The sequence below is a fragment of the Salvia hispanica genome, chromosome 1 (genome assembly GCF_029641045.1).
Source record: "Salvia hispanica isolate PSC_SH4W2 chromosome 1, Shi_PSC_v1, whole genome shotgun sequence".
NCBI classification, from domain to species: domain Eukaryota; kingdom Viridiplantae; phylum Streptophyta; class Magnoliopsida; order Lamiales; family Lamiaceae; genus Salvia; species Salvia hispanica.
Window position 1 is genome coordinate 3,230,113 of NC_142692.1, and position 68,274 is coordinate 3,298,386.

Here is a 68,274-nt window from a genome sequence, read left to right on the forward strand (position 1 = left end):
TTTTTTTTTGTTAGGGATCAACGATGCAACAAGCCGAAAAGTTAGGGCCCTTTTATGCAGTTCACTCTTTTTATAAATACAAGAATATTGGTATATCATGATCGAGAGCATTAGTTGGTATATAACGTATTATTATGTATATATCGACATATACTGTAATAAAATAAATTTTACCATATAATGGTCTATGAAAGTATATACCGTTACTATATCAAAAATTTATAATAAGGTATAGTACCGTAGCAAAAGTTATGTGTATATCGAAGATTCGAAACTTTGTATCGTAGATACTTTTATTTTTTGGACAAGTAGTACTCCCTCCGACCCACAAAGATTGTCCCATTTTTCCATTTCCGTCCGTCCCATAAAGTTTGTCCCATTTCACTTTTATCATTTTTGGTAGTGGACCTCATATTCCACTAATTCATTCCTACTCACATTTTATTACTCCATCCGTCCCGCTTAAAATGACACGTTTTCCTTTTTAGTTTGTCCCAATTAAGATGACACATTTCCTTTTTTGGTAACTTTCTCTCTCCAATTAATACACTCAACCACTTTTTCTCATTCCTATTAAAATATTCATCTTTCTTTATCTCTCTACTTTAATAATTACACTCACCTTCTATCTCTCAAATTAAATATTTTAACCAATAACTCCTAAAACCCCGTGCCGGCTAAGCAATGTGTCATCTTAGCCGGGACGAAGGGAGTAAAACTAATACTTTAAAAATAAGACTCACATCCCACCAACTTTTTCAACTCACTTTTCATTATATTTCTTAAAACCCGTGTTGGGTCAAAGTGGGACTATCTTTGTGGGACGGAGGGAGTACTTCATGCAATATACCAAACGGGTCCTACAAATTCATTTATTTACAAAGAAGTCATCTTCAACTAATCGTTCAATTCGAAAGCGGGAATGCAAAAATTCAAAGGCACCTGTATTTACGCCCCACGGCGCTGAAGATCCGTTCAACAATTAGCCATGGATGAAGCGATAGCTCGAATCGTTGCAGATCTCGAAGCCCATTCACCAATTTCACAGTCCTTCCTCAGAGATTTAGACACCCTATTGGATTTCACTCTCAACACCAACGACACAATCGACCTCGACAATTTCTACAATGAACTTTCTTCAAGAAACCTCTCCCTCACTTCACTCACAAATGCCATTTCCACAGCCATGGATTCCGGAATTACCTCCTGCACTTCAGTCTTGGCATCAAAGGTGTATCTCTCGCTGCTGTTATCCCCAAATTCCCCGGTTTTCACTCTGTTTACTCCCGTGGCTTTTCTCTCTCTTCTCCGCGTTGTACGATTGGCCGTCAAGAAACCATCTTCCGCCCGGGGGGAAGGCTCTGCGTCTCGAAGCACGGGTGCGAAGAAAAGGGGGAAGAGGAAAATGGGGGGGAATCAGGCTAGGGTTGAAATTAGGGATTTTGAGGAGAATGAAGGGGAAGAGAGGGGTTTCGATGTGAAAGACTTGTTTTTGCTGATGGAGAAGCTGGAAATGGTGATGGGGTTGGTTCATTTAGACCGATTTCCTGATTGTTTGAAGGCTTTGGTTCAGACAATGTGTGAAATTCCGACGACGGCTGTTGATTCGTGGGACTCCGGGAGTTTTAGGAGGCTCTGTGAGCAGTGTTCGAGGATTTTGAGTGAAGCACTGAAGGGGGAGCATGGGGATTTGGGGGACACTGCGGCTGAGGTGTTGAAGGCGCTGAGGCCGTTGATTTTGCTGTCTAAATCGCAGGCGAGGAGCTTTGGCTTGGGGTTTGTGGTTAATAGGATGGTGGAGATGGGTGAGCATTCTGATGAGATCAAGAAGGCGGTTGCGAACATGCCTAAGTTTTTGCTGCAGAGGGCACCGGAGAAGGCTGAGCCGAGGGCGTCAGCAGTTGAGTCCATAATGGAGATTGTGAAGGCTTTGGATTGTGGTCATCAAGTTGAGTTTGCGGATTATGTGGTGAAGATGAGCCGAGGGAAGACGCAGTTTCGTGTTTTGGCAGTGGATATCATACCTGTTTTGTTGGTGTCTTTGAAGGGTGCTTCAGAATTTGATGTGGTTGAGGATTCTTGGGGTTTGAAGCTGTTGGAAGCGTTGATTCAGCGCTGTTCTGATTCTACAGCTGTGGTTAGAGCTAGAGCTTTGACAAATCTGGCTCAGGTTGTTGTGTCCTTGTCTGGAAATGATGAAAGTAGGGCAATGCTGAAGGAGGTTATACGACACGGGGGTGAGGGGATGAGCAAGATTCTGAAACTACGTTCTGTGGATGAGAAGGCTGCTGTTCGAAAAGCAGCACTTTTGTTGATATCAAAATCACTGTCGTTGTTAGGAGATGAACTTGATGAGGAGCTGCTGAAGACAGTAGGCATAGCTTGCTCTGATCCGCTTGTTAGCATTAGAAAAGTGGCAATCTCTGCTCTATCTGAGGTGAATTTCATTGTTTATGTGTCAGGATTTTTATATGTTCTTCACTATTTTGAATGATAATTGTGGTTGATTTTTGTCCTTGCTTTGCTTAGTTCCTTCAAATCTATTGAAACTTACTAACAATGTTTAGTTTTTGCTGCTGGTTATTGTCCATTTCCTTTTCTTGTTTATGCTTTTTGTGAGTAGTTCTCTCGCAATCTCGTTCTTATATTACTATGCTTTCTTGATTTTAGGCCTTTAGGAAATACTCAACTCGTCTTGTGACCAAAGAGTGGATGCATTCTGTCACACGTTTGATTGGTGATAATGAAACCAGCATCCAGGAGGAATGTGAGAGCCTTTTCTCGGAACTGGTTCTTGATCGTGTATCAAGGGCTTGTGACAAAAAAGGAAAGAACGTTAGCTTTGATTTTGAGGCTGAGTCATTGTATACAGAAGGAGTGCTTGGCCTGCTAAAGGAGCTTTGTGATGGAGAGGTTTTGCCTTGGGTGAAAAAGATCTGCTCGAGCCTAGGGAAAAAGAAGAAGCTTCAACGGCAAACTGCTATATCACTTCAGAATATCATTAGGGCTTCTGAAGCCCAGTGGGTGCACAATTCCATGCCGATGGGGAAATGGACAGCACCCCAGGGTGCCTGGTTCTTGTTGTCCGAGGTATCTGCATTCGTTCCAAAGGCAGTTGACTGGGAGTTCCTTCATCATCATTGGCAGCTTCTCGACAATAATAAACCAGCTAATGAACTCCAAAGCCCTATTCGTACTGGATTTATGGATGAAGAAATGGTAGATATAGAATCTCATTCGATTACTTGGATGGGAGATCGAGTATTTCTTTTGCAGACAATTTCTAATGTCTCCATGGACCTACCTCCCGAACCTGCTGCAGACCTAGCACAAAACTTTCTCAAAAGACTCGAAGGGTTCAACATGCATCCAACCGAGGTATATAGAGCTAGATTCTAGTTTTCACGCCATTCAACTAAAAATCGGTTTTGTTAACAATAATGTTCAACTTTTTTTGCTATTTATGGTACATGTACATAATTTTAATAAACTATAAGAGATAAACTTTCTACCAAATAAAGGCTGTTCCTTGCATTGCATCTTTTAGAATGAGAATCTTATTTCATTTTGTTCTATTTATGTGTTTTTGTGGTTCTTGAATTTTTATTTTTTTTCAAATGTCTTTTAACAGGTTGATGCTCATATAAAAGCACTCAAAACCTTGTGCAGAAGGAAGGCCTTAAATCAGGAAGAGGCCGATACCCTCGTAATGAGATGGGTGGACCAACTCAAACACAAAGCCTCCCTAGTCCTAGAATCGTACATGTCGCAAATCTCCAATCCAAATAAAGAAAGTAGTTTTCTTACTCCTCCACCGACCTCTGTAAGACGAAAAAGAACAAAAACAGCTGAATCGAAGTCATTAGCACAAGCCATAGTTGCCATTTACACAATTGGATCACTAGTTATCGTTTGTCCCTCAGCCAGTTTGAAAGATCTAGTTCCAACCGTACACACCATCATAACTTCGGGGAGTTCTGATCCAAAATCTAGCAAACTTCCCACTCCTGCAGTTTCTGTTAAGCAGCTCGCCCCCTCCTTATACGTGCATGCATGGCTGGCTATGGGCAAGATCTGTCTAGCTGATGGGAAACTTGCAAAGCGCTATATTCCTCTTTTCGTGCAGGTACATTCTCATGCTTGGGCTCCTTAAAAAGTACTCTGTAATACCAAAATCAGCTTATAGATTGGATTATGTCTGTTGATTTATGAAGTAAAATGTATGCATCAGGAGCTTGAAAAGAGCGATTCTGCTACTGTTCGCAACAACATAGTGGTGATGATGGCAGATTTCTGCGTGCGATACACTGCTATGGTGGACTGGTGAGTTCCACTCTACCTTCAAAACTTGGTGAAACTTCAACTTATTCGAGAGTCTTTATATCTGAGTCGAAACCTTACAGTTACATGTCAAAGATCACAAAGTGCCTACGTGATCCCTGTGAGCTAGTAAGAAGGCAGACATTTATCCTACTAGGAAGACTATTACAGGTACATGTTGATTGTTAGAACAAGTTAAAGAGGATCAGTTTTCGAGTATTGTCTCTTAAAACGTTCTCTTTTCTATACAGCGTGACTATGTAAAGTGGAGGGGGATTCTCTTCCTTAGATTTCTGTTATGTTTAGTTGATGATTCAGATAAAATCCGACAACTAGCCGATTTCCTCTTTGGGAACATCTTGAAAGGTTACTGGTTTACTACTATCTCACTCTGCATCCTGTTTCGTTTCCCTTGTGTGCTGATCTTTCCTTTGTTTTACAGCAAAGGCCCCTCTTTTAGCCTACAACAGCTTCGTGGAATCTGTCTTTGTGTTGAATGACTGCAACGCTCACACTGGGCGTAGCAACTCCAACAGTTCGCGCAATGAGAATCATATCTTTACTATACGGTAGTTCATGTTTTGATTAATTGGCTGATTTTGTGCTGGCATCGATGATTTCAGATGCTAATACGATACCACTGCTTCTATCACAGGGGAAATGACGAGCAGTCAAGGTCTCAACGGATGCACATCTACGCGACTCTGCTGAAGCAGATGGCACCAGAGCACCTCTTGGCCACCTTTGCCAAAGTGTGTGCTGAGATTCTTGCTGCTGCATCTGATGGCATGCTTTCTCTAGAGGATACAACAGCCCAGTCTGTTATACAGGTAGCATTCACTATTCCTAAATTCTAATATATCCAAATATTTCTTTGATTTATGTTAAATTTGATTTATTCTATAATGACATTTTTAGCTACTATTTTGGATAATACGTTTTGATTTTAAAATGAGAATGCATTATTGTTGATCGAATGCTCACCCTACTGATAGCAAGAACTTAACTGACTGGTGTTGTGATGGATTTTCTTGATACTAACAAATTGGCACGGCTATAGGATGCGTTCCTAGTCCTCTCGAGCAAGGAGATCCGAATCCAGGCAAGCCACGGGGCATCATCGGAGGCAGCAGAGATGGAAGAAGAAGGTGGAGACGGAGGAGGAGCATCCACATCCGCCTTAAAGGGAAGAGCCATCACTCAAGCAGTGAGGAAAGGCCTAATCCAGAACGCAATCCCCATCTTCATCGAGCTCAAACGCCTCCTCGAGAGCAAGAACAGCCCCCTCATCGGCCACCTCATGGACTGCCTCCGGATCCTGCTCAAGGACTACAAGAACGAGATCGATGACATCTTGGTTGCTGACCGGCAGCTGCAGAAGGAGCTCATCTACGACATGCAGAGGTACGATTCCATGAAGGCCAAGAGCACAGCGGCTGATGCAGTTGCCACGGTGAGGAGGTCCGAGGCGTATCAGTCTCCCAAGGGGGTGGCAATGGAGAGGAATCCCAACACGATACGAAGCAAGCTGCCACAAAACCTGCAGAGCAACTCCAAGGTTGCTTCGGCCGTGGCTGATGCTGCAGCTGCTGCCACAGCGCGGTCCGTGCTCAGGGAGGTGAACGCGGGCGCCTCCACGCCTCTCGGCTCGATCAACGTGCCCAAGCTGAAGTCGCGGCTGGGGGTGGCTAGTCATGGAGGAGAGAAGCCGGCTGAGGTGATTGAGTCTCTGAGAAGAAGACAATGCTTTGACTCTGATGATGAGAAGTAGTAGTAACATTTTGTAAAGAATGATTGTCTTAACCATTGTAGTAGTGAAGTTATTAGTTCAACTTTTGTAAGAATGATTGTATCATTAATCTAATTTTAACATCTATATTTATTTGTCAATATTCTGAAAATGTCAGATCTTAACTTAAACTTATCACAGAAGGTATAGTCATCTAATGAACCAAAGTTTAAATCTTTACTAAAAAGATTGCATTTTTAATTATAGGTATATGTGGGTTTGTGGAGAAAGAATGTGCAGAATTGATGAATCTCAAGTTGATTATTCCTGGGGTCATTTTATAGTTTGGTGATATGAAAATATCTGCAGAAAAGTAAGACAAATAGAAAAAAAAATGGGTGCAAATCGACATGGCGCAATTCAATTGGCTGATAATTAGGCACTATATATAAATGCACTTGTACAAATAATCTCACTCTTCCTCTCTATCCCTCTCTTTCTATCTACGATTTGGTCATGGGATTACGGATCTAATACTTAGGTAAATATATGGCTTTCTTCGAATTCTTTTCATGGCATTTTGTATGGCTGATGTTAAATTCTTAGTAAATTTCGGCGTGTTGACTGGTTTTTTCATTCTGACGAAACCCTGCTTTTTTCATGTCGGTTTACACTTGTTAGGGTGCTTCATTGATTAATTTGATTAAGATCCTGATTTGGGCTTTTTGTGTTTGTGTTTCAATTAGCGGAAATTGTGGTATTCTGGGAGATCGGAGGTGAACTTGATGCAGTGGGGTGTGGATGAATTTATGATTTTGTGGATTTTCTAGGTCTTGGCTCCCAAAGTTGAATTTTGGGATTTTTTTCTGAGCTGGGCTGTTTGTATGTTTGAGTAGGGTTTTTTTGGGTGTAACTGAAAATCGTGATGGACAGCAACAAAGATGAGGCGTTGAGATGCATAAACATTGCAAAAGAGGCAATTGCAGCTGGTAATAAGCAAAGGGCCATGAAATTTATTGCAATTGCCCGCCGTCTTAATCAGAGTTTATCTGTTGATGATCTACTGGCTGCTTGTGAGAATCTTGATTCCTCGTCTTCTGCGGGTCCATCTAGCAAAGTGAAGAAGGATTCCACAGTGAAGAGAGATCAGGGTGCTGGTAATTCTGATGGGGTTTCAAACGGGGAGAGGAATTACACGGATGAACACATGCTTCTGGTGAGACAGATCAAGAAAAAGACAGATTATTACGCCATTCTTGGGGTGGAGAAGAGCTGTTCGGTAGAGGAGATTAGGAAGGCGTATAGGAAGCTGTCTCTGAAAGTTCATCCTGATAAGAACAAGGCACCGGGTTCTGAGGAGGCTTTTAAGAAAGTTAGCAAGGCGTTCAAGTGCTTGAGTGAGGATGAGTCGAGGAGGCAGTATGATCAGACGGGTTTGGTGGATGAGTTTGAGCATAACCAGCAGTATCAGACTAGGGGGAGACGGAGGAGAACTGGGAACGACTTCTTTGATGATGAATTTGATCCTGATGAGATATTCCGAGCATTTTTCGGTCAACGTGATGCGTTCAGGAATGCCCACGTTTACAGGGCTAGAACGCACACTGCTGCTGCACATCAGAGGGAAGACATGGGTAACACAGGCCCTAGTCTTATGCTGCTGCTTCAGTTGCTGCCGTTTTTGATAATCATTCTGCTTGCTTATCTTCCATTTTCGGAGCCTGAGTACGCGTTGCAGAAGAACTACTCTTACCAGTTTAAAAAAATGACAGAGAAACATGGAGTGGAGTTCTTTGTAAAGTCACCTGAATTTGATAGGACCTATCCCGCTGGAACTCCTGGTCGAAATGAAATTGAGAATAATGTGATAAAGGATTACAAGCATATGCTTGGACGTTACTGTCACATGGAAATGCAGAGGCGTCACTGGAATAGGCATTTCCCCACTCCTCATTGTGATAGGCTTCAAAGTTTTGCTGCATGAAGGTGAGTTCATGTTTTTGCATGATGTGGCTGTTCCTTCACTTTCTTTTATGTGAGAACTGGTTTGATTCAAATTTAGAGTTGTGGGAATTTCACTTATGCTGCACAAATCGTGTGTATTATCTGATTAATGTTTTTATAGGTTGTTTCTGCAAAATAAGTGCGCTTTGAAAATTGAGCATTTTGATGTTTGTTTGTAGATTGAGCATTCCTGAAAATAACTGAGCAGAAAAAATAGAAATACCTGAGTAGGCCTTTTCATTTTTCCTTTTTAAATGACAAAGTGAGCCGTGGGAAGAGGTTTTGCCCGACCAAAATTGTGGATCTGTCTGAACATGCACAGATTATGCAAGTTTAGCCATTAATCTTGGCTGTAAGAGGCAGTTGATCAACATAAAGAGAAGTTGGGGATCGACATTAGGCTGTCAGCACATTCGTTTATGTAGTTACTCCTTTGCATAAAATTCGTAAGCTCCAGGCTTTTATCTGTGTATGCATAGATGGCCTAAAAAATTGAGTATTTTCTCGTTGAGCTTTGCTTTTCCCTGCGCTAAAAATAAGAATTTGTTTGAACCAGCATAGAGATCAATTGAGGCTGTTCTTTATTGAATTTAGTATCAGGGATCTGCGAGGGCATTCAGTTCTGGTCTTATGCTTCATACTGTATCTGTTTATTAATGTTTCGAGATTCAATATGACGTGAAATATCAACAATGACTTGGGAAAACTTGAAAAGATGATGATATGATATGATTTCCCTTCGCTGTTTTTGGAGGTCTTGCTTTCTTCAAATGCTTTAATTAGGTCTTGCACCGGCATTATTTTCATTGGTACCCTCATTCAAGTTCCATCTTTTCGTATATGAAACTATGCACGGTCCTGAACTTAGTTTTACGTAAAGAATAACATTGTAAAGGTGATATAGCATACTTTTAGTTTTGATTGAAGCTCTCTTTAAATCTTGGCTGTAAGAGGGAGTAGCACAAGGGCCTGTACACATCGAGACCTTTTCGTTTGCATTCATGTTCATTGTGTGATCTTGGTGATTTCTACTCACGTCTCTCTTTCCTTGAGCAGATCCTCCAAGTTGATGATCACCCAGTCGGAGATTCACACACTATAACATACGTTTTCACCATGGGAACCCCTTGCTGGCAGTAAAACTCGACAGAGGCTTTCTTCCTCTCGTTTCTAATTCGACCTCGTAGCCACAAGCTCGTTGCCATTGGGGACTTGAACGATGGCCCTCGTGTCTGGGGGAGGTCTTTTTTGCAAAGGAACCATGCGAAAGTTATCCTTTCATTTTATGTACATTGTATTGCAGCTATCTACATATTGCCACACACTGAATGCTAGCATTTCATATAGATGGAAAAATTATCTGATGACAACTCCGGTTTTAGCCAAAAGTGATAATAAGGTGAGGCTTCTGAGCTTTTTGTTATGCTTGTCAAGTTGGCCCTCCTCCCGATCCAATCTCGTATTTTATTTCATTATCGTTGGTAGTGTTGAAAAGTATTCATTGTCATGAATGTGTGCAACCAGTACCGAAAAATAGCTTCATTTGATCCGTTCAACAATTTCGAAAATACTCGGAAAAATCATGGAGTTTTTGGGTGAAATTGTATTGAATATGACAATCGGGAACTTATATAATGGGCGTCATTACTGATGACATAAATGACATTGTTTGGTTAAAAATATCAATAATTTTGCGATAATTGCTTTAATGTTGTGAGATAGACCATAAATTAATTTTGTACCCTATAACTTTATACTCCCTCCGTCCCACAAAGATTGTCCCATTTTGACCGGGCACGAATTTTAAGAAATGTAATGGAAAGTGAGTTGAAAAAGTTAGTGGAATGTGTGTCCTACTTTTATATATTAGTTTTATAATAAAATGTGAGTAGGAATGAGTTAGTGGAATATGAGGTCCACTACCAAAAATGATAAAAAATGAAATGAGATAAACTTTGTGGGACGGACTGAAATGGAAAAATGGGACAATCTTTTTGTGACGAAGGGAGTAGTAGTTTTTATTTTGTGACATTTTGTTATATGCCATTAGAAAAAGAAGAACACGAGGGGAAAGGACAGAAATAGAAATTGAAAAGAGCCTGGTTAAATTTGTAGTAATATCTGAAAGTGAGGCTTCAACAACCGACAGACTTGCTGATGCATATTTGAAAGGACTGTAATACCCTTGTATGACAATACAATTTCAAAACTAATTCAAACCTAAAGTTGTAATATTTGTCTACGAAAGTTTTATATACATGCGTGTGCATCACATTTGTATAAATCATTTTCTAGGGTTTGTTTTCCATATATTTTACACTCTTCGCACTCATGTGTGCTTTTGTATGAACTTTAATAAGACGTGTCAATTTTGTTCATACCAATAAAGTAGGAAGTAAAATATTACTCCGTCCCACGATATGAGTCCTATTTTGTCATTTTCGTTATATTTTTTCTACCTTAAATAGTATTCCCCTCGTTCCATAATAGTGGAGTTATTTTGCTATGTTGGTATGTTCCATAATAGTGGAGTTATTTATTTACTTTTTAGTAAAAGTCAACACATTTCTCTCACTTAATTTATCCTCTCCTATTTTATTCACCCTTCTTCTCTTTACCTTTTTAATTCCTACTTTATTCTTTCTTTACTTAATTTATTTAACATGATTTTTCTTAAATCGCGTGTCCAAAATAAATATCTCCACTTCAATGGAACGAGAGAGTAAGTATCATCTACGTTCCATCAACTTATTTAACTCACATTTTGTTACTATAAAACTAATATATATAAGCGGGACTTACATCCAACTTACTTATTCAATTCATTTTTCTTTACATTTCTTAAATTCATGCCCTTATCAAATAGGACTCTTATTGTGGACGGGGGAAGTATTATTTTAGTTTGACCACAGGTGTACCAAACACCCGACTAATCCTGTTTGACCCAATTTATGAATTAAAGCCGAAAGTATCTCAACAGATAGTCGAATTTGAAATTGAACCCATGAACTTAAGGTTACTACCTAAAACCCATTGGTAAAATATTGTTAAGCAAACTTTGATTCGAAAATTAGAGATGGTAATACTCCATAATTTAGGAAAATTTATGAGGTAAATATAAAACTATATCAATGGCTATAAATCAAGCATCAAGATGTCAACAAAAGGGCTAATCTCGTCATTTCACACACTGCACATGTTCATACACGAGCTAGCTCAACTGTATCATACAGAAAAACAAACTCAAAAAAAAAAACAATTAAAAAAAAAGGAACAAAATGCAGATCCCAAAACCAACGGAAAAATCGGTTTACAGATCGGAGAGGTTCAATCGCCGCCGTCGTCGTCGCCGCCGAAGATCGAGACTCTGTTGTAGAGCAGGAAGAGGACGAGGACGAGCACGAACGCGACTCCGAGCGGCGATCCGCTGGCGCGGTGGATGGAATTAGGCTCGCCGGTGGAGAAAACGGCGGAGACGAAGGATCCGGTGTCGGAGGAGAGGAATTGGATGGTGAGGAGGAGCACGATCGGCAGGAGCAGCAGCCCCACGGGGCTCAGCATCTCCGCGACGAATTCGGTCACCGCCTCGCCCTGGTCGCCGAGCAATGTCGGCACCACCATCACCAGCACCACCACCGCCGCCAGTATCGCCGCGTGCGGAGGGCCGGCGCGCCGCTCTTCGATCATATCGGAATTTCCGATTTGGCTTCTGCTTTGGTAGTGTGTGTGTGTGTGTTTTTCTCTTTTTGAAAAGAGTGACGAAATGAAGAGAGTTTCGAAACGCGCTGCTTTTTTGAAAGGACTCTCTATGCTACCTTTGTTTATATAAGCGACCAAATCGATGTATATTTCCGTTTTTTTACTAATAAGGAATATTCACATCTAATATCACGAAATTTTTAAAAAGTTGAGTTTTTTCCTTGAACTTTAAGATTGACAAATAATATCACGAACTTTATCACGTGTTTGTTTTCTTGAAGCACACCCTCAAAAATTGTTCTTTAATCTATTAAAATAACATGAATTTTTTTCATTCATGGGAAAAAACAAACCCAAGGTAAAGTTCGTGATATTATTTACCAATTTTAAAGTTTGTGGGAAAACCCTAACTTTTTGAAAGTTTCGTGATATTAGACGTCAATATCCCTTTTAATAATACCAATCAAAAAAATTTATTCTGAAAAATGACTATATCCAACCTTTTTGAAATTTTATTACTAATATTTATCAATTCAATTAATTAGTTGGAGTGAAATCTCAATGCTAAAAATGATAGTACAAATTTGAAATATGAGGATAAAATTGTGTAATACAGTAAGAGTAATTGAAATCATTGAGATGGAATTGACCTAATTACCAAATGTTAGGATGAAATCGATTAATTCATATGGAGTGATGAAATTGATACAATCATTAAAGATTCAATTATTTACCATTATGCAAATAGCAACTGACAGTTGTATTCTAGCGTCTAGGACTGATTCGACCATTATTTCTCTTGAAAATACTTGTATATGTTAAAATATTTCAACGTACACGAAAAATATACAGTTTTGATGGGCATGTAATTTTAGAAAATAGTTGGTGGATGTGTTTTTAGTGGATGAATAGTAGTACTAAACGATATTCGGCTAGATAAATATAAGTTGGATGCATGTAAATTTTGTACAAATTTGAAATGTAGGGATAAAATTGATTAACTAAAATAATTGATATGGAATTACCTTAATTACCAAATGTTATGTTTAAATTGATTAATTCAAATGGAGTGATAATCATTATAAGTGGGATAGATTCAATTATAATATGCAGATAGCAATACTTTTATAACAGTTGTATTCTAGCTTAGGATAGATTCAATCATTATTTTCTTGAAAATACTCGCATAATATAAAGTACCTCAACGCACACAAAAAGTATACAACTATGGTAGACACACATTTTAAGAAAATAGTTGGTGACTGTGTGTTTTTAATGGATGAATAGTATTACTAAACGATATTCGGCCAGATAAGTATAAGTTGTATGCATTTAGATTTGTTAATGTAATAGTATGATGCCATAAACAGATGTATACAAATTAAAAAGAAAAAACATACTATATTAAAAATATTTGTAATGTAGTGATATGAAATAAGGCGTGAGAAGTGCCATAAGTGTGAATTGGATATTACTATAAATCCTCTTTCTCTTTGTAATGCAACGCGGTTAGTGGAACTGTGGAAGTTTCCATGTAACTTCCATGTTAATTCTTAATTCGTGGTGGAAAATATAATTTTAATATGCGAAATTAACTCACTTAAATAAGTATGAAATGTAAAGAAATTATTTGAAGCTATTTATAAATTAAAAAAAAAAATACTTGAACCTATTTATAGCACACTGATTGGGCTCCTTATTTCTTTAGGGCTGAATTGTTTATTTGAAGGACAGAATACACCTTTTCGGTTAAAGAAAAGAAACTACTTTTGGTCTCTATGCAATCGTCATTAATCGTACTACAGTGTAACATTTTTATTGCAAAATAAATAATAAAGTAGTACTCCATATTAAATTATTGAATGTGAAGATTTATAATGGATCCTATTTTTATACTCCCTCCGTTTCGTCACAGTTGAGCCATTTTTTCATTTTAGGAAGTTTCTTTATAGTTGAGCCATTTCCATAGTAATTTTTTTCTCTTTCTTACTTTACTCTTTCTTACTTTATTTTCTCTACTTTATTCTCTTTACCTTTTCCTCTCTCTTACTTTTTTTTTATCCGTTTATTTAACACACTCAATATTTATTTCTAAAACTTTGTGCCCAAAAGTTCCGCAGTAACTATGACGAAATGGAGGGAGTACATGATAATATATTATTATTATTTAACAGACAAGAATAATTGAATAAATATGTTATTTTACATAATTAGGACTACTACTTATGATACTGTAACATAAAAACTTTCACATTATGTTGTGTTACCTAAATTGGGAAATTTCCAATATTCTTTGAATTTTGTTATGCTGTAATATAAAAATTTTCATATTATGAGTATGTTATAATTTTATAATTGATAGATTTTGCTGCTGACATGGCAAAAAAGAAACATTATAGTTAATGAGTAAAATTCAATTCTTTATTCAATAAGTTGTTGGAGTTTGATGATAAACTTAAAATGGTAGAATGATGTTTGCATTTGTAAATTTTGATGTGTTACTTATAGCAAATCTATAATAACCATGTTAAATCGTGATGAACAAGCTATAACAATATGATGATATTATACTTTTTTTTTTATCGCGACTTAATGAAAACAATTTACCGTATTAAACTTCAGATCTATAATAACCTCCATGTTGTTTGATTTATTGAAATACTTTATGACAATGTGCATTATATTTAAACAGGAACACCTGAAATCTTCATTAATATTATTACTCCATCATTACACGAGACGAGTTTCGATACAAAAGATTGATAAAGCAAAATATAATAAAAACAGTCAATTTAAATCATTTTATCTATTCTAGCAAACGGAATGACATGAAGGATATGAAGTAGGAACAAGATAAAGGATGAGGACGACCGTGACTCCGAGCAATGATCCTCTGGTGAGGTGGATGGGATTGGGTATGAAAGTGGAGAAAAAGGCGCAAACTAAGGATCCGGTGTTAGAGGAGAGGAATTGGATGGTAAGGATGAGAACGATGGGGAGAAGTTGGAGTCTCACGGGCCCCAGCTGCTCAGCGAGGAGCTCGGTTAAAGCCTTGTCTTGGTAGCCAAGCATTGTCGGCATCACCATCACCACCACTACCACCACCATCGCAATGGTGGCTAGTGGAGGGTCGGTGCCCTGCTCTTCTAACATTTTGGATTTCCCTTTGTGATTGGAAGTGTGCATGATAAGAACACATCATTTTCTTGTGTTGTTGCTAGATGTTTTTATTATTGGCTAAACTGATTTATAGATCTTATTTTATTTTAATAATACGAATCTTATTTTTAATTTTCAAAATCAATTGTGTCATGAACTTTAATGATTTTATCAATTACTATAATTTTTGAATTTTGCCAATTTACTCTTAATCTTCAATAATTATATCAATGCTATATTTCGAATGTACTATCAATATTTATCGGTTACTCAAACTTTTGCTAATTTTATCAATTTTTTATATAATTAATTTTAAACATGTTTTTTTTTATGGAAGAATCCCCCGTTTGAGTAAAATTCCTACTGTAAAAATTGATACATGTGAAATATGAGAATAAAACTGACAAGTTGAATAATTAAGATAGAATCGATACATTTGCCTAGAATGGAATTTATTAGACTACGATAAAGTTGTTAATTCAATCATTTACGGTTGTGCATAATATATATATATATATATATATATATAATATATGTGCAATCAAATCATAAATACGATTATTTTAATAAACATGAAATACAAAATAATTACTCGAATCTATTCGTAGCACAAAATCAGGGAGTCCATATTTCTTTGGGGCTAAATTAATTAATAATTTTAAGGACGTATGGCAGTTTCTCGAAAAAAAAAACAGAAATTGCTTTTGGATCTCTATGCCATTGAGAGATTTTTAAATTGGAATCGTATTGTCATTTGTTTAATTTAACAATGTTAATCTTGGAAGTGTATACATGAAATTGCTATACTGTTTAATACTCCATAAGAATACCTAATCCAAGTTGTCATTATTTAATTTGTGTATACATTTATATTGATTATAATATCTTAAAAGTTATTACTAAAAATTATAAATTACTTAAAAACTAAAACTCCATTTATTCATTTAATTAATAACTTTAAATAAATCAAGTTTTTATATTTACCTAACTTACGGAGTAGTAAAATTTATAAAATCAATAATAATTTTCAGATATAAAAAAATCTAATGAAATATGCATAAGAATAAATAAATAACTTAAATGTGGATAAGAATAAATAACTTAAATGAAATATACATAAGAATAAAATTTATAAAATCAATAATAACCTACGTATTTTTCGTTTGTCAAACTACGTTCTTCCGAGTCTATGTTTTTTTAAAGAGAAAGTTGAACTCATGTAATGTTAAAAATATCATTTTACACATTTTTCACAATCAATTTCACAATAAAACGATCTCATGAAAGATTCTACAATGATTTTTAAACAAAGTTTTTATTCAAAACTATAACTGTTCACTATTTAGATCCACCAACGTACAAGTCTACTTGAGCCAATGACATTATTTTTGTGGCATTAATCATTATTTTGATTCTTATTTGCTTAGTAATTTAGAGGTCCAAGTTTCAATTAATTCTTGAAGAGGGCATCCATCCATCATTAGTAGTAATGATTTTATGTTAATATGACCTCTTTAAATGTTGATGAACAATTGACAGCTGCATTAAATTTTTATTTGCTGATTCTTTTGGATTTTGTCAAGAATCCATTTTTCAAAATGATGTTTATTCATTGTTTTTTAATGTATTTAAAAATGATGGTAGTCACATGAATATATGCAATAGGAGTGTAATTTTTTTGGCATGTCTTTTTTCCTTGAAAATAATTTAGAAATTGTGTTATAAGTTAAGAATAATCTCTAGTTAGGAATAGGCAAAGAATTATAAATGCGAAATATGACATGGTATTATTCACAACAATTAAATATAAAAAAACTTAAAATCAATAACTCTTATACAATTTTCTATTGCAATATTGCAAACTTTTAAAAGTTAACATATTATAAGCTTTATTGACCAATTTTATTTTTGGGTATTGCTAATCAATTTATTTTGCTCTACTATTAAATAAAGTTATGTAATGGTGGAATTCCTGTTTTGCAGCAGCGGTTTACAAATTGCAATTCTCTTCCGTTAAAAACCCTCTCATTAATTATAACCAAAATTGTAAGCTTTGAAGAGAACAATAAAAAAAAGGTTGAGAAAAATCAAGAAATGGGAGAAGAAAAAGGCAAGATTGAAGCTTTGAGGGAATGGGTCGTGGAGCACAAGCTTCGTACTGTAGGTAACGATGAATACATGTTTTTCCATTTTCAAGATTGGATTTTTAATGGTGTTTTCGCTCTGTTGGGATTGTTTAAGGGACTTTGTGGGCGAGTGCGATTGTGGGTTCATTGGCATACAATTGGTCTCAGCCGAATATGAAGACAAGCGTCAAGATCATTCACGCTAGGTGCGCTTCTACTTTTGTTTTTTTGAATTCTTGTTTGGAATTTGTAGCTAAAAGGGGATTTAGTTTGGGGGTATTGCTATGCTTACAAAAGCAATTTGGTTGTTTCTAGTTAAGTTGTGAAGTTATGGTTTTAGAATGTTGTTGGCATGAAGAAATTTGATTTGGAAGCATACATAGATGCAATTCTGTGATCATTAGCATTGGCGGATAAATTGTTGAGGTTCTTGACTTAGTCTTGGATTCTAATGTTGGATTGAGGATTATAAAATTTGGATTTGTGGTTTTTGTATGTTGTTGGCATGAAGAAATCTGTTTGCTTGATGTGCTTGTGTGATCGGAAGTATACAATACATAGATGCAAATGTGTGATCATTAGCATTGGGGAATCAATCGTTGAGGCTCTTTCTATGACGATAGTGCACTTATCTTGGCTTCTAAAGTTTGATTGACAATTGTTGGCATGAAGAAATCTGTGCTCGTTGTGATTCTCAAGTACACATAGATGTGACGATAATGCACTTAATCTTGGCTTCTAGAGGTGATTTGAGGATTGAAAACTTGAGTTTATGGTTTTTTTATGTTGGCAGATGTTTATGAAATACATGAATCATGAATTGTGCTCGATGTATTATCATGTGCTCATTGTGATTTTGATTGTGATTTTGAAATATACGTGGATGCAATAACTTGCTTCTCAATTGTTAGCATGGAACATAGTTTTGGCTTCTAAAGTGGATTAAGGATTGAACTATTTCATGTTATCTGAGTTGATTAATAATCTTGGTTCGGAGATACGTAGTTTGCAATTTAGGAGAATATTGTCTAGTATCCCTTTCTGTTTATGCAACAAGAAACAGTCCCCTGTGGTGCCTGAGCATGGTGATATCCCGTTTCTTCCAAAACGAGCAAACAAGAGTCGTTTTTGGGTTCTTGATTTCCCTTGTCGATTCACAGCCATTTTTGTTGTTTTCAGTAGCATAACATCTTAAAGTAGTTTTGTATTTTTCTGAGTCTATCATGAAGCAGACGAGATCTTCCCTTTGCTGCGTCTCATCAAAGTCTCTGGTCTCTTAAAAGTAAAGTTCGATTTGTTATAATTAACACTAACACTTGCCAATCAGGTTGCACGCGCAAGCACTTACTCTTGCTGCATTGTCCGGGGCTGCTATTGTCGAGTACTACGACCACAAGTCAGGAGCAAAAACAGAACGAGTTGCAAAGTTCCTCGACCAACACAAGAATTGAATCACGACCGTATGAGTAAGAAACAGATTGTGCTTCTTCAAATCCATAATAAACTCAGATGCCATAGTCGATTAGATAGTACATGGGGCAGACGTGCGTAGCTCCAGCATATAGAGACGAGCAAACTTCGCTCGAAACAATGATTTTTTTGGCCTTCAATTAAATTGGTTGTGGATGTGGTGCAGTTGTCTTGAGTTGTGGCAACAACTGACTAAGAGTTGTGTTAATGATATTTACGATCAAGTTTTAGTTTGTGTGAAAAATCGGAACTCGAACAAAGTTCGTGATATAAAAACAAACAAATCAAAATATATTTTCAAACCGTAAATAAAATGAAGCATACAACTTCAAATTGAATCGATTCCCACTATTTATTTACATTGAATCCTCCGTTGTACTCCCTCGTCCTCCATTAGGAGTAATACTTTGAACGGATACGGGTTTTAAGAAATGTAAAGAAAAGTTGGTCGAAAAAGTTAGTAGAATGTGAGATTCACTTTTTTATATTGGTTTTATAATAAAATGTGAGTGAAATGAGTTAGTGGAATATGAGACCTACTTACTATTTATAATAAAAATGAAGTGCTACTCTTAATTGAAGACAGACCAAAATAGAAATTAGTAGTAACTCTTATTCGAGGACGGAGAGAGTAATTATTTATTTTAAAAAAAAGTTAATCTTAGAAATTTACCAAAGTTCAGATTATTAGTGAAATCTTATGGTTACACAAAAGCACACCTACCAATCAGACCAAAGAATATGAACTTGCATGAGAAGCCGATGTCATAAATTGCAAAGGAAAAACATTGCTATGTCACATCTAGCAGATGCATCATAAATATGACAGTATTCTACTCACTTCTTCCAAGAAGAATAAGAGTATAAGATTTATTTTCTATTAATAATACTTATTTATTTTTATTTCTTTTTTTATTTTATTAATTGTATATTAAAATTCATATTTAATCTACAATGCATATTCTTATGAACTGAAGAGAGTATTTTAGAAAAAATTGAAGGCAAAACAAAAACATAGGAAGCCCTAATTTTCAGTTCCCAACTTAATAATAATAATAATAAAATATCAATATTATTTGTATTGTCAAATATTAAAGTTAGATTAAAATAAAAGAGAGACGAGAATGTATTGAGCAATTAAGCATTTATACTTCTTTTTCCATTATTTTGCAATAAGCTAAATAATTAATCATCCATATTCAACAACCGGACAAATGTCACGTGCAAAATACTAGTACTCAATGGGTAGTGATAAAATGCAAACTCATATATTGTACAAACTCCAAACTTTTTCAACACAATATCAACATAATGTCAACACAGTATAAAATTTCAAGATTCTGATATCAACACAATATCAATACAATGTCAACACAATTTCAACACAACATCAACCGTTGACATTGTGTTGACATTTTTTGTTGCTATTATTTCATGATCTGTTGATATTTTCTAACGGTCCAAATCATAGTTTGGAGTTTGTACAATATTTAGAGTTTGCATTTGATCACATCCCAGTATTCCATATTTTAAAATTATTTGGTATGATTTCATCATTACTTTTTAAAAAAAATGTTCCAAAAATTCTAGATATACAAATTTGTTCGATGTTTCCATATTCAGTTTAATTATGAATGGGAATATAATTAAAAATTTTAATTAATTAGGTAAATTTAGACAGGTTTACAGCTGTATCATTGATCTATGTTGTAAAAAGTGAAAAATACCAACAATGTCAGACGTGTTTTCAAATTTGAATTGAGTACTATTGCAGACTATGCTCTATGTTATGTAAAAAGTGAAAATACTCAGACGTGTTTTCAAATCTTAATTTATTGTCTTCGTCTCTACAGCTAATGTGCAACTCTCCCCATCCCCATCTCTCTAAAAATTAATAGAACAAGAACATAATTATTTGTACTCTCTTCCATTTCCTTTGATTCATCTCATGGAGGAGGAGACTCAGACGCCTGAGGAAGTAGATGTTGAAGTAGGCCAATCTATTTCCTTAACAATTCATTTTGGTGGAATGAAAAATCAAAGAGATTATCTTCTCCAGCAAGTCATCGGTGTGAGCGGTATTGGAAAAACTAAATTATCGTTGCACACGCCTTAATCGGCGTGTATACACTCCAGCTCAGCAAATGGAGTTTCACCTCAAGTACCAACCCTACAAGAAGGCTTGGAAGATAAGGTAAAGTTCCTGAAGGCGAGCTCAATGATCGAGAGAGAGACAACGAGAAGAACTGCGACCTGCTTTGTGCGCAACTTACTATGTATGCCCTCTTACTTATACCAATTAATTAGACTAAATGCATACACATAAATTATAATTTTGGACTTAGATTCATGCATTCATGTTATAGCTTATCCTTCCTCTGACCATTTGCTTCTGATTTTTTGCACTAAAATGTTCTACCCTTTTGATTTTCATTTTATTGCTTGTGTTGAACTGTCCATTCATATGATTAAGTGACTTGATATTATTGTATAGTGTTAGTGATATTTTGGTCACTATATAGTGTTTAGTAACGTATCCATGAAAATGTACTGCATATTGTTTGGTTCAATTCTGAGAATTGGAAAAACAATAATGAACAGATCAATCTACCTCTGTCTTACAATTGAGTTGACCCAAAACACCCTAGTTTTAATTTCCCCTAAAATCTGGTAGCGCTGCTAATTTGAAGCTCCCGGTTCAGTGAATTCCAGCGATGGAACAAAACTTCCTGTATCAAAAATCTCCTGTGCTCCGATCCTTTTGTGCTTATCTGTATTCTGTTTTAATAAAGGGTTGCAAAATGACATAGGAAATTGTTTTGTGGTAGGTTCAAGAACCTGTTGCTCCTCAGTACCGCAAAGGCTGGTGGCGGTACTCAGGCCGGTGGCGGTCCGTCGCGGTACTTGAAGCACCTAGCTGATACATCGCCTAAGAAACCGGGCTTTGCTGAATGAGCACTGGTTTTACATTGCTGGGAAAATAATTAAGTTCACGGTAAAAGAATTTGCCCTTATCACTGGGCTCAGATTCGGGTAATCCCATATTCAGCCATCAAAAGATGAGCACGTAATTCCTGAAAGTAGTATGTTTTACAAACAGTTTAAGCATGATGACACCTACTGAGTCGTAGGCTGGAAACTGGCGTCTAATGATGAGCTTGGCCGTGGCCATGACCCGCTCCTGCCACTCCTCCAGAAAAAAGTCAATAAGTCTAACAATGCCGTCATAGGCCGTCACCCTCATACGGGTGGGCTCTGGCCCACGATTTCCCATAATGAGCGACGAACTCCACCAACAATTCCCCGTAGCATCGGCGATGCGTCCGACAGTAGCGTATGACTGCCTCGGGACCAGCGTGCAAGCTAAGGGGACTACGATGGGTGAATCACCGAAGTGTCATCTATATAGAAGGAAGAGGTTTCTCAATATCAAATCATGATGAGTAGGATATAAAGATAGTATAATATGGTATGCATGTAATAGAGGGCGTAAGACTAATCGCCGTGTCAAAAGATCATACTCTCCCCATCCAATAGAAATAGGTCATTTGGTTTGTCACATGTTTTAATGTGTAATTGGTAAAGTAAAAGAGAAGTAGATAAAGTAGTTGAAATTGTATAGTATATAGTGGGATCCATAAATGATAAAGTAAAAAAGGAGAAAAAAGTTACCATAAATGAACATGAACTATTTGTATGGGACGGACAAAAAAGGAAATATGACATATTTCTATGGGATAGGAAGAGTAATAATGTTCTCATTTGGAGGTTACAATCTATAAATAATTTGGTTTGAGCAATATATGTATTCTCAATGGAAATATAGTAGAACGTGTTTTCGTCGAAGCATAAGAGTAGTATGGTGACGTCGTAGTTGCCTCTAGAACTTACTCGCATCTATCGTCTCATATTTCGGTAAAAATTAGGGGTTCGCCCTAACTTGTTTTGTTCATTTCATTGTCATCCTACCACTACTTGTTCAAGTGTGTTCTAGACTAACATACTTTTCTTAGGTACTCTAGGTTCGCATACATTAGTCATTAGTTTTTGCATGACTAAAAAAATATTTTTTCTTATAAACTTCAAGAAATATAGGTATTTAAGTTTAACATTTTAGTCACATTTTAGTCTAGTATTACTATTCTAGACTAAGGCTTGAAAGAAGATTCTTGGGTCCAGAGCGGAAGAACATTGCTCTGATACCACTCTGTCACGACCACCATTACTAATGATAGTGAGTGTGGCTTCATCGTGACTAAATAAAACGTGAAGTTGGAAAAAATAAGCATAGATAGTGAGTCAAATCAACATAAGTTTCAAAGTACGAAAGTGGTACATGACCAATCAAAATAAAGTATGATAACTAGGTCGGTAAAAATCCTAGTACAAAACTACTAGTGCAACGGAAGAGTCGAAGACAAAGGAGCGTGTGTGAAGATACACTTCTTTCGGTATTCTAATACTCCTTAGAATGGAAAAACGTAAATGAGATTTTAAATCGCGGACGCCCCGAAATGGGAAAATAGGACATTATTTAACCGACAGAGGCAGTATATAACATTATCACACGTAATAGTTCAAATAGAGTTTTTTAGTAAAATGTAATAATAATTTTTAATATTAGAAGTAGTAAATAACAAAATTAATAGTGAATTAGAGAATTCATTCAAGCTTTTTATAGAGGGCGATTTTTCAAGCGGCCCAAAAGGCCCAATTCAGATCAATATGTATGTAGACTTCTGCCCCTGGAAGTAGTGTGATATTTTAATCTGATCCTTCATCTTCGACTATTCACATTTTTCACCACAGAAAACGAATCTCATAACATTGTGGTGGCACCTTTTCCAAACCTCCCAAATTATGCCTCTTCGAGTTGTGCTAAATCCAATGTACATAATAAAATTTAGGACAGTAAGCACTAAATTTGTGAAGAATCATGAATGTTAGTATATATATAAAAAAATCCTTCTACAAAACATTCGGACACATCTCTGAGATGACATGTGCAAATGTAAAGAGTTTTGTATGTGAGGACAAACAAGGTACATATGCAATAGTTAATATTGTTCTTCCAAAAAAATCCATCATTTAACCAACATGAATGAGAGTTAAAGACATAGCTAAATTTATTTATTTATTTGCAACTATCATGACTATACAATCAAACATTTTGTGCCACACATTGATTGGTTGTGAGTTTGAGTTGGTTAGAACTGAATATGACTTTTGGATCCTATTTTAAGAGGTGATGAGTAAATTATCATGAAAAATTCATATCAAATCATGTGCCTTTTGTCATGCATATTTGATCAAATTTTGCTCCCATAACTCTAAAAATAATTAGAAAAATCATGAATTTTGGATTTGTTATTCAGTTTACTATTTTGTTGATGTTTTTCAGCCAAATAAATTCATTTTTTATATGAACAAACAATATTGTTTACAATTCGGAGCCTAAAGAGAAGAGAGAAGAAAGTTCAGTCTACAAGAAGCTAGCAGAGCTTTTACTCACTGCCTGTGACCTCCACGTATGATTTCTCAACTGCCATACCTAATATAATTTCACCCAAAAAAAATTCATTGTAAATAATTAAGAATAATTCCAAAATTTTACATACAAGAATTTGATTCAAAATTTATGAGTTTTACTTGCAATTTGCCCAGAAACATATTACTCAACTTAGTAAAAAATATATATAAGCTCAAACATGTAAATTCATTTTTTTACCAAGCATCATAGTTTCCATTGTAGAAGCAAATTTTGTCACACTTGAAGAAATATTGGACTATACAATGGAATGAATGTCAACCAATTTTTAATCCCAGAAAGTATACCACATATTTTACCACAATTGACCAAAATTTACTCTCTCCCGACAAGCAAAATATCCCTATTTTGAGGGGGGCCTGGTCAAGAAATATGTGTTACAAAATGTTCACTTAAAATGAATATTATCTCTGTTTTGTGGGTTCCAAAAAGTGTGTCCTTTCCCAAATATTGATCCGTGGTGTAATAATCATCTGCTCCACCTAAATGGATTTTATAACACAACAGACTTTTCTTTCATGTCTTTTTGCATATTATGTCCTATTATCATCCCTCATAAGTCTACATCTCAATTCTCTTTCACACATATAGAGAGATGATCAATTGATCAAATGACCCTATTTTGTTTTTTATCCGTTGCACAACATTGTAAGTAGTGATACAAAAGCAATTCGGAATATAATCAACAATGAAAATCAACAATATCAGTATGGACAAACGCAAATGCTCTATCCAAACACTCTATAGAAGAAAAACAATGAGCGAACACAAGAAAACAGTTGTCATAAAAAAACTTACTATATAAAATATGCATTTCCATATCGGTTTCAGTTTTATTTTCAGTTCTTATTTTAGTTTGAGAGGATTTCTTAGTCAATTAATCTACTAATCGGTTCGATTATTAACTGAACTGACTGATTAACTAGCCCTGAACAACCAACCCTAACTTTGCACTTAAAATGATAACAACTCCAACTTTTACAAACAAAAATGTGGCTACCCCATTTGATAAAACAAAATACTCCCTTCATCCCAAGTTACTTGAGTCATATTCCATACTAAAACAAAGCATTTAATCACACTTATTTTATTCTTTCTTTTACTTTACCCTCTCCCCTCTCTTACTTTATTCTCTCTTCTACTTTATCTAACTCACTAAACACAACTTTCTTAAATCCTGTGCCGAAAAAAAATGTCTCAAGTAACGTAGGACAGACGGAGTACTATTTTGATAAGTTGGTGGTCCGGCTCTATGAGAATGGACAAATTACAAGAATTCAAGGCAACGGACAAAGTAGGTCCCACACATGGTTAAGAGTCTTGTAAAATCATTAAGATTTATGTATTTGTATCTTTTCCAAAGTGTAACATTTCTCATTTTCAAGAAACTCAACACTATTACTCAATACTATATAGTAGTAAAAGGATATGACAAGTAATAAAAGACAAGTAAGAGTGATTTTAGTCGACAGAGCTCTTCATTACATTGTAGAAAGTGTTTGCAAAATTATTGTTGCAAAACACCAAATATTTGCATTCTCTATCTCCATCAAGATTAGAGTGGACATGGGAGTAGATTAATACCCCTATCAAATGTGTCTTTATCTTCACCAAAACATGTGCAACACTTTGACTAAACCAAACTATATGATTCTTTTCTTTTGTGTTTGTTTGTGTTGATCAATGATTAGACATAGGAAATGGGACCTTGCACATGCTCAGCTAGTGACATGTGATCCAACCTTTTTCTTTCTATTTTAAATTTCTTTTGACATCTTAAACCAACACATTATCTACAAAGCCTCCTTGATGGAGACAAGCACAACTAGATCTAAATCCCAAATCCATTTTCCAAATCTTTATGCATGTAATGTTTGCTTAGTATCCCATGCATAAAAGTCACCAATCATGTCACACAAAATCTTCTATTACTCCTACAATTTAACACCAAATACCAATTCTAGCCTCTTTGCAAAACAAGTAGTGAAGCAATCAAGAAAATTCTAAACATTGGATCCATTTATTTCCCAACCTTAAATCAAAACTCATCATCATCATACCAAATACCAATATCACATTAGATATACAAGGAAGAATTCAATACACTCCAGGCTGAAAACTACAACAAAAAAGTAAACTAAGATTAACATATCACAACATGATAGAAACAGAGTAGCAGCAACAACATGAAAACACCAATCTTGAAATGTGAAAATGTATAGTAACATATCAGCTAATTACCTCACTAAATCCAACCCTTTTCCCCTGTCTCCCTCCTCAGCCACTCACAGCCAGTAAAGAAGGAATTGCAGCCAAATTAGGTGTCACATTCTTGTTACTACTATTATCCCTCTTGACAGAAGAAGAAGAAGGCTTGCTACCAAAAGCCCTCATTGGACTTGCAAGAGACCAACCCCAGCTCTTGCTCCTCCCATGCGAGAGATGCCTAATCGCCTTCGAATTCTCCTCCACAGAGGATGAAATCCAATACGAGGAAGACGAGGACGAAGAGGAGGACGAGGTGATCATGAATCCACCAAAGATCCCTCCACACCTGACCCTCTCCTTGATGCAATCTTGGCCATTCATCCTATCCACAGATTGAACCTTGGGCTTCCCTTCCCTCTGTGACTCAACACGGCGGAGGGTACAATCGCCAAACCCGGTCGAAATCCTCTCAAAGAAATCACCAGAAAAACTCCTACTCCCACAGCCAACAGATCTGGATCTTGACACTTTCCCATCATATGCAGATTGATCAGGGGTCCCATTCTCATCCACCACCACAAAATCCTCCCCTTTCCTCTCCCTAGGCCTAATCCCACCACCACCACCACTATTACTTCCAACACCACCACCACCATTGACAGAAGATGATCCAACAGTGCTAAAGTTTGAATCTTTCTCACTCTTTTTAACACTAGAATGCTTTGACATGTAAAGAAATGACCAGAAACCCCTCCTATGAGGGCTATAATCGTCAGAGAAATTTTCATCCAAGAAATGCATACCTCTTCTGGGAGTTGCGGTGGATTTGCACCTCTTGAAAACAATGCTGCCGGAATCCGATCCCCCCACCGCCACTCCTCCATCTTTCTTGCTCTTCTTCTTCTGCGTCAAAACAAAGGGCAATCTTGTTGACCTCCTCGAGTAATAGGTGCACTCGCCGCTGCTCCCATCCTCGGAAGCTTTGGCGGAGGAGGGGGCGAGCTGGCGGGGCTGGTCGCCGGCGGCGAAATCAGATCTAGAGGAGGACGAGGACGAGGAGGAAGGGAAAATGGCGACAGGGAATGAAGAGGAGACGAGCTTCCCGAGCTTCTCTTGAAGGCAGGCGGCGCAGATCCCGCCGGAGGTGCTGCTTTTGTACGGATGGTTCGTGCATTGCATGCTGCCTTCCCCCATATCCTCATGCACCACCTCCATCACCATTGCCAAACCTCGATGATCGATTTCTTGAAAAAGCACTGTTTTTTGAAGCTTTCTCGATGGCCCAGATGGGAAAAATCCAATCTTGCAATGTGGGGTTTGGTTTTACCACCGGAAATTGTGTTGGATTCTTGAAACTACGCAAACAAGAGAAGAAAAATCAAATCTTTTTTATCTGGGATGATGAGTTTCGGCCATGGACGTTACACTGAGCTCTGGAATATTAGGATGGAGAGAGAGGGATCAAAAGAGGTGAGGTGCAGAGAGAGAGAGAGAGAGAGTGGCATTGAAGTAAGTGGGGGATGGAGAGTGAAGGGGAGAGTCCCCAGAAGCACGTGGAAATCAGACTTGTTTATGCAATTAACTCTGACAACCGAACAAGACAACCGAAACCCTAATTGTTCTTAGCGCCACTCTATTGGGCCTTGTTTGGGGGCTCTAGATTGCTAGATTTAACCAAGAGAGAGATTCAAATTGGAAAATGGATTACAACTGCATTATTAACATAGAGTGGGGAAAGAGATGGAAGGGGAGGGACTAGGGAGAGAGTGGAGAAATTTCAAGATTAATGAGTTCTTGAAGATTTGGATGTGTATTATTATTACTCCCTCCGTCCCACATTTGGAGTCATTTATTGTTATGATTCGAATTTTAATAAAGAGCTGAACTGTATAATAAATGAAGTGAGATAGTGGAGTGTGTAATAAATGAAGTGAGATGGTGAAGTTGGATGGAGGTGGGTCTCTTTTCACTTTTGATTTTTGTTTTGATTTTATTTTAATATAGATAATGACATTTTTATGTAATTTTGATGAAGAAATGAGGTAAAATTGTATGACCAAATATGGAAAATTCTAAAAGTGACTCTTAAATTGGGACGGACTTTTATGGCAAAAAGTGACTCTTAATTTGGGACGGAGGGAGTATTAGGTTGGGATATGACATTGACTAGTGAGCTCTTGTAGCTTTGTATACTATGCGTTGGAGAATCGGACTCTATATTCAGCTATTTTGAAAACGCTAGAACGATTTTGGCTTAATTTATTTTTAGAAAAATTATCTTAAATGCGATTGATAAAGTTTATACAAATTGAGAAAATGAAAATATTGCAGCAAAAAGACGATTCCGTCATCTTGGCGGCCCCCACACTCCGGCCCGACATCATGTGAGGGGGTTAAATCAGGGTACGCAGTAGTCCGTTAAGGGGGAGGCCTTAACCCACTGACTGCCAGAAGCCCATCTCCCAAGGCCTCACACTTGTGCCTGAGAGATGGAAGCAACTACACGACAGCAGTGGGATTCGAACCCAGGCTCATTGCAGTAAGATCTGCCCCTCCATTGCCAACTGCGCTAGGCCCCTGCGGGCAAGGAGTAACGGCTATCTTGAAAATGCTAATATTTCATCTTAATATTATTTTTGGAATAATTATCTTAAAACTCATTGATAAAATAATACAAGTTGAACATATGAAAATGATAAGTATAGGTTGAAAAGATTAAAATAGAACTGATACGAATTGCTAAAAGTTGGGATATACTTAATTAAGTACATTAGTGAATTTTTTAAATTGATATATAGTATTTGATAAAATTATTAAATGTTATGATAGACATGTTCATCAATTGTAGTAGTATAAAATATTAATCTATACATAATAATGGATATTAACGGCTATATATATATGCCGATATGCAAGATAAAATAATTTGAACGTTTCATTTGTTTTGGTTTAGGATTTCAATTTGCAATGAAACAGTACATGCTTATGCAATCAGCAGTTTTAGTTTCAAAAATCAGTACATAATCGGTCTAACAAAGGTTCAAAACTTATAAATTTTTTAATTTAAAAATTTGTCTCATATAAAAACTTATATGATGAGTTATGCTTTATATATTTTTCTGTCTCATGCTCCTCTTGACTCCGAGATTAATATAAAAAATTAGTAATAAATATAGAGCTTTTCAATGTTTATTAAAGATATGATACGTGTGAACTTAAATTGTGTCTTGCTTATAATAGAAAGAGTATTAATAAAATTGCGAATATATTCTTGGACCACAATATAAAATTTATGCCACCGCCATTAATTTCCTTTATTTTCGTTGCCGTTTTCTTTATTTTTTTATTTTCTTCATTTTTAAAGCCACGTAAAAATTCCAATACAAAAAAACCAACAATATAATTTGCGGTAATTTATATAAACAACAAAATTATAAACGGTGCTTAGTTATTCAAACTTATAATCAATGTTTTTAGTTCTGTTGTTTCAAGATTTTGCATAATTAAATTGTTATATGATTATTTCTAAAAGTAATCTACCGAGTAATCAATACTCCTATACTATATAATTCACTGAAATGAAAACATAAGTACATATAAAATGAATAGTGTAGGACAAGGAAATGCAATAGTTATTGCAGCACTTTATAGATGGTTTTATTGATTTTGGAAAAGAAAAGGCTGCAACAAATGTGAATTTTACTGTCTTATGTTTGGTTTTTCTGAATAACTAAGAATCATCATCCATCAATGTATGCTCTATCATCTTTCTTCACACAATGGATATCTATAAGAGGCCCTCTCTAACTTACCTTTAGGTGCTTCCCCACAATTAATATGTATGCATCATCACTCTAATTTATCTACACTATCAAATATCCCCGAGTTCATTATTTATGCGTTACACGTTGCGTCAAAGGCTTTGCAACATTACGTTACACTTTTTTGGGTCATTTTTGCACAACGTTCCATGCTATGTCTAAAGATACGTATAGATGTGTAATTTGCATCTATACTTGTAGAAAGAGGTATTCATACATATGAAATAGTTCGGTAAGTTGAGCCGAAAAAAAATTATTTTCACAAGACAAATTATGTCCTAGGTAGTACGGGCATTCAAGTTAACGATTATCTGAATGATAAAACAACTTTCTTTTTAGTACGTAGAAGCTTCTCAAACTCGCTTGTCACCAACTGACTTGACAATCTTTCGGAAATCAAGCAAATAATACTGAGTGATGTGTGAAAGATGAAAAACGATATTTAAGATAAAGTATGAATGCACAAATTTGTTTTTCTATTTCGAAGTTTATACATGTATAGGCTTATAACCAATGATATTTACAATAAAATTAAATGAAAAATGCCAAAAAAGACGTGATATTATATTTGTTCGATTAAATTTCTTTTGACTGAATAAGTGTCAAAGAGAGTAAAAAGTAAAAAGTAAAAAGTAAAAAAGTAAAATGTACTAGTAGAAAAAAGAAAACACAAAAAATGGAATTTATTTATCTTGAGTGCAAAGAATTGAATTTTGTTTTAGTATAGAGAAAAAGCAGATATTCCAAAACCAAAACCGCCGTCACCCCGATTGAGAAAACCAGCTTTCCACAAATCAGACACCACACACTTTCTCTCTCGCGATTGAGATTAAAGATTGAATCTTTCATCTTCAATTGAGGAGAGGGAGTGAAGTCCCACCGCAAAAATGAGCGAAGACACCAAGAGGAACGCCACTGGAGCCGCGGCGGCGCCCTCCGTCGACGATCGGAAGTCCTCAATCGGATCGAATCCCACCAAGAAAGTCATCATCAAGAGCGCAGACATGAAGGATGACATCCAGAAAGAAGCTATTGACATCGCAATCGGCGTAATTTCTCTCTCCCCCCTCTCTAATTTCAATTTTCTATGTGCTTTTTATGGAATTTTGTTGAATTTTTCGTAGGCGTTTGAGAAGTTTAGTGTAGAGAAGGATGTGGCAGAGCACATAAAGAAGATGTTCGACAAAAAATACGGCCCAACTTGGCATTGCATCGTTGGCAAGAATTTCGGTATCCAAAATTCCTCTTCTTGATTGTGTTTATTGCTTGGTTTCCATTGGATAATGTTGAAGATTCTTGGAGTGTTGCTGTTTTTGACATTATTGTTTGATGAAGCTATTAAGATTGCTTGTTTCAGCTCAGCTTAGTGCTGCCCTTTTACTTGATGTGTTGGTTGTGTTTATGTTGTGTTTTAACCTTATTTTGGATCTAGGATAGCCTCACATAGGGCCCCTCGTTGCATATACGAAAGTGTAAGAGGTCGAGTGTATAGTTTCCTTGTGTAGTTATTGAGTTAAGCAGCTGATAGGAGTTGATTTCTCCCTTTTCTTGTAATCTTATTATATTGGTCTGATATGGAGAAGGGCCTTGTTAAGCTGTTTCGTTGTATGCTCATTTGTGCTTAGTTTCCGAGTTATGCTATAGAGCTTGATGTTGGTCTTTATGCGAGTGTTTGTGAGTTGGATCTGTAGATTTAATAGATGCAATACTGATAGCTTGGTTAGAGCACTGAGCTGTCGTCCTTCGCGTTTTAACCTTATATTGGATCTAATTGAGTGGATAGTTTCCTTATGTAGTCATTGCTTTAAGTAGACGATAGGAGATGGAATTTTGCACTTTAGTTGCTCCATTTACATATTGCCCCTAATATTGGATGTAGTACTAGTAAATTGATGATTCCTCTAGTTGATTTACGTAAAACCTCTACACTTACAGGAAAGCATGTGTTGCTTAGAAATTACTGGATTACATGGTTACATTAGAACATATTGATTGGTGTGAATAAAGCAGCGGATAGATTGGTGTTCTTTTCTATATTGGAACAGACTTCCTAGCAATTGTAATTTGAAATTCGTTTTTGTCTTTGCTTTCTCTTTTCATCTTATTGGCACATGGACTATGTATGACTTTTTGCTTCATCTTGTGTTTTCTTGAGTAAGATCAGAAAATAACGCCATCCCTTTTCCTACAAGTTATGTGTCTTGGCAGAATATCGGTCGTCTGAACTTTGATTAAACATCTTTGGTTTCTGAATATATTTTTCTTAGAAAGAGTTTCAGAGAAACATTGAATCGTTTGAACGTCTTTCATTTCATTTCTCATATATTATATACTCCATGACCCATATGCATCTATGTCATCTTTCCATCGATATGTGTACAAACAAATTATACTACTATTATCTTTCCATCTGATATAACTTTAGAAATAAAATACAACAGACAATTATCTGGATTAGGTATTACCTTATAATAAAATGCACTCTAATTTGTCTTTGCCTATCGTCCTTAGGTTCTTATGTAACTCATGAGACGCATCACTTTGTCTACTTCTATTTGGACACCAAAGCTGTACTCCTCTTCAAATCTGGCTGATCCGTGCAATGACTTGAATGGAGAGACGAAAAGTGACGAATTGAAGAAGATAAGATGATTATGTCACAGCCGCCTCCTTGTTTTTTGTACGTAATATGATTCAATATCTCTATCTGTGGAGACTCCCTTGTTCTTGTATATTTCGTGTGCTGTGTTGACACTAAGGAGTAAGGTGTCGTTAGTTCCCACTGTTTGATGTCCATTTTTTCTGTTTGCTCGTTGTTCTTGAAGATAAGAATGGTAAAACAAATTTATAAGAAATCTTTGCTTCTGTATAGTAGCGCATGAGTTCTTGTCTTCATTTGTTCTTGGTTCAATCGCTGTGTTATGATCGGTTTGAGCAATGGCTAGGGGTGTTCTTGATTTGTCTTTCTGTTTTCGTCAAGCTCTTTTTAGTTTTGTGAATGACATGATCTCGACCTAGACTTTGTGTAAATGCGATACTTGATGAAATATACGTTGTTTAGAAGCATTTTCGCATTTTGACCCTTTATATATGCTTTGATGATCCTCAACTACTTACCCACTCTGTTTAAATCTTGAATAGGCCTACTTGATACGTGAAAAGGAGACTAGCTAAACTGTAAGATTTTATTCTAAAATCAATTGATGATCGAAAAATGGTTATTTATTTAAGTTGATCTCGTTTATTTCATATTTTCGACGTGGAATAACTCACATTTGAGTATCTGATTGGTATCCTTTTGCCGTCCTGGCTAAAGTGAAAAAAAAAGAAAAGAAAAAGATAATGTTAGTGTTTTAAGTTAGTTTGGTAATAAAATTAAAAATGACCTAATAAAAATGAATCACGTATTATGGGATTAGAGGAGGGAGTGTTGGAATAAGGGTATCTACCTCAATGCCATAAAATGGACTTTCTAGAGATCCTCAATAACACATCCTCGCATGAATTGCCAAGGATCCGACATTGATTCCCTCCGATGTGTCAATTGGGAAAAAACGCCCATAGTGACTAGGATGGATATCTGGTATCTGAAAACTAGCAGTTCGTCCTGTTAGTCCCCCAGGACCTAAATAACTCAACTTTCTCCCATGAACTATTTGTGTCAATGGATTAGTTCGATCTAAAACTTGAGATAAGAGGTGTAAACCAAAAAAGGATTCATAAGTGGGACACTAGTTATAAGTGTCGATCTAAGTGAAGCTAGTGTTAACCGTGCTATGCACGGGACAAAAGATTTTCAAATAATGAAGAAAAAATATAAGATAAATAGATTAAAAAGGGGATACTGGTTAATAAAAAATAAACTTTAGTTAAATTTTGATATTTTCCACAAACTGTAAAATTGGTCTACAATATCATAAACTTTGCATTTTGTTTGTTATTTCCCATCTCAATTCAAATAAAACATCTTCGGAGAAAAACTAATTCCACGTGGGCAACCAAAGACGGTTTTGGGTGATACAAGTTTATCTAACATCAAACAGGCTTATAAAACCAAAGATGGCTATGGATCATATGGCAAACCGAAAAGCCAAAGGTTTCATTAATCAAAATTCAAAGGTTAACGTTTTTCCTTTCTAAATTTATTTCATTATGAAAATATCTTGAATTTGATTTTGGTAAATACAGTTTGACCATGTCAGCTCAAGAGTCAAAGGGAGAGTAAATGTGTATGCGGCGATGTGATTCACGAATAAAGATGATAAGCAAAAAGAATTGATTTTGTATTTTATTAGTGAAAAAGCAGAAATTCCCCAACCAAAACCGCCGTCAGTGACACCACACATGACACCCATTCTCTCTCTTTAGCTCAAGATTTCAATTTGAAATTAAAGATTGGATTTTTCATCTTCAATTGAGGAGAGGGAGTGAAGTCCCACCGCAAAAATGAGCGAAGACACCAAGAGGAACGGCACTGGAGCGGCGGCGCCCTCCGTCGAGGATCGGAAGTCCTCAATCGGATCGAATCCCAGCAAGAAAGTGGTCATCAAGAGCGCAGACATGAAGGAGGACATCCAGAAAGAAGCTATTGACATTGCAATTGGGGTAATCTCTCTCTCCTCCCTCTCTAATTTTCTGAGTATTTGCTTTTTATGGAATTTTGTTGAATTTTTCATAGGCGTTTGAGAAGTTTAGTGTAGAGAAGGATGTTGCGGAGTACATAAAGAAGACGTTCGACAAAAAATACGGCCCAACTTGGCATTGCATCGTTGGCAAGAATTTCGGTATCCAAAATTCCTCTCCTTACTTTTGTTTTTGTTTATTGCTTGGTTTCCATTGGATATTGATGATGGTTTTGGTACTGGGATTGTTTCTGTTTTTGACATTATTGTTTGATGAAGCTGTTAACTTTGTTTGTTTCAGCTCAACTATACTTGATGTGTTGTTTGTGTTTATGTTGCTTTTTAACCTTATTTTGGATCTGGGATAGGCTCACCTACTGCCCCCGTTGCATATTCAAAAGCGTAACGAGTAGAGTGTATAGTTTCCTTGTGTAGTTATCTCATAAGCAAATGATAGGAGTTGCTTTTTTTGCATTTTAGTTACTCCCTTTTCTTGTAATCTTATGACTAGTCTGATTTAGAAAAAGGTCCATGTTAAGCTGTTTCATTATATGCTCATTTGTGCTTAATACTTTTGTTTGATTTAGGTTGCGTTTTAACCTTGTTTTGGATATTCGAAACTGTAAGAGGTTGAGCGTATAGTTACTTCTGTATATAGTATAAAAAAGGGCCTTGTTAAGCTGTTTCGTTAGTGCTCTTTGTGTTTAATTTTTGAGTTATGTTATAGGGCTTGATGTTGGTGTTTATGTGAGTGTTTGTGAGTTGGAAATGCAGTTTTAATAGATGTAAGAATGGAAGCTTGATTAGAGCTGTTTCTGATTAGGAAAGAGTTGGAGATGTTGATTTGATATTCTAATTCCGGCTGATATTCTTCTTGCATTTAATGTGGAAAGAAGCTTGATTCAGTTGTTTTTCCAGAAGGGAAAATATGGTGGACATAGACACTTTTTTTTATAATTTATACTAATGTGGGATAGATGGATGAGACTTGTATGTATTGGCAAAGATCTTTGTTTACATTGGAGGAATGGCCATGTTAAATTGCATTTTGAGTGTCGTTTTAGAGTCTAACTCTCAAGAAGCATCACAAAAATGCTAATCGCCACGTGATGGGGTTTAACATGGGTTTCATGTTACTCGATTACATGGTTACATTAGAACATATTGATTGGTATGAAACTATGAATAAAATAGAGGATGGACTGGTGTTCTTTTCTGTATTGGCCTAGCCATTGTAATTCGAACTTGGTTTTGGTCTTTGTTTTTGCTTTTCAGCTTATATCTGTGACACATGGACTATGTATGAATTTTTGCTTCATCTTATATTTTCTTGAGTAAGATCATAAAATAGCTAGGATGTTTCTTCAGATTTGACGTTACTTCCATTATGTACGAGTTTACTAAGCAATTCGGTGCTATCATACATTTTATTTACCGTTTCCATGAATGCATGATTGTGCCTACATATTTTCATTGAATCATCCGTTACTTCAGAATATTGATCGTTTGAACCTTGATCAAACATCTTTGGTTTTTGAATCTCTTTCACCTAGAAAGAGATTCGATGAAAATTTGAATCTATTGCTCTTTCATTCTATTTCTTAAGTAAGTTACTCCCGTGTCGTTAATACTGAGAAAAATTTAGATCAGAAGGAACCAGCCGGTGTAGTTCGTTACAGCCTTGCTTTTAGGGTGTTAGGTGTTTCATTATGTCGTAGGATGAAACCCGATCCTACCTGCATTTCTTATGCCATTACAGCTGCTACACATATATGTCATCTTTCCACCGACATGTTTACAGAGAAATTACAAGAGACAATGATCTGGATTAGGTATGAGTTTTTATAAAATGCACTCTAATTTGTCTTTGCCTTTTGTCTTTAGGTTCTTATGTGACTCATGAGACGAATCACTTTGTCTACTTCTATTTGGACACCAAAGCCGTACTCCTCTTCAAATCTGGCTGATCTTGAATGGAGGCGGACAGTGACGAACGATGAAGAAGATAGGGTGATTATGCCATAGCCGTCTCCTTGCTTTTTGTACGTATTATCATTCACATATCTTTATCCATGGAAGACTCCCCCGTTCTTGTATATTTTGTGTGAAACGTACTGTGTCGACACTAAGGTGTCGTGATTTCCCACTTTTTCATGTCCGTTTTCGCTGTTTGCTCGTTGTTCTTGGAGATAAAAATGGTAAAATGAATTTATAGGAAATCTCTGCTTCTGTATAGCAGCGCAGGAGTTGTTATCTTCGTATGTTCTTGGTTCAATCGCATGTTATGAAATATGAATAATTCACATTAGAATGGAAAGAGTATTAAATTGAGTTGATGTGATTGTGACAATATTCATAAGTACTCCCTCCGTCCCGGATAGTTCGGGTCACTTTGACCGGGCACGAGTTTTAAGAATTGTTATGAAAAGTGGGTTGAAAAAGTTAATGGAAAGTGGGTCATACTTTTATATATTAGTTTTATAATAAAATGTGAGTAGGAATGAGTTAGTGGAATATGGGGTCCACTACCAAAAATGGTAAAAATGAAATGAGACAAATTATGTGGGACGGATCGAAATGGAAAACTGGGACGAATTATCTGGGACGGAGGGAGCAGTACTTACAATTGTGTAATTAAATAAATATAGATTTGACTAGACATTTCACCTTGATTTACAATTGTGTAATTAAATAAATATAGATTTGACTAGACATTAAGCACTGTCGTGTGTGAGTTTAGTTATTTACTATTCTCACTGCGTACTAGTATTAAAGTACTTTAATAATCTGAGTTGAAGCCAGAGGTGTCATACTAGTATAAAATTTGTAAATGGCTAATTGCCACTTTAAATAAAAAAATTACTTCTTTCACTCCATTTAACCTATGCTCTCTGCGTCTCACCAAGATTGTCTCATTTTAACCGAGCACGAATTCTAAGAAATGTAATGAAAAGTGAGTTGAAAAAATTAGTAGAATGTGAGTCTTACTTTTATATATTAATTTTATAATAAAATGTGAGTATGAATGAGTTAGCGGAATATATGGTCCACTACTAAAAATGATAAAAAATGAAATGAAACAAATTTTATGAGAAGAACAGAAATAAAAAAAATGAGACAATCTTTATAGGACAGATGGAGTAATAAGGTATAGTTCCTAGTTCCTGCTTCCTACGGTTACGACCACTTTTGTTGTTTAATAAATACTCCCTCCGACCTTTGTTCTCTAAAAGTAATTTTTTTTTTTTTAATTTATCTCCTAGAATAGAAATTTTACTTTTCAATAAAAAAAAATTATTTTTTCCCTCTCTTTTAATACTTTATTATCTTTGCTTTTATCGACGATGACACTACATAAAATTGAATTTTATATACTCTTAACAAATAGCTATAAGTAGATTGCATCTTGAAGAATACAACGTTCGATTTCTCAATACCGATTTGATTGTGAACTGTGAGTTCTAATCCCAATACAAATAAAAATATTCATTCTTTTCTCACTTTCACAAAATAAAAAAATGAAGAAATTATACATACGAGCTAACTAAAATTCAGTGATACTTACATATGAAGTCTATAATCAAATATTTTGAATAATACGACAAAACTATTTTTGGGACATATAATTTAAGTTTGTGATAACGACAAACGTGTCCTTATCCACACATGTCCCCAACTTCATACGCTTAAATCTTTTGATAATTATATTACACTTAAATACCCATTAGTAATAGAGTCATTTTGTCATTTTGATATATTCCATTATAATAGAGTCATTTTCCTTTTTAGTAAAAATTAATATATTTTTTCACATCTACGTTACTCTCTCTTACTTTTTTCTCTCTTCATCTTTCTACTCTTTTTCATTTTCCACTTTATTCTCTCTTTACTTAGCTCATCTAACACAATTTTTCTTAATCTTCGTACTGAAAATAAACGCCTCCATTATTATGGAACGGAGGTAGTAAAACACTAGAGCTAAATAAAAATAAATTAAGTAAAAATAGTGAAATATGTCTTCTTTCATGGAGTGACAAAATACAAATGATATGAGTTTGTGAATATTGACTTTATTTTCGTATTTGGTTGAATTTCGAACTATGCAGAGATAAAATAAAATATTACTATTAACCAGAAATTTAAAAAAAAAGAAAAGGGAACATTCAATTCGCTCTAAAAAAGAAGTGGAACTTCCAAAAACACCCTTTACACGCTCGGTGTAGAAACGCTATCAGCAAGGGGTAGAAACGGAAAAACGCACACGCTCTCCCTCGCCGCTGCGGGAAGACGACGGCGGCGGGGATGACGTGGCAGTAGCAGCTGCTGAACAGGTGTACTCAAACGTACAACTCTCCTTTTCGTCGATGAAAATCTGCCTGGACCTGCAATCCACACTGCAAAACGGCATATCCCCTCTACAAATACACAAATTAAAGACCTCAGTCCTCAGCAATCAATTACAATTACGAATTGAAATTGGGGATAGAGTGAGAGAGAAGAAACGGAAACCTACTTGTACATGAATATGTCATTCCCCGGCAATAATTTTCGCCGGCAGAGGGAGCAATTCTCCAGAAATCGGGGGAAAAGAGAGGAATTGGTGAATGGAGGAGAGGAAGGTCTGATCATGGCGCCTTTGCTGAGAATTTGGGGGCTTCTTCTGATGTAGTTTTCGAGGATCACGCTTAATCCTACCATCTCACGTTTCATTGCTGCGGCGGAGAGATGGTGGAGATTTTGGGGGGTTTTCATCGGAGTTTTATAGCAGCTATCAATCTGTTTCTGCATTTAAATTTTTTATTTTTGAATTTTTTTTATACTTTTTGTCGTTTTGTGTCCGATGCTGCAACTAGGGATGTCAATCGGGCCAACACAGCAAATTTCGGGCCAACCCTATCGGTTCCGGGTCAATCGGGTGTGGGTTAATCAGGTTGTGATTTTTTTTCGGGTTATAAAAGTTTAACCCTAATCCTAAAAGGTTGGGTTTTGGACTAGCCCAACGGGTTAATCGAGATGCTACCGATAAAATTAACATGCTATCAATCTAATAAATAATGATAAAAATTAGTTATATTTATAAAATATAAAATATTTAATGATGATAAATTTGATAATTTGAGATATATGTTTAAACTCAAGTATAAATATTATCAAATATTAACATATTTTGAGAAAATATAAAGCATGTTTTAGAAATTTATATATATATTTTTTTGTGAATTTAAACTTTCTAATTTATTTATATATTATTATATTAATAAAAATTTTAAATGTGATTGATATACTTAATATAAAATTTAAAGTTATTTTTGTAGTTATCTATATTATAAAAATAATCAATGAAGTGATGAATTAGAAGTCAAACAAATAAAACAATAGAAATTTTATCGGATTTTCGGGTCTAGTCCTAACGGGTTGCGAGTTATTCGGATGCAGGCTAATAATTTTATCTGGCTATAAATTTTTAACCTTAATCCTATAAATTTTGCGAGCTATTCAGGTCCGGGCTACACTGACATCCCTAAGTGCAACACTCTTTTTTACTGTGCGTGGCATTTTACTGCAGTCATTAGAGCGGCGGTAAAAAAAATTGTTGGCTTCCTTATCTGTATTTATTACTCCTAAGAAAAATTGTTATTTTTGGTATGTGTATGTTTTTACAATTGTCAATGGAGTATTTTTTTTTATGATAATAATAATTGCTTAGATTCAAAACAATCGTCACAATAATACACTAATACAAAGACTATATACGTAAATTAGGGATGTTGTCACTTCAAAACTATTTTTGTGGATACAAGAAATATAGAGTAAAGTTTGCCATATTTTAATAGTAATAGTTGGATGTCGTCACTTTAAATTATTTTTGTGGATACTAGTAGTATAAGTGAAGTCTGAATATTTAAAATTTGCATCATATTGTAGTTAGTAATTGTTGGATGTCATCGCTTCAAAGTTGTTTTTGTGGATACAAGAAGTATAAAGTATTAGTGGTAATTGTTGTTGACAATCTGAATTTAACTTTTTCAAAATCTCTTTTTAAATTTTGTCTAAAGGAGTCGTATTGGATGACTATGAAATAGTTACACATTGATGCTCACATGAATTGCATGAAATAAATTACATCAGAATCAAACTACTAATACAAAGACTAGACTTCTATCGAATTAGTTCCACACTGATTTCAATTGCATTTTTATTTTTGCTTTTAAGTATCCACGTATATTAAATATGTAAGTATTAAATATTCATAAAATATGCGTGGTTGGGAAAAATATAGTTAATACGCTAATATTATTTAAAAAATAATGATTTTTTTTATAGAAGTTAGAGTGGGTCATGCAATAAAATTATTAATTACGGGATTCGCACTTTGTATAATGAGATTTGGGAGTAAAATTAGAACATGACTAGTAAGGTTCATAATTAAATTTTGTTAACATAATTTGTACTACATTGTTCCACATCCTTAAATAAATGAATAAAATTACAAATCTGATGTTGAATTTTATATTATTTGTAAAACTAATTATGTAAATAATAATTTAAATTAAAGTTAAATTAAATTAAATGTATAAAATAAAACAAATCATGGTGACATGTGAATATAGTAAAAGGTTTCATTTTATTTGTGTGTTGAGTTGTGTGGACTCTACTACCACAAATGAAAAAATGATACTATGGGTGAATCGAGAAATAAATTGCAACATTTTTTTTTTTTTTTGAACGGATAAAATATTTATGACAGGAATAGCTAGGGACCAAATAACTTAGATAGGAAAAAGAAGAGTAGAACACAATAAAATAGGTGTTTATGTTTTTTTATAGTAATTTCTATTTGCTACGAAATATCTGACCTTAGGAATTTTATATGATTGAAATTGAAATACCGTGAGCCAAGAGTAAAACAACTGCGCCCATCGATATTTCTTTGAATTAGATTACTTATTCTATCTCCTATATTTTTAGTAATTAAATTCTGTTGTGTACATAATATAACTAAAGGTTAGTATAATCATAACTCAGTCCCTATTATAAAGCTTATTGAAATTAGTAAAGTCATTATTTCAGACATTAACGAGTAACGTCAAATTAGTAGTAGTACATATACTTAAACCTAGAAAAACAATAATTAATGAGATTTATCCAAATAAAATAAAAGCAATACACTATATAAAAAAAAATGCCATTTGCCTTGCAATAATTATTTTCCATCTTTCCTTTTTACTCAATTAGTATCTATTTATTAAAATTTGCATCCCACAATGGGCAAAAAATCAATTACCTTCAATTAAAACTAATTCATAGTAAAAAACTAAAAATCGACACTCTAATTATGATATCATCGACAATAAATACATAAGCAAACATCATTGCTAGCTAAAGCCCATTTTCTTTTACAGAGACGTCCGATTAATTTCGATTTCTAGATACATAGGATTTAGATTCCATCACCATCACAAAATATCTAAAATCTATCCTACTCATCCCATTGATTGAGTTGAATACATATACTAATTTAATTCGAGTCCTCTCTACTAAATTTCAAGCAGCTAGCTAGTACCATACTGCCTCAAATTAACCCATGATGTATAAATCACACCCTTTTTTATTATTAAATTTCCAAAAAAAATTAAAAATCGTAAACAATTAAATGAGGTAATTAATTAATTACTACTAGTATTCTTCAATTGTTTCTGCAGTTTTAAGTTTTTAATATTAGATCGTAGTACAAATTTTCAATTATTAATTAATCATGATCTCATAGTATTAAAGGAAATTTTTGCTTTTTCATTGGATATAATAAATACGGAGTATATAATAAATCTTTTAACTAAAATTCCTTTCAATAATCTTTTAAAGTTTTTTTCTTGTTTTTGAAATGGCTGGCAATGGCATCGTAATATGTTTTGGGTCCTATTAAGATGCCATCTTTTTTTGTTTGTTCTTTTTTGCATATGTGATGCTTGATAACACAAATACCTAATTTGATGCCAATAATTTCGTATAGTTATAAACACTCATTTATAATTACCCCTTTCAATATAACAAAAATATCATCTATGATAGCTAAAGTTTTGAAGTGCAATGCATCTATGATCTATTGCCTAATTTGTATAGTAATTATCATATTTAGGGGTAATATTCATATACATTTCGTAGTATTTTTTTTTCTAAATGTTCAATGTTTAGAAGAAAGCACAATCAGCACAACATTATATTAGATCCCCAATATACAATGTCATGAAAATATCTTTCAATGTTGCTAACTCTTTAAGTCATACTAATAATTTAGGAGACTTGATAATGGTTAAAGTAAAATGGGGTTTCTTTTTGGGAAAAATAGATGCTATAGATGTAAGTTTCTAATTGTGAACATAATATAATATTTGGTACTCCTATGATAGCCACATAAACTTACCTTTCATAGCTCAATATGTTGAATATTCTTCACCCTTTGAGCTAATAAAGTACTAGAAATGACAGGTCATTTAGCATCTATTTGATCTTTTTTTTTTCAAGAGTTATCGATAAAATTCATACTAGCTAGTGAAAAGATATATGGACTAGATTAGCAAATTGATTTTACTTAATTAAAGTTGTAGCATTAATTAAATAACATAAAATAGGTCAAGCATCCACGAAGCAATTGATACATACTCCTATTTCTGTAGTGTAGAGATATAAGAAAAGATTTTGAACGTAACTATGAGTACATAAATTTAGAATTCTTAATTGTCAATCTTTTCTGATGTGGATTTTAGATAATGACAATGATATCTAAGTTTTGCCAAACTTTTTCATACAAGAAGTGTCCATAGACAAAAATTGGTTGTCGGTAAATTATAGTACTACTAGTAGATAAAGAAACGTTCATCCATAATTATTAAAGAAGAAAAACAATAGACAAACAAAAAAAATTAGAAACGATCATTATGTTATTTATAATGTTATTGTGGGAATAATACTCTAAGACCATTTAGTGGCAAACAAATGAAGGGCATGAAACGTGCGTGTGAGATGATCAAACAGCAGAATGGTAATGTTTGGAGCCAAATATCTCGAATTCGAGTCTACCATAATGCGACTTTTAAATTTATCTATTTGTCCACTAATGAAGGGCATGAAACCCTATAAATAAACTATTTAGTTCTTATAAAGTTATGGAAATAATACTATACTATTATTCTGTAAATTGTTATTATATAGAAGACGAAAATCAAAGAATAATTCATATACCAATATTTTTTGGAAAAGAAAAAAAGAAAAAGGACGACAATTTGAATAGAAGCATGAGATGAGGGGCAGATATGCAATTTTAAAATTTGATTTTTGACGAGTGATAAAATGGGCCCGAATGTCGGCCCATATTAACATAAAGGATAAAATAGCTATATTCGGGCCTTTCCTTTTTTATTTAATTATGGGGCCCACATTTTAGGCCCAAATTTTGAAAGGCTAAAGTGACAGCTACTATTTTGGCCACGTTTATAATGACAAAGGAACTCTAGTAGGTATTCGATTTTATATTTACTATTTTAGCCAAGAATAAATTGAGTTTTATGATTGAAAATTGATTTTGATTCGATTGAATAAATAAGATATGATAGTTAATTTCAGTGCAATCAAATATAAGTAAAGTTAGCCTTGGCTTACTATGGATGTCACTCTTTCATGCGACAAAATTAATCTCAAGAACGTAAATTTAATCTCAAAGAATCTCAACATATATTAATTTTAAATATTAACTATTATTTTTATTTGAATTTAACAATGTCATTGTATTTTGAATAGATATAGAAAGTGTATGCAATGCGTCCTAGTAAATTAGAGTTACACGTATGATATTATTCAGTCTATAAGATACACGTGAAAAAGGTGTTTAATCGTCCTACCCAATGCCGACTATTATTATTTTTATCTTGCCTTTTGTTCTTGTAAATCCATGAAATTATTGGCATTTTGTGTGCATTTGTAAGCAAAATCCTTGTTTTTTTTTTTTTTTTTCAAAATCGGATAGATGACAACCGAATTTTCAAATTTTCAAACTATTAAGTGGAGAAAATTGGTCATATGTTATTCTACGATTCTACCGGTTATGTTCGGAGTCAGAATTTCAGAATTTAATTTTGTAATTTTTTGAGTATTTTCTATGCCTTAATCACTGAAACAAACTATATAATCTAATATATATCGTGTCAATGTAACATCTGGATTTATCAAGTATTGTTTTGTTCATTTTCTGTTGGGACTAACACTATTCCTCAATACCCATTAGAGAATAAATCATTTTATTAATTCTTAATATTCAATTTGATAAATTGTAGTAGAACATTTAGTCTTATAAAAAACTGTTCGATAATAAATTGTGTCAGATCTTAATTTTGGAAGAATGTCACGTAGAATTAATTTTGAGTTATAGTACTCCGTATATCTTAAGTTCTTAACTTTCTCGTTGCATAATCTCGAGCCAATTCAATATTGGATGGGAATTAATTTTAAATAATGGAACTTATTAATAGACTAAAAGCAATTAATTATACCTTAACATTTATTATTTTCTTTTTAAAAAAATATTATTTTCTTTAACACAAACCATTTATATTTGTAAAATGTTGACTTATGTAAGATTCAAAAGGCTTACTAGAGTTATAGCTTTAATAGGTGCAACTCTATTTCATTTGATAAGCTAAAAAACCACATTCAACTCCACCACCTATCCTATAAGGTTTTAATTAAGATGGGACAACAACAACTTGATACTACTAGAACTATAACTTTTTTTTTTTTTTTTTTTTTTTTACTAGAACTATAACTTAATGTAACTGAATTGATTTAATTGAATACTCCCTCCGTTCCACATAATTTTAGTTTGACGTGGGTACTACTTTTAAAGTATTGGTTTTATAATAAAATGTGAGTAGGAATGAGTTAGTGGAATATGAGGTTCACTACCAAAAATGGTAAAAATGAAATGGATAAAATTATGTGAGACGGACTAAAATGGAATATTGGGTAAAATTATGTGGGACGGAGGGAGTAATTTTTTCGGCCAAGATTCTCTAAAATTACATATGCGTATAATATTGTTATAATTTTTTGGATTTTATAAGTTCAGTTGAAAAATCTTACTGTATTTATTAATCATGATTTTAATTGTTACATATTTTTTAAATGACTGCATGATTTAATGGATTCAAAAAGTTAGTCCTATCCATTACGTAATCAAATTCCTAAAACGAAGATTAGATAAGATCGCTGACTCAACTCTGATATTTCAAAATAGTTTTAGTTATAATATATAATTAGCACCACCAAGTTGTTTACATTAAGCATTATGGACTAATTGATTAGAAGATAAATCGGTATAAATGAATTAAAGCAACCCATTTTAATATATAGAACGATAATCATATTAAATAAAAATTCGATTCACATAATTTGTTTGTATGGTGAAGTGTCATGCGATCTATTTAAAGATGATCAACCCTTTGTATCAGTCGAAAATTTGCGAAAATATTTTGATTACTTGGTTTGTAGATTTAATTAGTAAGAGGACGTCAAATGATGTGTTTTGATTTTTGAATTTTCCATAAAACTTATGTTGTGATTTCATATTTTTAACAATATTCATTAAAATAAAAAATATTATCAATCTTATTCGTTCACTTGGAACTGCAAAACATTTCTATTCAATAGATACTCCTATATTCTACCAAAATTATATTCTGAATGCACTATTGGATTGGGTAAACTAGACGTGTGAAAATTGATCATGCATAAAACGTGCTTCTAGTCTATTTAATTTATTGTTTACAATTTATAAAATTAGAAAATAGTGGCAATGATAAAAGACATGTACTCTGCATGGTAGATTATACTAGTATAGAAATAAGTCAGGATGGCACGTTATTAATTATATATCCACGAAATTCATATTTCACCTAACCTTTTATATTTAAATGGTTGCCCCCATAAATTATTAAGTATTTGTAACTTTGGTTTTCTAGTTGGGAAATGGAAAGCATTTGTTATTTGATGTGACTGGATTCAATATATTAGGTAACTATTTCAAAATGTATCCTCGGTTCTTTTTATTCACTTAAACTTATTCAAAAAAAATAATCAATTTTCATTTTTATTGAATTCTCTATCTATAGTAGTAAATTGGATATATATTTCATCATTCTTATTTCTAATTAGTACTATTATTTTTTTCTATCTCACGTTAACTCATATATCACATTAAAACTCGGGGATGTCGAATAACAAGACTATTAATAATGAAAGAGTACAATTAACTATTGAAATAGAATAATGTTTGATTATTTATATAGTTTAATTTTTAAGGTTGGATTAAGTTAATGTGGAGAAAAGTAAATGAAATATTTATTACTACTAAAATGAAAAAAAAACCGTCTCGCAAAAATGTATCCCAGGACAAACAAAATTTATTATTCATTTATTTATAAAATAGATCAATGCTACTAGTAAAGTACCTAAAAATATTTTAAAAATCTTCATTTAATTTGTAGCAAAAAATGATTTTCTTAATAATTTTTGTAAATACTAATCCCTCCGTTCCATGGTAGTGGAGTTATTTTGCTATTTTGATACATTCTATAGTAGTGAAGTCATTTTACTTTTTAGTAAAAAAAATCAACACATTTATTCTCACTTTTTTACTCTTTCTTATTTTATTCTCAATTCATCTCTATACTTTTTTCATTTATTGCTTTATTCTTCCTTTATTTCTCTCACTTAATACAATTTTTCTTAAATCTTATGCCGAAAAGAAACGCCTCGCTCCACTGTGGAGACGAGAGTATTTTTTGGATTTTGTATTATGGAGTGGAGAATAATTAAAATTTTGAGATGATATATCATTGGATGATTATTGATTGGGATGTGAAGGTAGTTATCCGTATATAAATCAATTATTTAATTAAATTTGATTTATTAATAGTAATATCTTTACTCAAAAAAGAAGAATCCAAAAGGACTACGATTCTACGAAACTAACTTGTTGGAAAGCGCCTAAAACATTTATTTATAAAAACAAGAAAGAAACATGAATTTGAGAAGGTGATCACCTAAAACATTTATTTGGAAAAAGAAAATCCATTTTCAACATAATTTATCTCTTTTATTGCCTCTTTACTTTGAGTATTGAAGAAATATAAAAATGTACAAATTATCAATATAAAAAGTTATTAACACTTAAGTCCAATTGTATTAGTAGTAAACTAATTCGAATTTCTAATTCTAAAATTATAGTACTCCCTCCGTCTCGGATAATTCAGCCCATTTTGACTGGGCACAGGTTTTAAGAAATGTAATGAAAAGTGAGTTGAAAAAATTAGTAGAATGTGTGTCGTACTTTTATATATTAATTTTATAATAAAATGTGAGTATGAATGAGTTAGTGGAATATGGGTACATTACCAAAAATGGTAAAAGTGAAATGAGACAAATTATATGAGACGACCGAAATAAAAAAATGGGATGAATTGTCAGGGACGGAGAAAGTACTACTACTTATTATAAAAAATTAAAATAAAGGAGAAACATTAATCAACTAATAGAAGAGAAGAGACGACGAAGGAGAAAGATGATGTTGGAGAAAGATTTATTTTTTACAGATAGGATCTACTTATCCACTTTATATACATATTTAATAGATGCTGAGCAAATATTTTAGTGTTAATAATTTTTAGGTGATCCCTTCGAATTGTATACATAATCAGTGCAAAAAATTGTTTGCAATCATTCCAAAATCCATCAAGGAAATCCGACAACTTATCCAGTTCATACAATTAATCGAACTAAATAACTATGATTTGTCGACAATTTCATCAAAAAAATCCGCGGAGTTTGAGCCAGTGGTGGCGATTTGTTTCCTCCGCCACCGCTCCGCCGTCGAGGGCCTCCAGCGCCGCCGCTGATTCGGAGCTGGTTCCTGTCTTCCGAGCTCAAGATGACATTTTTAAGAAGCCCAAAATGTTGTTTTCATCGAAGAATCGTTGCCCAGAAAGTTCTGTAAGTCTTTTGGTTAGAGGAAAAAAATTTACTAGCTTTTATCTGTTGAAATTATTGAATTGGTAAATTAGCTCAAAAATTATTGAATTGCTATATGTTGTTGATTGATCGAGGAATGAAAAATTACTGTCTTTGCTTCTGATTTTCTGCATGATTGAATTCTAGAATGTGTTTCAGGTTTGTGAATTTGTTTTCCTTTGTGTAGCACAGTGTGTGTGTGTGTGTGTATTAGAGATTCTTAAGTTGCAAGATTATTTATGCGGCTGATCAAGATTTGGGAAGATTCTTGCTTGCCTTTTGTTAGATTCTTGCTTTGCTTTGATTTGACTATTTTCTGCTCAAATATGATGAAATCTGGAATATTTTTTTGGCCTTTTATTAGATGATGTATGCTTGTTTGTTTGGAGATTGAGATTCTACTGAGTTTTATTGATGAGTTTTGATGGTTGTGAGAACTATTTAGTTGAATGTTATGTTTATTCGTGATTGTTTGCAGTGGAGCATGCCAATTGGGATTAGTAGGTGTAGATTTTCGACTCAAACTATGGCCGATGCCCCTTTCGATGGTGTGGTAGATGTGCCTTTGGCGCAGACTGGTGAAGGAATTGCGGAATGCGAACTTCTTAAATGGTTCGTTCAGGAGGTGAGTGGATTATCTTCCTTGCTCAATTGATGCTCCGGTGGAAATTTGACAACTTCTGGCTTTGTTTAGGATTTAGTTTTATTGGTGGGGTTTGACCTGTTCAATATTATGTGGTTTTTCTCTCTTCTTGTGATTCATATGTGTGTGTGTGTGTGTGTTCAAGTTATAATGCTATCTATTTAAAAGTTTTTAAAGAAATTGAATCGCTCGTAGGGTGAGCAAGTCGAAGAATTCCAACCACTTTGTGAGGTTCAAAGCGACAAAGCAACGATAGAGATCACAAGTCGTTACAAAGGAAGAGTTTCGAAGGTTCTTCATGTCCCCGGTGATATTGTTAAGGTAACACTAGGACCATAGTTTGGAAGCTTCCTTGTTGAACTTGAATCTAAACACACTATGCTTTACCGGTGCTCAATGGTAGTCTCGTAGTTTCAGGCTTGGTGTATCATATGCCTCGGTACAGATACCAGAAGCATGTTTTTTCTTTCTTTACGATGTTTATGGAGTTCTCTCTTGGATAAAAGTGAAGTTTGTACCTTATCAAGTGTGTTTTCTAATACTCTGTAGGTCGGAGAAACTCTTTTGAAGATGGTTGTTGACGAAGATGCCCTCTTTAGTCAGCCTTCTGAAATATTGGAAGTTATCAAGGCACAAGTTCCCGATGCAAGTAAACCAGAAGATGCTGGTCCAGGTGTCAGTAAACCAAAGGTTGGCGGTGTGAGGTCCACGCCTGCTGTTCGTAATCTTGCAAAACAATATGGTGTAAATATTGAAGATGTTCGTGGAACCGGTGAAGAGGGGAGAGTGTTGAAAGAGGATATCCTTGCTTATGCTGCTCGTGGAGGTGTTCTGAGCGAAACCTCAGCTTCTGCCGATCAAAGTCTTGAAGGAGATCAGATCATCCCGAATATTTCTTCGACATATGGCTGGGAGTATGAAGACCAGACTATCCCTCTGAGGTAGAGCACGTATCCGTTAACTAATTATCTTTTTTGGACTTCAACTAGGTGATCGAGAACATATCCGTTGATATCCATGTCTAATAATGAATATGAATATTGAACCATAAAACTACTGCTTCTGATTCTTGGGTTTTTGTTTTAATTTGCCACGTCTTCTTAGAAACTCGAGTGTTTTCCTCCTGCAGGGGATTCCAGCGTGCTATGGTCAAAGCAATGACGTTAGCTGCGAAAATTCCACATTTCCATTATGTGGATGAGATAAACTGCAATGCCCTCGTCGAGCTCAAAGCATCCTTCCAAAGAGCGAATTCTGATGCAGGCGTTAAGTACACTTTCCTTCCTGTTCTGATAAAGTCTCTTTCGATGGCATTGAGCAAATATCCCATGCTTAATAGTTGCTTTAGTGACGAATCGCAAGAGGTGACTCTCAAAGGTATGTCCACTCGAAACACAGGCTATTATTTCAGCAGGGCTATTTGATGTCGTTAACTGTGATGCTCGAGCAACGATAGTGTTGTTTAGTTATAGATTTGAGTAAAGATGAGAGTTTTCTGTAATCGTTACTTTTTTATGTCGAAAGGATCCCACAACATTGGTATTGCGATGGCTACTCCACACGGTCTAGTCGTACCTAACATTAAGAAAGTTCAGTCTCTCTCCATCTTCGAGGTAACTTGTGTTGAGTTCTCTTTCCTCGTCATGATCTGTGCTATTGCTCTTTATTCGGATCGTTTGCGCTCATTTCTGTTCTCGACCAGATCACAAAGGAGCTGGCGCGGCTCCAAGAGTTGGCCCTGGCTAACAAGCTCAGTTCCGATGACATATCGCGTGGAACCATCACCTTAAGCAACATCGGTGCAATTGGAGGGAAATTCGGCTCCCCCCTCATCAATGCACCCGAAGTTTCCATTATCGCGATTGGAAGAATCCAGAAAGTTCCACAGTATGACGAAGGCGGGAACGTGTATCCCGCCTCGATTATGACGGTAAGTCAGCTAGAAAAAATCCTTCTTGACAGTTAGTCGAATCAAGATCTGCCAAACGGTTAAAATCCCAATCTGCTGCATCTTCCTCAGGTAAACATAGGCTCTGATCACAGAGTTCTCGATGGTGCAACGGTCGCAAAGTTCTGCAACGAGTGGAAGCAATTCATCGAGAAACCCGAGCTCCTGATGCTTCACACAAGATGATCTGAGCCCGCCTGCGTCGCTGGGGATGCGTGGACGCCTGAGGGCGTCGCCTGAATACGAAAACAACGCGTACGAAACACAGCACAAGAAGTGGCGTTTACAAGAAGCAATAAAGAAAGAAACTGCAATGTAAGGACTCCTTTTGCTTTTCAAAGAAAAAGAAGAAAAAAACTAAAATTGTCTTACAACTGAAAGCTCGTTATCAGACTGCTTCGTCTCATTATTATCTCGTTGATTCGTCTACGTTAGGTGCTAGTAAATTATGCTCCTAACATATTCTTGCAAATACGAGAGGTTTGTTTATCCGTTGTGCTCAGAATTAGGCCACTCCAGATTCGTTACCCGACCCGATTACCAACCTGGTTAATTCGATAACCGAATAATCTATCGGTTTCAAGGCTTCGGTTGATCAAAACCGCCTTTAGCAGCCCTACAAGTACAAATCCACAAGAACAGAAAGGATTGGAATAGAATACCACATTTATACAATGGCACACCAAATCATCAGCTCTCTTGAACAACAAATGCTACATTTATTCATCCATTTATTAAGGGAAGAGGAAGAAGCTTTATACATTAGCTTGAAGCCCAGACTCATGAAATTTCAGTGATTGTTTTAGAACTGCTTGATGAAAGCAAGTATATGTTCATTGATCTCATCTGGCCTTTCTTGATTGACAAAGTGAGCAGCACCTTCGAGCACGACGACATCCTCCAACAGTGGCACAAATTTCTTGAACCCGCCCCCGTGTATGAAATCTTTGGTCCCGTGAGTGTGATAGACGAGGTCGTATTCCCCGGTGATAAACTTTGCTGGCACCGTTACTCCAGCTCCGGACCACGGCGCGTTCAGTTCCCAGTTTCTGTAATATAGCAGCAACAAAAGCAAGTAGAATTAGGTATCAATTCAGATAAGGCTATAAATCGATAGTGATGATATAGTGTAATATTCTTCTGAATAAAATGAATTTACAAAAAGAAAAAAAATGAATATACAAATTTACATCTAAATTTCGAAAAATCAACTAAATCAACTACAACCGATTATGCTCGAATAAACTCATGAGCCTCATAGTATTCGGTAAATAAAGCTCGAGGGTGGCTAAGTTAGATTTCACTGCCTAAAAGTCCAAAGCAACATCATATGAAGAGACGAGGTGATACTCACAAGCCAAACGCACGATAGTAATTCACTCCTCCGGTGAAACCAGTCTTCTCGAATCTGCTGACATAATAGTCAAGATCCTCCTCTGTTAACCAAGGTGCTCTATCAAAGGAGTAGATAAATCCTTTGCCCTTAGGGAAGAAAAATGGAGCAGAATCGCGGTATGAAAACACGTTCTTGAGAACCTCCTTGGTGCCAGCCTTCTCAAACACAGCTTCTATATCACCAGGTTCCTGCAAAATTACAAGAATATATCTCTAAACTTAAAGTATCTGTTTACATTTAGGTCCTACATCTATATAAATAAGACAAAAGTGCTTGTAAATAGTTTCATTTTCCATCTACACTTTGCATCCAAAATCAAAAAAAATTGTTCTCAAGAAATCAAAGGATCTAACAAGGTAGCCGTAGGAACCTGTGGCAATAAGACAATCTAAAACCTATAGCCCTTATTCACCAAGTCTTTTAACTCATAATCATATCGATTCAAACAATCTCGAATTTAATTCCAAGCATAAATCAAGGTTGTATAATCCAATCAATAGTCGAAAAAATGGAATACAAGGAGCTACACCTTATAAAAAGAAAGCAAATTGTTCTATTCTCCCACACAAAAAAAATTCCTGATTTTGCAATTAAAGCAAGTGTTTAAAATTCAAATCATGCTAATTTCCTCACTGTTATTCAAGATCCAAACCAACCAAAAATCTTCCCCCAAAATCACATCTTTAGTTGAAAAAATCACCATTCACCACCTCCAATAGCAAATTCAAGATCCAAACCAACCACAAATCTGCCCCAAAAATCACATCTTTAGTGGAAAAATTCACCATTCACAAATCACAACCTCCAACAGCAAATTCAAGACTCTAAACAACCTCCAATCCAAAATCATCCAAGCACACTACAACAACAAAAAAAAATTGAATACAAGCACCAAGAAATACAAGTCAAAGCAAATTATTCTATTTTTCCCACCAAAAATTCAAGAAAAAGTAAATCAGTCATTCAAACTTCCTCACTGAAATTCAAGATCCAAACCAACACAAATCTTCCCCCAAAATCACATCTTTACTGCAAAAAAATCACCATTCACCACCCCAAGAACAAATTCACAAATCTTCCACCAAAATCACATCTTTACTGCAAAAAAAATCACCATTTACCACCCCAAGAACAAATTCACAAATCTTCCCCCAAAATCACATCTTTACTGCAAAAAAAATCACCATTTACCACCCCAAGAACAAATTCACAAATCTTCCCCCAAAATCACATCTTTACTGCAAAAAAATCACCATTCACCACCCAAGAACAAACTCAAAAATCTAGACAATTGATAAGCATATAAGATAGGAATCCCCAACTTAACCCAAAAAATCATGGTCAAAGGAAAAGGATTGACCCCCTCTAATATGCTATTCCTCACTTTCGTGTGAAACCGACGTGAGATCATATCAACAATTTCCAATCCAACTATCATGGAACACAAGTATGAAGCCAAGATCTACAACAGATTAATCTAATTTTCCCACCAAAGATTCAAGTAAGTAACTAAAATCATTCAAATCAACCTAAGTAGGCCACCATTGTGAACCAACCTGAAACCTGCAGATGTAGTGATCATCACCATACAATTTCCTCATCGAGTCAACGGGGTTCATCTCAGGGTTCCTGGGGATAAACGGCACGCTGAGATTGACCAAAGCCCTGACTCTGTCGGGCCTGTACATGGCCAGGTGCCAAGCCACGTAGGCGCCCCAGTCATGCCCAACAACAAACACCTTGTCTTCGCTCGGCGCCACCGCGTCCAGCAGCGCGATCAGGTCCCCCACCAGGTGCATTATGCTGAACTTCGACGCCTCCTCGAGCGGCGCGCCCGTGGTGTCGCCGTAGCCCCGCATGTCCGGCGCCACCGCGCGGTAGCCGTGCGCCGCCACGAACCGCATCTGGTGGCGCCACGAGTACCAGAGCTCCGGGAAGCCGTGGATGAAGAGGACGAGCGGCCCCTCCCCCACCTCCGCCACGTGCATCTGCAGCCCGTTGATGGGAACCGATTTGTGCTCGATTTTCGACATTTTTTTCTTGTTTGATTTCTTACCAAACTCAATTCAACTCTTATATAGAAGTGAAAGAAAAACTTATCATATATCCTGTTAATAACATTTCATTTTGATATTAAAATAATACTCCCTCGTCTCAGATAATTTGGGACACTTTGATCAGGCACAAGTTTTAAGAAATCTAAGGGAGAGTCAGTTGAAAAAGTTGTGGGATGTGAGTCCTACTTTTAAAGTATTAGTTTTATAATAAAATGTAAGTAGAAATGCGTTAGTGGAATATGAGGTTCACTGCAAAAAATGGTAAAAATAAAGTGGGATAAATTATGTGGGACGGACTGAAATGGAATATTGAGACAAAGGGAGTAATATTCACGAGGGAGTTGTAGCTCTACTAAATGGAGTACTCCCTATATTAAATGAAATTAAAACTAATGATAGGATTAGTTTGATTTGGTGGGTTATTAATTACTAGTATGAAGGTATTGGTGATAGTGTCATTTTTTATTCAAAATGAGAGTATTGAAATCAACGTAGAGCTAATGTTGACATTATTGCTTACCTAGTGTTTGGCAGTATTGATATGTCGCATTCCTATTGTTTAACTATGAGGAAAACAATGACATCCTTACCTTCCAAATAAAATCATTAGGAAATGGACATATTTTCATACAGTGGTCTGAACAGATTATTATACTTTCTCATCTATTTTAGAATTATGCGATAAAAAATGACAAACTTCCTTCGTCCCACTCTGAGTGGAGCATTTGTTTTTCAACATGAAAGTTTACGTAGTAAGTATTGTTTTGTTATTTAAGTATAGAGAATAAAGTAAAAAAAAAGGAAAAAAATAGAGAGAGTGATGTTTCTAATATTAGAATCGTGTCATTTAGAGTGAGACATTACAAAAAGAAAAATGTGTCACTTCAGATATGACCCGGCACAGGTTTTAACTTTTAAGTAATGTTATAGAAAGTGAGTTGAAAAAGTTAGTGGAATGTAGGTCCTACTTAATTTTATATATTAATTTTATAATAAAATGTGAGTGTGAATGAGTTAGTGGAATGTAGGGTCTACTACCAAAAAAAGAAAAAGTGAAATGTGATAACTTTTTAGGAACGGACGAAAATGGAAATAAGTGACAAATTTTTAGGCATCGGAGGGAGTAAAATTTTGTTTATTTTATACCAGTACTCCATCTCCACCGGCCTATCGATATTGCAGTATGGTTTTCCCCTTAAGCCCAAGAAAATTTAACAAACACTAATAAGAGGTTTGGGTAAAATGTGCAAGAAATATCATGAAGTACTTTTGCTACATAAAATAGGTCCTAGAAACAATAGAACTAGACTTTAATTAGTGTGATGAATAAAAATATTATATAGTAGTACTATATTAAGTTTTGAAATTAGAATTTCTCTTCTCTAATTCATTAGTACAAGTGGAAACTATTAATTAATTGGACTGCACTTCATTATTAAATCAAATTAGAGTTTCTAAAAAAAATATTTTAGTACTATTATCTTTTACATAACCTCAGGTCCTCAAGATAACATAATTTATTAAAATCTCACCCCTTTTCTCCACACGTACACAACATATGCACACATAAAACTTAATTAAAAGTCACATACTAGTAGAATTTTACACACAACATATATCCACACAAAGAGACCCTCACAATGCAGAGCAGAAGGAAGAAGATGATAAGGCCTTGAAGAAGGAAAGAATATGTTGATTAACTTCATCACACTTCTCTTCATGGAGAAAATGGCCAACACCTTCCATCACCACAACCTCCTTCAACAAAGGGCAATCCTGCTTCAACCCCCCTTTGTTAATGTAGTCCTTGGCGCCCGGAGCATGGTAGGTCAGGTCAAGATCTCCGACCAGGAATTTCACCGGCACTTGGATTTTCGCTCCCCTCCATGGCGCCGTTAGCTCCCAATTTCTACAAATCAACGAGAAAAAAAAAACACTCAAGATTCTAACGTTGATCAAAAGTCTCACATAAATCCAATGTTTTCAAAATCAGATCAATAAGTGAATCGGCAAAACTATCTGTTCATGGTTCAATCTGGTCGAACTTCTAATAGGACCAGCTGGTTCGACCGTTGACAGTCTCGTTGGCGATCCGGTTTGGACATAATAACCGCTAAGCATTTCGACCACTATTAATTGGAAAAACACAACACACAATTTTTTGATGCCATTTCAACCAATATCTTGAACAGTAAGACACTTAACTCGACTCTCTCATTACTTCACAACATAATTCAAGAATTAATCAAGCAAACAAAAGTAAAACGAAGACTAACATGTCGAGGGCTCGGTAGTAGTTCAGAGCTCCGGTGAAGCCGGCAGCGTCGTATTTGCTAGCATAGTAATCAACATCTTCCTCGGAGAGCCATGCGGGTAAAGTGATCGGAGCATCCGGGAACGCCTTGCCCTTAGGAAGGTGAAGTGGCTCCGGTTTTCGGTATGTTAGGATGTTTTTCAAGACATTTTTTGTTCCTATTTGGGCAAATTCATGTTCAATCTGCCCTGGTTCCTGCAAGAGATCAAAGCAACAAACACTAATTACAAAAAAATACTACTACTATATTGTCCAAGACAATCATGTATGGTTACAAAAATATTGAGCAAACCATTTGAAGTTTTTTTCGTAATATGTAATTGTTTGTATAATTTTTCAATCTCAATTTATTTGCACATATGATTGAGTCGACATAAGAAAGAAAAAACCTTGTTGATGTTAGGATTCTTGCCCAAAATGTGTAATGTGTAACTTTTAATATAGAATGAAAACAAAGATAAACTAAATAAATTTTGTGTACATTGTCCCTAAATAAATTGATTTTAATATTTCTTACTATTTCCCCTCTAAATTCTCCCAATTATATTCTAAATCATATCAGTAAAAATTGATTGATGTGAAAGATTTAGTTTTTTAATTTGAAAAAATTAATCTTTTCCAAAATTATTACGAAAGCTAAATATGTAGTACTCCTTATCTATTTCAAATTTAATTATTTATCATCACAAATAGAAATGTCAATCAAATGGGACATCAGTGCTCCAAATAAAAAATGTTTACATAAGTAACAAAAAAATTCTCTTTTCATTATTATACTTCCTCCGTCCCCGATTAAGAGTCACACTTTTCTATTTCAATCGTTTCCAATTAAGAGTCACATTTCATTTAGACCATAAATGGTAAGTAGATCCCACATTCCACTAACTCAATTCACTCGCATTTTATTATAAAACCAATATAAAAAATGGGTCCCACGTTCCATTAACTTTTTCAACCAAATTTTCTTTCCATTTCTTAAAACTCGCGCCTAGTAAAAGCGTGACTCTTAATCGGGGACGGAGGGAGTATTAAAAAGTCTCTTAATTGCTTATAAAAAATTAATTTATAATAGTCTATTTTAATCATAGGCAACGAAATTTAATTAATAAAAAAGGGGGAAAAAACCTGAAATCTGATAATATAATAATCATCTCCATAAAAGCTGCGCAGCGTCTCAATGGGCTTCTTAACCGGGTTTCGGCGGCTGAAAGCGACGCTCATGTTGACCAAGGCCCGGACCTTATCGGGCCGGTACAGGCAGAGGGCCCAGGCGATAATCGCGCCCCAATCGTGGCCCACGACGAACACCTTCTCCCCCGGCGGCGCCACCGCGTCGATGAGCGCCACCAGGTCGCCGACCACGTGCAGCGTGGTGAACTCGGCGGGGTCGCTGGCCGGCGCGCCGGTGGTGTCGGCGTAGCCGCGGAGGTCGGGGGCCACGGCGCGGTAGCCGAGGGCGGCGAAGAAGGGCAGCTGGTGGCGCCACGTGTACCAGCATTCCGGGAAGCCGTGGAGGAAGAGGATGGTCGGGCCCTGGCCCGCTTCCGCCACGTGCATGTTCAGCCCGTTGAGGGTTAGGGATTTGTGCTCGATTTCTTCCATTTTTTGGGGGTGGGATTAGAAGAAATGTGGGATTAGGGTTTTTAATTAAGGTTCAAAATTGAGGAGGAGTAGTTGATTCATACCTTTAGGCTTTAAGGCTTTAAGTAGAAGTGTGATACACGACAGGAAGAGATTCTTTGTGTGTGTAAACTGATTTTTGTAGTAGTACGTGCTCCTTCCGTCCCATTTTAGGAGTCTCAGTTGAGTTCGGCACGAGTTTTAAGAAATACTACCTCCGTCTCCCAAAATTTGATACACTTTGACCCGACACGGGTTTTAAGAAATGTAATGGAAAGTGAGTTAGAAAAAGTTGGTGGGACGTGGGTCCTACTTTTAAAGCATTAGTTTTATAATAAAATGTGAGTATGAATATGTTAGTGGAATATGGTGTCCACTACCAAAAATGGTAAAAGTGAAGTGTATCGAATTTTCAGGGACGGACCAAAATAGTAAACTGTATCAAATTTTTAGGGACAGAGGTAGTATAAAGGAAAGTTGGTGAAAAAAGATAGTGGAATGTGAGTCCTACTTTTATATATTAGTTTTATAATAAAATGTGTGCGGAAAAATATGAGTGGAATGTGGGGCCTATTACCAATTATAGAATATTCCAACCGGAATTCCTAAAGTGGGACACCTAAAAATGATAAATCGGGACTCCTAAAGTGGGACGGATGAAGTAGTATTTAAATTTGAATAAAATTTCTGTTATTAATTACTCTCCTCATTCTATAGTAGTGGATACTGAAATCATCATTTTTTTTGCTAAAAGTCAACATATTTCTTCTCATTTACTTTACTCTAACTTATTTTATTCTCTCTTCATCTCTCTACTTTTTTCATTACATACTTTATCCATCTTTTATTTAACCCACTTAATATATTTTTTCTTATTCTCCATGCCGAAATAACTGAATAAGATACTCCATAACTTAGAACATATAAATAAGGTCAAAAGTAAATTTGGACCACAAATAATTGGAGTACTTCTACATTACTCATGACATAAGATATAAAATTACAAAGTGGGAAAGATAAGTTAAAAAGTAGAATTAAAAATAATAGTAATATATTAACAATATATATTGTTTACATAAAAGTAATAGTATGTTAACTTATGTGAATAAAAGATCATAGAACGGAATTCTCTCTTTGCAAGAAATGAAGCGTTTGCTTTAATAGTAAAGCATGAAAATTTCAAAACCTCTACGAAAAACACAATTTTTTCGTCAATAGTCAATAATCTTTTGAATTTTCATCTACAGTTGTCCACAAAAACTAATTTATTCTTATTTTTTGTAAAATTTTCTTTCTAATATCTTCGACTTGTTTGTTTCTTCGAATAAACAATTTGATTGAACGACAAAAATTTTGCTAGTGGGAGAGCTGCTGTCAAAATGTACTTTCCAGCACTTAATCAACTTAGTATTTTCTAAAATAACATAGATATGGGATTTAAAAAATAAATTTCTCGAGGGAATAATTCGAGGTTTTTTAACTCTTAACTTGCCTTTTTCTTAATCAATCAATTATTTATTGAAACGAGCTTTTCTCAAGAATCTATATTGATTTAAATGACCTTCTGAAGGCCCAAGCCCATTAATGATATGCTGCTATTGGGGCGAAGAAAATGAGTTTTTCAAGCCCATTTATGTATTTTAATTTTCATTTTTGTAGCTCTAACTAAGTACTAGTAGTAATAATTTTGGTAAGTTCTTATTTCCATGTAGAGTCTTTTTATGAGATTTGGCAAGTCCAATGAGTATATTTTTAAAATGGCGTGGTTTTGGTTAAATTTTAAAACTGTTGATTTGGGTTTTAAATTTTGCCAAATAAGAATTTTGGGGATAGTTGAGTTTTATCAGCAAAATCAGTTAAGTAGTACGAACTAAATAAAAATTCGCATATTTTTTACTCCCTCCGTCCCACAAAGATAGTCTCACTTTGATTCGACACGGGTTTTTAGAATTATAATGAAAAGTGAGTTGAAAAAGTTAGTGCAACGTTGGTCCTACTTTTATATATTAGTTTTATAATAAAGTGTGAATAGGAATGAGTTAGTGGAATATGAGTCCACTATAAAAAATGATAAAAAGTGAAATGGGAAAACTTTGTGGGACGGACAGAAATGGAAAAATGGGATAATCTTTGTGGGACCGGAGGGAGTATTAATAAAATCGTGTATAATCTCAATGAATTTCGAAATTTTATGTATTTACGTGCTAATATATTTAAATAATAATTGAACTAGAGGAAAAAAAATATAGTAATTTAATGTGAGCATTATATATTTATTGTAAAATCCGCCTATAAAATACTCATATCTTGCATTGAATATTTTAATCAATGATAGTAATTAATGTAACCTCGTGGTAGACGATGGGACATTAAATTATCAAGATCTAACATGTGTCTCTTCTTGGGTTGGGCCCATCATATGATCCAATTGCCATGTGAATTTTAGTCACATAATTACACACTTAAGTTAAGTCCATGTCATCCTCATTTAACTCACATCTAAGTCCATGTCATCCTCACTTGACTCCAAATTTTGGAGATATAATATATGTCGCACTCGAATTTATTTGGTATACTAACTTTGTATCCTTTCTACTTAATTTCATCTATTTATGCATAGTATTATTCATTTTTTTACAAGAGAGAGATAACACTCAAAAAAAATATGATGATTGCATTACGATTATATATGCATGGCTGAGCCACCCTCATCGTATATTACACCTCTTAAAATAGTTCTAATAATTTTAATAGCTTCAAATTTCAATAATTCAATCATGACTAGCCGTGAAATGCAGATACACTTCTCGATACATATTTTAATATACCTTGCCATTATAGGCGGAGGAAAGCCCAAATCTAGGACTCCTCCTAATCAATATGACCCTTATTTTTCAAACTTATTTTTAAAAAATGATAATAAATAATTAAAGTGGAGAGATATTAAAGTAAGAGATAGAATAATATAGAAGAAACTCACATTTATATTATTTTTTCTATTACTTTACCTTTTCTCTATTTTAATTACTTATTATCATTTTTGCAAAACACGCGTGTAAAAGAAAGGATCGAATGGATAGAGTAACTAACAAGGTTTGTAGGCACATTCCACGCTCATATTCGAATCAACAAGGTGAACAACCATTACACATTTACCAAAATTCGTGACAGGTCAAATGATAACAAATTATAAAGACCAAAAAAGATACTGTATTTATTAGTATTATTTTTCTAAAATACATACATAAAAAAAGAGATCGATCTTAGCGGGAAACGGAGGGAGTACCTAGCAAGATTTAAAAGCACATTCCACACTCATATTCGAATCAACAAGATGAACAACATCATCATCATCACAGCTAACACGACTCAATCACATTTTTTTCTTTTACTAACTTTTCAGATTTTACAATCTTTTGATAAATAAAAAAGACAAGTCACTCGCATTTCTTGAAAAAGTCTACATAGGAAAACTAAAAAACATTCCATTCAAACAAAAAGCGCCAAAAGCGGTCATCAGCTCAGCCCATCACGTGACCAAATAAATGGGCGTCTCCGCCGCATTCACCTCCCGGAGACTCAAATACGGGATTCCATCCCCACCCTTCACCAGCGGCCCCGACCTGTAACAAGGCGTCGAGCCCCCGCTCCTGCTCTCCGTCACGTAAATCGGCCCCGATATCGACCCAATCCGGCTTCTGCCGCCGTGATCAGCGGCGGCGGGGGGCGCCCGTTTGGGAAACTTGAAGAAGAGGAGGAGGGCGCTGCGCCACCACCGCTTCTTGCTCTTCTTGATCTTCTTGGACGATTCGTCTCTGGAAATGGGCTTCTGAAGCTTGAAATGGACGTCTATGGATGATTCCCTCTTGTGCCTTCGAGCTTCTTCCAAAACCTGCAAAAAAAAAAAAAAATCAAGAAATTGGAGAGGCCCATTTTGTTATTTGGATTAAAGATTGGATTTTTTTAATGGGTTGAGTGATTTTTTACCTGAAAGTAGTCGATTTGGGGTTCAAAGCCGTAGTCGGTGAAGTGTTGAGGAATGGGGAAAATGGGGGATTTGTTGGACATTGATTTTGTTGTGAAAATGTCCATTTTTTGCTATGTTTTCAAGAGTGATAGTATGAAGTGTTTGTAGCTTTGAAATGAAGGATATAGAGAGGGAGAAGTGCAAGTAAGTAGACGTAGTTACACAATTTTGTAGTGGACTACTTGTTGTACAGCTTGACCTAACCATATCATTGCTTTAATAAATGTTACAGACATTGCAAGTGAGTTCAGTAATTATGTACCTACAGTATGTCATATGAATTGTTACAAATTGGTCCCCGCAAAGACCATTGCACCAATCCCACAAATTTGATGTTTTCGAATGACGTGGCACTGAGGGCGATGGGTCGAACTAGGTTACTAGAGCGAGGTCGTGAAGGTGTCGTCCTTCGTCCTTCGGGGAAAATGCATCCATGAACTACGATTTTTAGTTAGAGCCTGGACACATGACTAGAAATTGAATATTCATGTTTAGTTCGGATTTCGTGTTAGTATAAGTTGAATATATTGGTTATATAATCTTGTGGTTTTTAATTTATTTTGTGTTTCTTGGAGTTCTTCTTGACCTTTTGGGATTCTTAGCCTTACTTTGGATGATCATTTTGGAAATTAGTAGCAAGATGGCTAATGAATAATTTAAAAAGGGTTGAGATTTTCCCCAAATTGAGATATAAAATGATTAAATTTATTGAATGATCATTTATTGAATAATCTAATAGGGTTGAGATTTTCCCCAAATTGAGATATAAAACGATTTAATTTGTTGAATGATCATTTTGGTAAATTAGTAGCAAGATGGCTAATGAATAATCTAAAAGGGTCGAAATTTTCCCCACGAATTGAGGTATAAAATGATTTGTTGTATAATCATTTTAGTAATGTTCATATTTATGAAGTTGAATTTTGTTTGCAAATGAGGTTCAACTCCACTTCCAAATTTCTGTGTTTGTGTTTTCTTGATTAGAGCAAATCAGAGCTGTGTATCGCGTAGCTTCTCCGAACAATTTAGGCCCTAAGGTCGACAAACTCTACGACCAATGCAAGAATACGTTCGAGGACTACATCTCTTCTGAGGTGAACCCTGACTTTTTGCAAAAGGAAAGTCTATGCACACTGAAAACACGTTTGTATTTCGGACTTTTGTGTGCGCGAACGAACATGTAGCTTTTGCCGAGAGGATGGAAGAATCACAAAGTTATGTTATATCCAAAAAGGCACTAGGAATTCTATGATTAGGCCAGACAAATTTCTTAGCATGAATCTGTCAAAATCCTACTCCAATATTCTGATAGTAATCAGTGTTGTTTTCTTACAATGGCTATTAGGTTTACGGAGAAATCAAAGATCAAGTGATCAGAGACGCTGCATCATTTGTAAGTCGTTGAGTGATTTTTAGTCGAAAAGCATCAGATTCTTTAACAATTTTTGTGCTAAACATTAAACGAACGAATGTACATGTATCATGTATGTAGAGGGAGTGTGAATTAGAGGGAGTGTGAAGGCGTTGCGCCCCTGGCTAAACAAGTGGTGAGTATATTCGAGGAAATAGGCGGTGATGCGCTGAGAAACACGGGTGAAAGATATGAAGAGGCCATGGTTGAAGATTCTGCAAAATTCTATTCAAGAAAGGCCTTAGACTGGATGTCTATCTTATCATGTCTTATGATGAATGCATGGTTATGGTTGTATGTATCGCGTTTCAATCTCTTCGTTTTGTTTCGCAAATACTTATACACGACACGAAAAGTGATTGAGAAGGAGAACTCTTGTTCCCATTTCGAAATGTGTAGGTTGAGCAATGCTTAGAAATGGAGGAAAGTAGAGTTTCAGAATACTTGAAACTCACAAACAAGAACATAGTGTTTGTGGTATGTTTCATGTGTTCTCTTTTGATGTGTTGTGCAACATGAACTGCTCAACGTGCATGCACAAAAGCTTGAAGAAAAGAGATAGATGGAGTGAGATTTCTTATGTAGAAAACCTTCAAAAACTAGAGCAAGATTGTTAGCGTCTGTTTGATCACGAGAAAGATTTTTACAAAAGTTATAAAATCAACACACTATATTAATTTAAATTTGTTACATCTAATTAAGCAAATCAAACGAGCCCTTAGATTATAAGTAAAGCCATAAAGTATAATTCTTAGATGTGTGTTTAAATACACTCATAACCTTTTTATTTGTTAGTAATATACAATACTATTGTTTTGTAATTACAACTATGAATGACGGATAAAAAATGAATTTAAATTTTATACTAGTATTATTTTACAGTTTTTATTTTAATTATTTTAAACTTGTTTTATGCTGTTTTAGTTAAAAAAAACGGAGTACTAAAAGTTTTCTTTATGAATTCAAATAATATTACTTGAATTTATGACACGCAAAAAAAGGAAGCACGTTCTCTTACAGTTGCTTTTTTACGCCAAACGGCGCCGTTTCACTTTGGCGGGTGAAAGCGTCGTGGCTGATTTGGGGGAATCATGCCGATGAAGAAGCTCTAGGTATAGAATACTAGAAGTTCACTGCTTGCTTTCTAAACATTTCGAAGATTTCTCGAAATTCGCGGTAAATAATTCGATTTTCCTCTGCTCCATTTAGTTTTGATGTAGTCTCGTCTTACTGATTTCCTATCAATTTAGTCAGAATTAAATTATCCTTTTCTTCCGCTCTACTTGTTGATTTGTTAAAAAGATTGAAATTGCATGTGTTTGATTAAATGTTTAACTGATTCCGCGTTTTTTGCTGTAGTTGTAAATGAAATGTCATACTACTATTCATGGATATCTGCATTTTGTTATTATTCAAGTCTTCAATTAGGAAGGAATTATTTTCATTGATTGCAATGTTGTTTTGAAGTACATTTAGCAAGAGAGGAGTTGTTTATGCCCTGCTAATGTTGTGATCATCGTATCTATGCTGAGAAAGGCTGTATTTTCCTTAAAGTGATGGCGCCCAGGACTCGGAAACCAGTAGCGAAAAGAAGATCGAATCATGTATCGCGAGATGAGGGTGGAGTGGAGGAACACGGGCAAGAACAAAACGAGCAAGAACCGGAGTTGGAAGTCAGTCAACAACCGATTCAAAAGCGAGGTTGAACATTTATACTATTATTAAACAACTAGGTTGAATTTGTTACTCCACTTAGGAGAGTTTTGATTGCCTTCTCATTTAAGATTTAAAGCATTAATTATGCATCGTATTACCTTTTTTAGTGATGACTCGTAGTACTCAAAGTGCAACTGCTAGTCGTACTGCTCGTTCTGGGATTCTAGATAAGCTGCAAATGATGGGCAATCAGCAGCAACTGGAGCCACAAGTCTTTCCACAAGCTTCTATGGAGAAAGGTTAAACTTGCAATGCTTGAGCTTGTATTTTATAGCGTATGCTAGACCACTTTATTTATAAAAAAAATTGAATCAGTGACAGGTCCTAGAACTCGGGGAGCAACTGGAAACCAAAGTGGGTATCACAGGTTCGAAGAATTGGATCAAATGGATGGAGATGGGCAACTCCAAAATGAAGAAGAACACCGAAACCAAGGTTAGGTTTTTTGTCAATAGAAGTTACAAATGATATGCTTATATAGAATCATTATGTACTCTTAGTATTGAAGAAGAGGGACATGCGAGGAATTTAATGAAACATAAGTTGAATATCTGCACGTTATTTCTATATAATCCTTTGATTTTTATTTTAATTATTATATTGTAGTAAGTCCTTTATGGAATCGTCTTATGGTATGGAAGAGGACCAACACTAATAGATATTTATGGATTGAATAATTTATTTGAAGTTGGATTTATGGACTCTACTCCATGAGATGGTCACATGCATTTTTTGTGGATGTTATTTTATTCATTGATGTATTCATCTATAATTTTTTTGCTTGCAGAAACGGCTCCCAGGTCCCAAAGATCAACTGTAAGTAGAAGACTAAATCATGATTATCTGGAAGAGGATGAAATGGATGAATATGGACAGCAAGACAACGAGCAGTATACAAACTTGGAAGTCACTGATGCACTTAAAAATGCGTTACAGATCTGTAAGTGTTGTCTGACTTTGCTACTTATAAGGATTAGTCATGAAGGATTGTTGCATTGATAGAAGTTAGTTAATCTACTTGACTAATTATTGTTAATTGGTTTCCTATTGCGTATTAAAACACAATGCATTAATAATCAATCAACTATCGCTTTTTACATTTTTGGTAGTGATGGCTTCTGGTTCTCAAAGAGCGACTACCAATCAAAACCATGGTGCTTTTCAAGAGAATCATCAAAGACGGGAGAACGGGAATTGGAAAAATAGGCGACAAATGCGGCCACCAATCAGTGAACAAGCTTCTGGTGAGGAGAATCACACCTTTGGGCCCTTTTGTAGTATATGGTGTATTGTTTGTTGCAAATTTTTGCATGTCCCCGTCTTTTGGAACTATTAAACCTAACTCCTTTTGGTATTGATATTTGTAATATGAATAGATGATATCTTTCAGTCAGTCTTAATATTTGGGTATAATCCAGTTTAGTTTCATTTTAATTTTTCTGGACAATGTATGGAATTTCAAAGGTTTGTTAATGCTGTTGTTAAAATTTAAATGGAAATAACAGCTAATCGGATTTTTTGTTGTAGCCCTATTTATGTTATAACAGTTTCTGACTTATAAACCATACCTTTCTTTTTTTTTTTACAGTCATGACTCCTACAACTAGGAAGGCAACTGGAAGTCACCTTGAGTATCACAGATTACAAGATGAGATCCAAATGGAAGTAGATGGACAGCACCAATATGAAGAACAACCAGACTTGCAAATGACTCGGCAAGGTAATTTTAGTTCATTGTCAACACATACAGTTACAAGTATAGAAGAGTAGCTTAACTAAGAAATTACTGAAACATCAGTGGACAGATATTGCTCATTTTTACTATTCAGCACTTAAACTGAAAATAGTCAATTGCTTATTTGGTATGTACATTTAGCAGTACAGATGGGTTATATCTTGCTACCATTGTGATCATCTTATTCATACTTAACATTTTTGTCGCAGTGATGACTTCCAGTACCCGAAGATCAACTGGGAAAAGAAAAATAAACCAAAGATTATTAGATAGGGATGAAATAGAGGAACATGGGCAGCAAGGAAATGAACAGCCAAACATGGAATACACCCAAGAAGTTGAAAGGGCATTAAAGATCTGTAAGTTTTGGTTGGATCTGTTAGTGAGTAGTGAAACTTTGTTAAAAAACTTCTTAAAGATCTTCTTACGTTAGTACGGCATGCATAAAATAAGAAAATGCATTAAAGATCTTAAAGATGTACTAAACGTGATAAACAACGTGAAAATACATCTTTTTACATTGTTTATCACATTTACATATTCAAATTTAGTGTGTTAATTAGTTCTCATATTTTCTCTAGTGATGGCTCCTAGTACTCGCAAAGCAATTACAAATCGAACTTCCCGATCTGGATTTCGAGAA

At 35.0% G+C, this 68,274-nt stretch overlaps 12 protein-coding genes and 2 pseudogenes across 18 annotated transcripts in view; 8 read left to right on the top strand and 6 right to left on the bottom strand.

Annotated features, from left to right (window-relative positions):
- Positions 1-919: 919 nt before the first annotated feature.
- Positions 920-6,221, top strand: LOC125218650 (binding protein). The gene is made up of 9 exons (XM_048120368.2): positions 920-2,437; positions 2,671-3,378; positions 3,632-4,126; positions 4,232-4,323; positions 4,404-4,491; positions 4,572-4,686; positions 4,763-4,889; positions 4,976-5,150; positions 5,381-6,221. The coding sequence occupies exons 1-9, from the start codon at positions 989-991 to the stop codon at positions 6,089-6,091; spliced, it is 3,960 nt and encodes a 1,319-aa protein (XP_047976325.2). The 5' UTR covers positions 920-988; the 3' UTR covers positions 6,092-6,221.
- A 222-nt stretch (positions 6,222-6,443) lies between these two features.
- LOC125223187 (chaperone protein dnaJ 49 pseudogene) lies at positions 6,444-9,476 on the top strand (annotated as a pseudogene). The gene is made up of 3 exons (XR_016134727.1): positions 6,444-6,590; positions 6,796-8,035; positions 9,110-9,476. The product of XR_016134727.1 is annotated as a chaperone protein dnaJ 49 pseudogene (transcript).
- Positions 9,477-11,210: 1,734 nt separating this feature from the next.
- LOC125223791 (uncharacterized) lies at positions 11,211-11,857 on the bottom strand. Its single transcript, XM_048127086.2, has one exon. The coding sequence runs from the start codon at positions 11,738-11,740 to the stop codon at positions 11,381-11,383; it is 360 nt and encodes a 119-aa protein (XP_047983043.1). The 5' UTR covers positions 11,741-11,857; the 3' UTR covers positions 11,211-11,380.
- A 5,041-nt stretch (positions 11,858-16,898) lies between these two features.
- On the top strand, positions 16,899-18,737 carry LOC125219918 (uncharacterized). Of its 2 annotated transcripts, none has more exons than XM_048122009.2 (3): positions 16,899-17,075; positions 17,153-17,243; positions 18,365-18,737. In XM_048122009.2, the coding sequence occupies exons 1-3, from the start codon at positions 17,006-17,008 to the stop codon at positions 18,486-18,488; spliced, it is 285 nt and encodes a 94-aa protein (XP_047977966.1). In that variant the 5' UTR covers positions 16,899-17,005; the 3' UTR covers positions 18,489-18,737. The 2 variants fall into 2 exon arrangements, with proteins under 2 accessions (XP_047977966.1, XP_047977967.1); XM_048122010.2 differs by having other exon boundaries at positions 16,946-17,071.
- A 7,351-nt stretch (positions 18,738-26,088) lies between these two features.
- On the bottom strand, positions 26,089-28,020 carry LOC125219165 (uncharacterized). Its single transcript, XM_048121062.2, has one exon. It carries the CDS (start codon positions 27,482-27,484, stop codon positions 26,333-26,335), a length of 1,152 nt encoding a protein of 383 aa, XP_047977019.1. The 5' UTR covers positions 27,485-28,020; the 3' UTR covers positions 26,089-26,332.
- Positions 28,021-30,812: 2,792 nt separating this feature from the next.
- On the top strand, positions 30,813-32,958 carry LOC125221943 (uncharacterized). Its single transcript, XM_048124290.2, has 3 exons — positions 30,813-31,133; positions 31,209-31,314; positions 32,596-32,958. The coding sequence occupies exons 1-3, from the start codon at positions 30,972-30,974 to the stop codon at positions 32,676-32,678; spliced, it is 351 nt and encodes a 116-aa protein (XP_047980247.1). The 5' UTR covers positions 30,813-30,971; the 3' UTR covers positions 32,679-32,958.
- A 1,404-nt stretch (positions 32,959-34,362) lies between these two features.
- On the top strand, positions 34,363-37,042 carry LOC125221944 (uncharacterized). Its single transcript, XM_048124291.2, has 3 exons — positions 34,363-34,689; positions 34,763-34,868; positions 36,591-37,042. Exons 1-3 carry the CDS (start codon positions 34,531-34,533, stop codon positions 36,671-36,673), a joined length of 348 nt encoding a protein of 115 aa, XP_047980248.1. The 5' UTR covers positions 34,363-34,530; the 3' UTR covers positions 36,674-37,042.
- Positions 37,043-38,699: 1,657 nt separating this feature from the next.
- LOC125185145 (FCS-Like Zinc finger 15-like) lies at positions 38,700-39,470 on the bottom strand. Its single transcript, XM_048081635.2, has 2 exons — positions 39,220-39,470; positions 38,700-39,121 (listed from the first exon to the last, which is right to left on the bottom strand). Exons 1-2 carry the CDS (start codon positions 39,456-39,458, stop codon positions 38,938-38,940), a joined length of 423 nt encoding a protein of 140 aa, XP_047937592.1. The 5' UTR covers positions 39,459-39,470; the 3' UTR covers positions 38,700-38,937.
- Positions 39,471-48,299: 8,829 nt separating this feature from the next.
- BCE2 (2-oxoacid dehydrogenases acyltransferase family protein) lies at positions 48,300-51,770 on the top strand. Its single transcript, XM_048123842.2, has 8 exons — positions 48,300-48,746; positions 49,243-49,389; positions 49,603-49,728; positions 49,957-50,348; positions 50,537-50,784; positions 50,932-51,020; positions 51,110-51,337; positions 51,428-51,770. Exons 1-8 carry the CDS (start codon positions 48,543-48,545, stop codon positions 51,539-51,541), a joined length of 1,548 nt encoding a protein of 515 aa, XP_047979799.1. The 5' UTR covers positions 48,300-48,542; the 3' UTR covers positions 51,542-51,770.
- A 284-nt stretch (positions 51,771-52,054) lies between these two features.
- On the bottom strand, positions 52,055-54,820 carry LOC125221658 (epoxide hydrolase 2-like). The gene is made up of 3 exons (XM_048123844.2): positions 54,308-54,820; positions 52,710-52,939; positions 52,055-52,404 (listed from the first exon to the last, which is right to left on the bottom strand). The coding sequence occupies exons 1-3, from the start codon at positions 54,782-54,784 to the stop codon at positions 52,158-52,160; spliced, it is 954 nt and encodes a 317-aa protein (XP_047979801.1). The 5' UTR covers positions 54,785-54,820; the 3' UTR covers positions 52,055-52,157.
- Positions 54,821-56,305: 1,485 nt separating this feature from the next.
- On the bottom strand, positions 56,306-58,835 carry LOC125218950 (epoxide hydrolase 1-like). Its single transcript, XM_048120766.2, has 3 exons — positions 58,248-58,835; positions 57,085-57,317; positions 56,306-56,717 (listed from the first exon to the last, which is right to left on the bottom strand). The coding sequence occupies exons 1-3, from the start codon at positions 58,722-58,724 to the stop codon at positions 56,444-56,446; spliced, it is 984 nt and encodes a 327-aa protein (XP_047976723.1). The 5' UTR covers positions 58,725-58,835; the 3' UTR covers positions 56,306-56,443.
- Positions 58,836-62,037: 3,202 nt separating this feature from the next.
- Positions 62,038-62,920, bottom strand: LOC125217703 (uncharacterized). Its single transcript, XM_048119225.2, has 2 exons — positions 62,730-62,920; positions 62,038-62,634 (listed from the first exon to the last, which is right to left on the bottom strand). Exons 1-2 carry the CDS (start codon positions 62,832-62,834, stop codon positions 62,272-62,274), a joined length of 468 nt encoding a protein of 155 aa, XP_047975182.1. The 5' UTR covers positions 62,835-62,920; the 3' UTR covers positions 62,038-62,271.
- Positions 62,921-63,131: 211 nt separating this feature from the next.
- LOC148933104 (putative cullin-like protein 2) lies at positions 63,132-64,742 on the top strand (annotated as a pseudogene).
- A 442-nt stretch (positions 64,743-65,184) lies between these two features.
- LOC125218384 (uncharacterized) overlaps positions 65,185-68,274 on the top strand; it is a 6,565-nt gene continuing 3,475 nt past the window's right edge. Inside the window, exons 1-9 of one of the 5 annotated variants that reach the window (XM_089063166.1) lie at positions 65,185-65,356; positions 65,717-65,881; positions 66,004-66,135; positions 66,212-66,331; positions 66,684-66,836; positions 67,006-67,140; positions 67,485-67,616; positions 67,841-67,990; positions 68,213-68,274. The exon at positions 68,213-68,274 is cut by the window's right edge and continues 76 nt beyond it. In XM_089063166.1, coding sequence (XP_088919292.1) covers positions 65,737-65,881; positions 66,004-66,135; positions 66,212-66,331; positions 66,684-66,836; positions 67,006-67,140; positions 67,485-67,616; positions 67,841-67,990; positions 68,213-68,274 — 1,029 coding nt within the window. In that variant the 5' untranslated portion in view covers positions 65,185-65,356; positions 65,717-65,736. The remainder of the gene's footprint in view (positions 65,357-65,716; positions 65,882-66,003; positions 66,136-66,211; positions 66,332-66,683; positions 66,837-67,005; positions 67,141-67,484; positions 67,617-67,840; positions 67,991-68,212) is intronic. The other 4 variants (XM_089063169.1, XM_089063165.1, XM_089063168.1 and 1 more) reach the window with 4 other exon arrangements.

Bases quoted from the DNA above. Each gene is read 5' to 3' on its own strand.
- LOC125221944 (XM_048124291.2), top strand. From the start codon at position 34,531: ATGAGCGAAGACACCAAGAGGAACGGCACTGGAGCGGCGGCGCCCTCC. The intron at 34,690-34,762 runs GTAATCTCTCTC...AATTTTTCATAG, and splicing joins CTATTGACATTGCAATTGGG to GCGTTTGAGAAGTTTAGTGT. The intron at 34,869-36,590 runs GTATCCAAAATT...TTTTGTCTTTAG, and splicing joins CATCGTTGGCAAGAATTTCG to GTTCTTATGTGACTCATGAG.
- LOC125217703 (XM_048119225.2), bottom strand. From the start codon at position 62,834: ATGGACATTTTCACAACAAAATCAATGTCCAACAAATCCCCCATTTTC. The intron at 62,635-62,729 runs GTAAAAAATCAC...TTTTTTTTGCAG, and splicing joins CCCAAATCGACTACTTTCAG to GTTTTGGAAGAAGCTCGAAG.
- LOC125218650 (XM_048120368.2), top strand. From the start codon at position 989: ATGGATGAAGCGATAGCTCGAATCGTTGCAGATCTCGAAGCCCATTCA. The intron at 2,438-2,670 runs GTGAATTTCATT...TCTTGATTTTAG, and splicing joins CAATCTCTGCTCTATCTGAG to GCCTTTAGGAAATACTCAAC. The intron at 5,151-5,380 runs GTAGCATTCACT...GCACGGCTATAG, and splicing joins CAGCCCAGTCTGTTATACAG to GATGCGTTCCTAGTCCTCTC.
- LOC125221658 (XM_048123844.2), bottom strand. From the start codon at position 54,784: ATGTCGAAAATCGAGCACAAATCGGTTCCCATCAACGGGCTGCAGATG. The intron at 52,940-54,307 runs GTTGGTTCACAA...GTAATTTTGCAG, and splicing joins ACTACATCTGCAGGTTTCAG to GAACCTGGTGATATAGAAGC. The intron at 52,405-52,709 runs GTGAGTATCACC...GCTATATTACAG, and splicing joins TACTATCGTGCGTTTGGCTT to AAACTGGGAACTGAACGCGC.
- LOC125221943 (XM_048124290.2), top strand. From the start codon at position 30,972: ATGAGCGAAGACACCAAGAGGAACGCCACTGGAGCCGCGGCGGCGCCC. The intron at 31,134-31,208 runs GTAATTTCTCTC...AATTTTTCGTAG, and splicing joins CTATTGACATCGCAATCGGC to GCGTTTGAGAAGTTTAGTGT. The intron at 31,315-32,595 runs GTATCCAAAATT...TATCGTCCTTAG, and splicing joins CATCGTTGGCAAGAATTTCG to GTTCTTATGTAACTCATGAG.
- LOC125218950 (XM_048120766.2), bottom strand. From the start codon at position 58,724: ATGGAAGAAATCGAGCACAAATCCCTAACCCTCAACGGGCTGAACATG. The intron at 57,318-58,247 runs GTTTTTTCCCCC...GATCTCTTGCAG, and splicing joins ATTATATTATCAGATTTCAG to GAACCAGGGCAGATTGAACA. The intron at 56,718-57,084 runs GTTAGTCTTCGT...GTTGATTTGTAG, and splicing joins TACTACCGAGCCCTCGACAT to AAATTGGGAGCTAACGGCGC.
- BCE2 (XM_048123842.2), top strand. From the start codon at position 48,543: ATGATTTGTCGACAATTTCATCAAAAAAATCCGCGGAGTTTGAGCCAG. The intron at 50,785-50,931 runs GTATGTCCACTC...TTATGTCGAAAG, and splicing joins GCAAGAGGTGACTCTCAAAG to GATCCCACAACATTGGTATT. The intron at 51,338-51,427 runs GTAAGTCAGCTA...CATCTTCCTCAG, and splicing joins ATCCCGCCTCGATTATGACG to GTAAACATAGGCTCTGATCA.
- LOC125219918 (XM_048122009.2), top strand. From the start codon at position 17,006: ATGGGAGAAGAAAAAGGCAAGATTGAAGCTTTGAGGGAATGGGTCGTG. The intron at 17,076-17,152 runs GTAACGATGAAT...GGATTGTTTAAG, and splicing joins GCACAAGCTTCGTACTGTAG to GGACTTTGTGGGCGAGTGCG. The intron at 17,244-18,364 runs GTGCGCTTCTAC...CTTGCCAATCAG, and splicing joins GTCAAGATCATTCACGCTAG to GTTGCACGCGCAAGCACTTA.
- LOC125223791 (XM_048127086.2), bottom strand. From the start codon at position 11,740: ATGATCGAAGAGCGGCGCGCCGGCCCTCCGCACGCGGCGATACTGGCG.
- LOC125185145 (XM_048081635.2), bottom strand. From the start codon at position 39,458: ATGAAAACCCCCCAAAATCTCCACCATCTCTCCGCCGCAGCAATGAAA. The intron at 39,122-39,219 runs GTAGGTTTCCGT...GTGTATTTGTAG, and splicing joins AATGACATATTCATGTACAA to AGGGGATATGCCGTTTTGCA.
- LOC125219165 (XM_048121062.2), bottom strand. From the start codon at position 27,484: ATGGTGATGGAGGTGGTGCATGAGGATATGGGGGAAGGCAGCATGCAA.